At 40.2% G+C, this 71842-nt stretch overlaps 3 protein-coding genes across 10 annotated transcripts; 2 read left to right on the forward strand and 1 right to left on the reverse strand.

The window, feature by feature from the left end:
- The first annotated feature begins 18276 nt into the window (after nt 1-18276).
- LOC137806678 (P-loop containing nucleoside triphosphate hydrolases superfamily protein) lies at nt 18277-30717 on the forward strand. Of its 4 annotated transcripts, none has more exons than XM_090300190.1 (12): nt 18277-18677; nt 18761-18854; nt 18945-19058; nt 19187-19309; nt 20605-20709; nt 21125-21283; nt 21363-21431; nt 21669-21758; nt 27190-27330; nt 28025-28242; nt 29472-30309; nt 30465-30717. In XM_090300190.1, exons 1-11 carry the CDS (start codon nt 18412-18414, stop codon nt 29494-29496), a joined length of 1404 nt encoding a protein of 467 aa, XP_090156316.1. In that variant the 5' UTR covers nt 18277-18411; the 3' UTR covers nt 29497-30309; nt 30465-30717. The 4 variants fall into 4 exon arrangements, with proteins under 4 accessions (XP_090156316.1, XP_068463011.1, XP_068463012.1 ...); XM_090300191.1 differs by having other exon boundaries at nt 18347-18677; nt 18949-19058; XM_068606910.2 differs by lacking the exons at nt 29472-30309; nt 30465-30717 and having other exon boundaries at nt 28025-28357.
- Nucleotides 28988-36215, reverse strand: APL1 (ADP glucose pyrophosphorylase large subunit 1). The gene is made up of 15 exons (XM_068606909.2): nt 35607-36215; nt 34742-34855; nt 34394-34567; nt 34134-34226; nt 33601-33684; nt 33441-33496; nt 31453-31546; nt 31247-31359; nt 31021-31093; nt 30865-30945; nt 30532-30618; nt 30116-30220; nt 29759-29865; nt 29627-29687; nt 28988-29319 (listed from the first exon to the last, which is right to left on the reverse strand). The coding sequence occupies exons 1-15, from the start codon at nt 35826-35828 to the stop codon at nt 29218-29220; spliced, it is 1566 nt and encodes a 521-aa protein (XP_068463010.1). The 5' UTR covers nt 35829-36215; the 3' UTR covers nt 28988-29217.
- Nucleotides 36216-50381: 14166 nt separating this feature from the next.
- GPT2 (glucose-6-phosphate/phosphate translocator 2) lies at nt 50382-53407 on the forward strand. 5 transcript variants are annotated; one of them, XR_016519508.1, is made up of 6 exons: nt 50482-51180; nt 51295-51527; nt 51692-51914; nt 52047-52143; nt 52350-52563; nt 53067-53407. XR_016519508.1 is itself a non-coding variant. In XM_068606913.2 (5 exons), exons 1-5 carry the CDS (start codon nt 50686-50688, stop codon nt 53076-53078), a joined length of 1170 nt encoding a protein of 389 aa, XP_068463014.1. In that variant the 5' UTR covers nt 50382-50685; the 3' UTR covers nt 53079-53407. The 5 variants fall into 5 exon arrangements, 3 of the variants coding, with proteins under 3 accessions (XP_068463014.1, XP_068463015.1, XP_090156458.1); XM_068606913.2 differs by lacking the exon at nt 52047-52143 and having other exon boundaries at nt 50382-51180; nt 51302-51527; XR_016519507.1 differs by lacking the exon at nt 53067-53407 and having other exon boundaries at nt 50449-51180; nt 51302-51527; nt 52350-52487.
- Nucleotides 53408-71842: the final 18435 nt, after the last annotated feature.

Genomic DNA, 71842 nt, shown 5'->3' on the forward strand with positions numbered 1-71842 from the left:
GGAGGTGGTCGTCGTCATGAGCCATCAGCCTAGCCTTGTCCTTGACAGGCAAAAATAACGACTCACCATGAGTTGGGACGTCGAAATTGGGGTCCTATAAGCTTTTCCTGTGCGAGCTTTCGACCTCGCACTCTTGGATGGTGATGATCTTCTGATGGGGGGCTCGACCATCCAAGTGGGAACGTTCAATAAGAGGAGTTGTCTCTAGTCTTTTCCTCTTGGAGACAAGGCCTGAGGTGGTTTGCTCGTCCTGATCGGATTGGACCTGAGCAACACCAGTTGAAGCTTTCCTCTTTTGCAATAAAGATCCTTGTTCATGCTCGCAGTTGCCCTCATTTTTTTGGTACGTTCGACCATCTCGATCTTGTTGATGTTAGAAAGCATGTTATCTGCAAAAATAAAAATACTTAGAGGTCTTGGAGTAAGTTTTCCTTTCAAGGGTGCGAATGGAGATATACCGATATAGGCTTTGAGAGCACTGGGGAGATATTCCTTGGTCAAGAGTGTTGGCGTGCCGAAGACGACCTTGAGACCTTCCAAGAATTCACAAATGCCTTGGTCTCTTGGGACAGGTCTTCCAAGCGTCGAACACTTTGGAATCAGGGATTGGGTGTCCAATACAAAGGGAAGCCGTTCTATAGGGATAGATCTCCTGCCGAGGCGTGGACTTTGATGAAATGATTTTTAAAGTTTTTATAAGATGACTGGAAGAGGGTAAGCAGACCTCTCCCAGGGGCACCATTTAGAGAAACCCACAACTCACGACTAGAATGTTTGAGTTCGAAGAAATAAAGGAAGATTTCCACAGTCGGTGAAATGCCGAGCTGGGAACACAAAATTATGAAAACTCGGATGAATGCCCAACTATTCGGATGTAGCTAAACGGGTTCCATGTTCAGCTCAATTAATAGCTTTTTTTCAAAGATTGACAAGGGAAGGTGAAGTAAAACTTTGGTGAAGAATGTGGCATAAAAAAAGCAAAATGGACCCTCAGGGTCTGACGACTCGTCACTTCATATAGGCTCGCCTTCCCTACACTCAACTACTTTTACTAAACTTTCATGTTTTTTGCTTAGACAACCCCCCGATTCCCTAAGCTCTCTAATTTTCAAACGGGTGGTATAAACAAAGGTCTCTTTAAGGAGTTCCTTTTTTGCCTAGGGATAAGCAAAACTATAGTCCATCTTCAAAGACAACTAAGACAGGGAAGGCAATGGAAATACTAAGCACAATTCAGAAAAGCATACACGCAGTACAAACTAGTAAATGAAATGCACGGTGTAATCGAAATAAATAACTAGCAATAACCATTGACCAAAGAAGGATTAAGGAATGAAAATACCTGTTTTTCCGGTAGATGCGGCAGAGCAAGGTGGTGTAGTGAAGGGAAAGGAGGAAGTGATTTACGTAAAGAAGTCTTACGCAGGTGTGGGAGCAAGAGTGATAAATACGAAGAGGGAAGACTTATTATTTTTGAAAAATGGGAAGTCGAAACGCTAGGGTCAACACACTGTTGATAATGTGTCATGTTAGCCGTTAGTGCAAAAGAGCCTCTACGCCTCGTCAAGCTCGGCTTGAGCCTGAGGGTTGTATACTGGTCGGACATGCTCGGGTCTTTGACTCAAATTCTTAAGTGTAGTAGCTCGTCCTGGGATGAATATAGAACCAATGACATGTCATGAGGTCGACCCAAATAATTGACAACCTATATTGAAAAGATAACTAAAAGCAAGACCTAATGGTGAATAACTGTAGTAGTTAAGCGAATATACATTTTCGATGGAGTTGTTAAGAAAAATGTTGCATTGTACCCAAAAAATAAAGGTACACACTAACGAAATATTCTTGCTGTTGAGATTATATTCTTGTTGTTGAAATTATATTTTTGTTGATGAAACTGTTGAAGGAATGTCTATAAAAGGGTTTAAGACCTTGAGTAAAGGTAAGTTTTTCTGAAAACTCTATACTGATACAAAATTTTCTAGTTTGAATGATTTCACTGACTTGATCGTCGGAGTGTGATCAACAGATGAAGCCCCCTTCGTCACGAAGCGCTAACATCTCGGTTCAACCATACCAAGCAAAGTCGCTTAAACTCGGAGTCCAAACTCGCTTAAACCAAGGTCAGCAGGCGAGAACATTGACCATGTTTTAAAGCTTAAATAAGTTTTACGTGTAAGTTGGTTATTTTGTAAAATTCCATCCTTAAAAATAGAATTTTGCTTATAAGTATAAAGTCTTTTTAACATTTAGATTTTATCATCGAACTTCATTGAAATAATTGTTAAAATATAAATATTACGACTAGTTTGTTTAAACTAAAAAATAAAGAGTAAACTTGTTTCAGTTTTTTTAATCACTTTTTTAACATAAAAATTATTTATTATATTATTTTATATATTTGTTTAAACACGTTTTATAGAAAGTAAGGCAGAAAATAAGCTAAAATTTTGATAACTTATTTAAAGTTTAGGGTTTTAATTGTTAAAATATAAATATTACGACTAGTTTGTTTAAACTAAAATATAATGGGTAAACTTGTTTCAGTTTTTTTAAATCACTTTTTTAACATAAAAAATATTTATTATATTATTTTATATCTTTTTAAACACGTTTTTTAGAAAGTAAAACAGAAAATAAGCTAAAATTTTGATATCTTATTTATAGTAATTTATCCCCAAAAGCTGTTAAAAAAAACATGAAGAGATATGTTTAATGGTTTTCTATAGCAACCGTAACTAAACATTGGTCATTTTTGTTTTTTAAGAATTTATCATAAAAAAAACACTTTATTTTTAAGCTTAAATAACTGATAAAAAATGTCCCGACCAGTCTTCGGTCATCGATCCAGAGACTGACCTCAGACATCGCGCATCGATGCTTGGTGATGGAAGGGGGGCCACGAGGTGGACCCAAGACATACCCACTAGGGGATCGATTGGTCTTTGAACATTGGTATTCTAAGCTTGATGTTGGAGATTGATATTGAACCTCACCAGTAGAGGGAGAAGATTGGACATCGGTCGTCAGGACTTTGTAGAGGGCCACGTAAGGTGGGCCCTAGAGTTTTATTAAGATAACAGTTAAAGACAAGAGGTATGGGGGAAGCCTAGGTCACGAGGGATCCATGCACGTGGTGTGTATGACGCATGAAGGCGCAACACGTGTGGGTAATCCTAGGAGGCGCTAAGGCCCATTAGGGTTAGGGTTTCCAGGAAAAGTTGCATGCATGACACATGAATACTTAGGGCACCCACGAAGCAAATGACGCTAGAGATTAGGTGCACAAGTTGGTACCCAAGCGACCACTCTGTCATTCGTTGCACTCCAATTAAGGGAAGTTCTATGTGCCAGATACGCTAAGATTACCTAAATAGCGGCACAACGACATTCTCCAAGGAACCCTCAATAAGGGTAACAACACAAAGGTAAAACCTAGTTTTCAGCCTATATAAAGGGTGTAAAGAACCCTAGCAAGGTACACAGTTTCTAAGACTGAAGCTAATATACACACTTGGTGTTTCTTTGCCCTAATATTGACTTGAGCGTCGGAGTGCAAACGGTTGCTAGGGCGCCCCTTTGTCTTTGCAGGTGAGAGGTTTCTTGATCAAGAAGGTACGATTCTCAGGCAAGATCGAAGGGCCAAAGAAGTTGTTAGAGTCAACCGGTGAAGGGAGTCAACCGGCGGGAACATTTGGCGCCCACCGTGGGGTCTGTTAAAGGAAGGTCCCACTCGCAATCACGTTAAGAGTCTTTACCAGAAATATGAGGAGTACGAGGCAAGCAACTGTTGGATCCGCAGGAACTGTACCCCCCGAAGGGGACAACGTTACCACACAACAAATCTTGGATATGATGCATGCCCTCCAAGCAGAGGTAGCGGCGTCATGAGCGGACAATGCAGAATTGTGCAGAGCCAATGAAGAGCTGCGCAGGGATCTGCAACAAGTAGGGGAGCACGCAGCGGACGAACGTGCCCCACTTGTACCTCTTAGGGCATGTTCCATGCCGCTCTCACGAGCGATCATGAATACGGCGTTACCAACAACGTCTCTAGGCCCAAAGGTCTCCTTCACAGGTGTAGAGGACCTAAATGCCCATCTCATGGCGTTCCACACCCAAATGATGCTTATAGCAGGGTCTGACACTGTGTACTGCAAGATGCTTATGAGCATGCTGTCAGGCGCAACATTGGAGTGGTTTGTTAGCCTTCCTGACGGACACATCACCACCTTCGACAAGTTTGCAACGCTGTTCAGGGAGAAGTACCTTGATAACAAGGCCCCCACCCGGCTTTCTTATGGTGTTTTTTTATGTCAAACAATACGAGGGGGAGTCCGTGAAGGACTACCTGAACAGGTTCAAAGTTGAAGTGGTGAGGCTGAAACCCACTGATGAGGCCATGACAATGCATGCCTTTGTCAAGGGAATGTTACCTGGGCCTTTCAGTGAATCACTGCTAAGGTTCTACCCGAAGACATTCACGGAGATAAGACGTAGAACGTTAGCATAAATCGTCGCAGATGATCGAGTAACGCAGAAACAAGGTCTCATCGATCCTGTCCGACCTCGAGCGGCTGCACGACCTCAGCCTATGAGGGTGCACGAGGCGACCACAGAAAAGAAGTGGGCGGGAAAACCCTACGAACGGGCCTAGACCGGGACTCGTGCACGAAGGGACCCACCTCCAAAGCATAATTTTCGAGTGGAGCTCAAGGAGTTGATCACTATCCCGAACATAGCGGCAAGACCGAAGATACCAGCAAAGACTGATAGGAAGATGGGGCCCAACAAGAACGCTTTGTGTGAGTTCCACCAGGCAAGTGACTACTACATACGTAATTGCTTGGCCTTGGCATACCAACTGGATGAGCTGGTGAAAAGTGGTTTCTTGAAGGATTATCTTCAAGAGCCGCAGGACGACCAGGCGTTGGTGACTACAGGGGTGGACCAGGGGCACGAGGTGCCTATCCACGGGGAGGTAAACACCATCTCAGAAGGATTCTAAGGGGGAGGGTGCACTGCCTCTCATCGAAAGAAGTACGCACGAGGCGTGATGGCAGTAAAGGTACAACAGGTAGACCAAACCCCCGATGTCGACCTCGTCTTCACGAAGGCCGACCTCCGAGATGTCATTCCCCATGACAATGACCCGGTAGTAATTTCACTAGTCACAGTAGGAAGGAAGGTGCATCGTGTCCTCGTGGACCAAGGAAGTTCAGCCGGCATGATGTTTTTGACGACCTTCAACCAGTTACAATTGTCCACGGACCAATTAAGGCCCTACACCGGATGTTTGTATGGTTTTGTAGGGGACCAGGTAGAGGTTCGTGGGCACATCGAGTTAAGTACGATGTTCACGGACGACACGACTTCGCGCACTACCAACATCAGATATCTCGTTGTTAATGCTCCTTCAGCCTACAATATACTGCTAGGTATGCCAGCTTTGAACAGGATAGGAGCAGTTGCCTCCACAAGGCATATGAATATAAAGTTGCCTTCCCTTGAAGGTGTGGTGATCACCATTAAGTCTGAACAGAAGGAGGCGAAGAAGTGCTACGAAAACAACCTTAAAATGAAGAGAGGGTTGTTTTCTGTCACTACCAGACCCCTAAGAGAAGACGGGGTGACCTGCGTATGTTGTAGATGGATGCTGCCCCTTCAAGACAAAGTGTTTGATGAAGCCAAATGTGTAATTTTCCTTAGTGTTTGTATTTTGCTTTAAGGATGTCTTAGGTATAGATTAGAGGTTGTTTAAAGTAGGCTTTTTGCTGGGTAACTCACCTCTTAACCCCTGACCATGTGATAAGAGCAAGCACAAGTTTTATGAAAATGTTTTTTCACATGTTTTGCAAAATATATTTTTTACTACATAGAAAATGAATCTATTCTTCTCTAAATGAATAGATTCTTTTCTTCAACTGATGCCTTGATTAAGTGTTTTTGAAAATCATGTTTTATGCATCAAGTATCTTAACTAAGTTTTCATTCCATCAAAACGATTGTGTTTCACTTGTTAAAAAGTTGTTGTTATCGTTTTGAAAATGAATCTGTTCTTCTCTAAATGAATAGATTCTTTTTAGTCTGGTGCCATGTTTCTCTTAAACGGTTTTCCATAGTTTTATCCTTGCAGCAGGGAGTTTGACTAAGTCTCCTACATATAACAAAATCTCTCACTGCTTTTGAAAATAAGTCTGTTCATTTTATTTTCAACCTGTTCTTTTTGTAACAGCTTTAACTATTTTTTGAAAGTTTGTTATAAAATGTTTCCTATAAAAAGAGAGTTTGTTCTAGCTTTAAAGGTTGTTCACATAATTGAGGAAACTGGGTTTTACAACTAAGATAAAAGAGATTTCAGAGGATTGGCACGAGTTCTTTAAAGTGGCGCCTGCGTTCTTCCGTCCGAAGGGCATCACTGTGCAACAGTAGCAAGATAGCTCGGTCATGAACGCCGTCTTGAATTCGTCCCTGAGGTGCATCTTGATTTGGTTGTACTCGGAAAAAGTGTTCAAGAAGATGAGCATCTTGCAGCCCGAGGCGCTGTCTACCAAGGCATCGATGCTTGGTAGAGGATAGGTGATAGCTGTCGTTTTGCTGTCAAATTAATATGATTCTAGCGTAGACTTGTCTAACACTAGAGAGATGATAGTATAATTGTGGACAAATGTCCCCAATTCGTCTCCCAACGAATCCAATAGTAAAATTAGTTGATCAGGGTTTAAAATCTATTTGCAAGCAATAAAAGTTAGCAATAACAATAAAGATAAAAAGGGGGTTTGAGATAGTTGTGCAGAAAATATAAAAGAGATTAAAATAGAAAATAAAATGCGGTTGATCCTAAGTTCTTCCACCATTGAATTCTTCATAGGTTCTCTAAAGATTAATCTTTTCTAAATCCTCCAACACAGTTAAACTAGATTGAACATGCGCCAATCTAATTCAACTGAAACTCACCAGTAAAACATGCGTCTACTGGTTTAATCAATACCCACTTTGTTCCATGCGTATACTCCACTTTAGATTTTGTAAACAGTTTCCACTTTCCATAATTCTTTTTATTTTGTAGAAGATTTGCTTCCAATTCTGTTTCTGGAATCTTGTAGCTTATTTTCTCTTTCTTCTCCTCAAAATTTGTTTTCTGTTTTGATTCAAAGAAGCAACTTGAACTTTTGCATGTTTGGTCCATTCACAAAGGTAGATGCTTCAAATAATTTACCCTAAAAACACAAAATTACCAAAGATAATAGTTAAGGCCCAAATAAACCCAATTATATGAATATTAATTAAAACAATGGATTTATTTATTATTATAGTCCAATAATCTATGAATAAGGCTATTGAGTGTGAATAAATATATGCTCATCAAATACCCCCACACTTATCCTTTTTCACTCCTGGGCAAAACATTCTAAGGTTTAAAAAGAAAAGAAAACAATGCAAATAACAAATAGCAAATTCTAAGAATTCATAATGAAAGACATGATATAATTTCAAGAAATCAAGGAATCAAGAAAAATGTGAATTGAAATTCCTATATTTTAATATACAAGCAGGTAATTGAAATTGAAGGTTGAATCAAAATTGACAAAACTTCAATGATGATATGATTCCAATAACAAGATAGAAATGTTTCATAGACATGTTATGGAGTCAACTTTAGTTGGAATATGAATAGGCACTTTTCTAGAATTGGATCAATGTTCTTTCATTCAAGAACTCACCAAATCTTAAGCCACCAAACGAAAACTCATGTATAAACCCATTTCTTGTCAAATGAACCGATTGAAATGTACAAGAATGTAAAAGCACTGATTAAAACTATCTAGAAAACAAAATAACCGAACAAAAGCATGAAAGAAAGCTATTGAACCGATTAAAAATTGCTAACAACTGAAATGAACCGAACAAAACAAGAAATGGAACAATTGAACCGAACAAAAGTGCAAGAAAAGCCTAAGACATGTTTCTAGAGTTTATTTTGGACATGGATATCTATGAATAAGATGGAAGGGAGAAGAGAACTTATGTGGTTGGAGTCCTTGGAGAGGAACACGCCACTTGGAGGATGCAAAGCTCCAAGATGAGTGTAGATGTCGCCACTTGAGGCTCCAAGATTGCTCTCAAGATAAGACTAGGTAAGAGAAGACACAAGTCTCTCAATCACTCACCAATTTGGGAGACATTCTGCACTCAAAATATCAAATCTGTATTAGAAAGACTCAAGCCCTCCTTATATAGGAGAAGGACCGGTCATGAAAGTACAAGAGGCTTACAAAAGAGGCTAACTAAAGTTCCCTTGTAACTCTTCCACTTCTAGTGCCTAAAGTGAAGGAGGAAGGGATATCTTTCTAGAATTTTCTAAAGCTAATATCTAAAGATGCTTTACACAAGAGGTATCTTTAGGTTTCCCTCTTAGCACCTACCTAAACACTATTCTATATTATTTACAAATTTATACAAAAGAAACTATAAAGAGAGATATTAATTGAAGCCCATTCTTGAGTCTTTTTTTGGCTTTAGGTTTGGTCCTCTCTTTATTTTAATTATTCTTTAATTTTTGAGAAGACTAGAAGGAAGAACTTCAAATGTTTGGGTGAATGACCTCTTCCTCCATTAGTAAAATCCTCCCTTATTTGATCTCTATCATACTCCTCGAGTTGGAGAGAATTTGACCACGAATTCTGAATCCCTGCATATAACAAAGTCAGTTTACTTGTACAATTAACAGTTGAATAAAAAAAAAGGCAAACATGACTTGGAATTTGTAAGCAGTGGGAGTTCAGAAAAGGAGGACCTATAAACAGACCAAGTTGGAAAAAATTGTTTGGGAATGATGATATTTTTTGGAAAAAGTCCTCTTAAATGGTAAAAACCATTAGGAGGTATGAAAAAATCATCCCTAACATTCTTTAACCAAGTTGGTGTTGAAATAGGAACCTTGGGTAATGAAAAAGATAAAGAAGAAGAATACCTTTGAGGTTCAACTTGAGGCATAGCACGAGTCAACATGATTGATTTAGTGGATAAAGTGGTGTGACTCAGTTTAATAGTTACTTCTTTTGCTTTCTCATTTTCTCTTTTAGTTTTCATTTTTATTTGGTCCTCATGAACCTCTTTGGGAGAGAGGGGTTTTAAGATAACCTTGTGCCCTTGGATGGAAAAATACATTGTATTGGATAGGCCATCATGTAAAACATGTCTATCATATTGCCAAGGCCTTCCTAAAAGAAGATGAGTTACTTCCATGGGCACAACATCACATAAAACCTCATCTTTATACTTTCCTATTGCAAAGTTAACGAGGATTTGTTTGTTAACCATGATTTCACCTTCGGTACTTAACCATTGCAATTTATAAGGCTTGGTATGAGAGATAGTGGGTAAGACTAACTTCTCCACAACTCTTGTACTAGCCACATTAGTGCAACTACCCCCATCAATAATCAAGGAACATAACTTGTTGTTGATAAGACAACGGGTGTGAAAAATATTTTCTCTTTGGGTATCATCCAAAGATTTTGGAATTGTTCCCAACATTCGCCTTATCATCAATAAGTCACCTTCACAAGGACTTTTGCTCTCAATCTCACTTGATGGCTTAGAAGGTGAAGAACGCCTGGATGAATTGGAATCATGCTCACTAACTATTACCCCATTATGCACAAACATATTCCTTTTAGAAGGGCAATTAGAAGCTATGTGACCATATCCCAAACATTTAAAACATTTCTTACTAGACAATTTGGTTGGTGATATATGAGTAGAAGTAGAAGGCTTAGACTCTTTAGGTGTGAAAGAAGAATCTTTAGAAGGAAGGTTTGAAAAAGTTTTTTTATTTTTCCAAGAATTGTTGTAGTAGCCATCATTGGGAGAAGTTTTAAAAGAATTTTTCTTTGTGTACCGGTATGGGCGAGGCCGAGTCCACTTGACCGAGACCAAGGGAACCTGGCCGAGACCTCAGAAGACTTGGCCGAGAGGCCGAGACCTTAGAAGGCTTGGCCGACACAATCGAGACCACTGGAATATGGCCGATGGCCGACCCATGCCATGATGATTTGGCCGATGGCTGACCCCTACTACAGTTAACGCTCAAAGCAATATCGGTGAAGTTAATCTATCATTAGGAATTGGGTAATGCAACCCTAAGCGGTATCCACCTCGATAAACAGGCCCAACAAGGTAGGCCCATTAGAATAATATAAATAGCACGCATCCCAAGGAGTAAGGTATGTCATTTATTACTGTTCACCTACCTGAGAGCTGACCACCCGCTTTGCTGACTTGAGCGTCGGAGTGCCTTCGCAGGTACCCCCACCATCCGGTGTTCAACCGAGGCCGAGTGCCGAAGGGGAAGCAGGAGGACGAGAAGAATCCCAGCTCACCACCCAGTCACCTGACCGACCGAAGGAAGGGGAAAAAGACTTCAATAGTTCTCTAGGTCCCATCTCCCTAGCAGGAACACTTTGCAAGTTGGGATTCAACCTTCATTGCAAGGTGAACCAAAGATCCCAAAGATGAATACTCTTGAAGTTCAACAATATCTTGAATATCCCTTCTTAGACCAGTCACAAACCTAGCTATCATAGCTTCCTCACTTTCTTTCATGTGTACTTTAAGTAAAAGCGTTTTTAACTCCTTAAAATAAGCATGCGCACTTAGCGTTCCTTGTTAAAACCGTTGGAGCTTCAACATTAGGTCTTTCCTAAAGTGTGGTGGCACGAATCTAAGGCGCATACACTCTATCAAATCGTTCCAAGAGACCACGGGAGGTCTCTTGTTATAGCAAACGTCCGTTACAAGGCTATGCCACCATTTCATGGCATAATCTACAAATTCTAAGGCGACTATTTTCACCTTTTGGTCCTCCTCAACCTTATAGGCTTTAAAAATTTGTTCACATTTAGCCTCCCAATCTAAATACACATTAGGATCACTATCACCATTAAAGCTAGGTACTTTTACAAAAGAAAGTTGAGGCTTTGCTTCTTGGTGATGTCTTTGTTCACGGTGATGACTTTCTCCATGGGAATGATGATGATGCCTCCTTCTCCTATAATTTTCTCCATGGCCGTGAGCATTGGAAGAATCTTTGGAAGAATGCCTAGAAGAATGATGTCTTCCATGAATGGAATGTGAAGATCTTTCTTGCTTTAATTCAACTTTTGCTAATCTTTCTTCCAATCTTTTCATAGCTTCATCTTTGAGAGTAAGGGCTTGTTTTGCTTCTTTTAACTCATTAAGAACATAAGCCTTATGAGTAGAATGTGGCTTGGAAGATTCAGCACTTGAATATGTATCCATTTTACAAAGAAAACATCAAACACAATAACAAACAATATTAAGAAAAACAAGGTTAGCAAAAAGAACAATTATAGAGATGTACTGAAAATTAAAAGTCACTCAAGTCACTCCAAGAAAGAATACTTCCCTCAACCAATCTGCTCTCGAGGCCTTAGTAACCTCAAATGAAAGATGTCAAAGCAAAAGCACTCTATCTCAAAGCCAAAGCACCACAAAACTTAAAGAACAATAAAAGACAAACAAGAAAAGGTGTAAACAAGAAAGGGTACACAAAAGGAATACAAGAGTTATGACAAACACAAAGAATGTGAATAAAAGACGAGCAAGAAAATAAGGTACTCAATGAAAAGGATGGTACACAAAAGAAACCTAGAGAAAAGCACTAGAATAGATGAAGAAAAACAAAAAAACACAACTACTGGAAAATATTTTGGTACAAACTGTGCGTGACTTCACAAATTTATCTGGAATTATATAAAGCGAACTGAATTATGAAATTGTAACCACAGTAAGTTCAAGATGTTATCTCAACAATGGCACTGGAATTACACAAAAACAATAAGCCAATTAATTGCGATAAATTTTGCAAAATTACTGCCAGATTACCGTATTTTTTTCGGCAGAATTACACACTGATCGTATTTCATTTATCATTTTTTTGTACCTAGAATTTTGATGTATTTATTTTTTCTATTTTTTATAACACTTTGAAGAACTCAAATCCAGAATTTCAGAAATTTCCAGTAAGCAAATCAATTGCAATAAATCGAAACAGTCAGCACGTTTTCAAGAAAACAGAAGAAACCTAACAGGAATGAAAAACAGAATGAAGAACTAGCAAATACATAATAGAAATGATGTTTAAGAATTTGTATAGGTCTATTACACAAGTATGAACTTAATACTAAAAAGAAACTGCACCAAAGGATGAAGAAACAAACACATAAAACTGTACTTAACACAAAATCAAGAAACAAAAATTACAACAGAAGGACCACAAAGAATTGATAACATTTTTGGAGAAACATGACTTTGACTAAACTTATATGGATTCAAAAATCAAAATGACACAAACAGAATGTAGTAACAACAAAAAAACAACAAGAAATACCCAAAATAAACCTAAAACAGAAAGTTAACAACAAGAATGGACAGTTCTTGAATTAAAAGTGCCAAAACAACTCAAACACAAACAAGAACAAACCTAAGACTCATGATACCACATGATATGATTCCAATAACAAGATAGAGATGTTTTATAAACATGTTATGGAGTCAACTTGAGTTGGAATATGAATAGGCACTTTTCTAGAATTGGATCAATGTTCTTTCATTCAAGAACTCACCAAATCTTAAGCCACCAAACCAAAACTCATGTATAAACCCATTTCTTGTCAAATGAACCGATTGAAATGTATAAGAATGTAAAAGCACCGATTAAAACTACCTAGAAAACAAAAGAACCGAACAAAAGCATGAAAGAAAGCTATTGAACCGATTAAAAATTGCTAACAACTGAAATGAACCGAACAAAACAAGAAATGGAACAATTGAACCGAACAAAAAGTGCAAGAAAAGCCTAAGACATGTTTCTAGAGTTTATTTTGGACATGGAAATGTATGAATAAGATGGAAGGGAGAAGATAACTTAGGTGGTTGGAGTCCTTGGAGAGGAACACGCCACTTGGAGGATGCAAAGCTCCAAGATTTGTGTAGATGCCGCCACTTGAGGCTCTAAGATTGCTCTCAAGATAAGACTAGGTAAGAGAAGACACAAGTCTCTCAATCACTCACCAATTTAGGAGAATTTTTGCACTCAAAATATCAAATATGTATTAGAAAGACTCAAGCCCTCCTTATATAGGAGAAGGACCGGTCATGAAAGTACAAGAGGCTTACAAAAGAAGCTAACTAAAGTTCCCTTGTAACTCTTCCACTTCTAGTGCCTAAAGTGAAGGAGGAAGGGATATCTTTCTAGAATTTTCTAAAGCTAATATCTAAAGATGCTTTACACAAGAGGTATCTTTAGGTTTCCCTCTTAGCACCTACCTAAACACTATTCTATATTATTTACAAATTTATACAAAAGAAACTATAAAGAGAGATATTAATTGAAGCCCATTCTTGAGTCTTCTTTTGGCTTTAGGTTTGGTCCTCTCTTTATTTTAATTCTTCTTTAATTTTTGAGAAGACTAGAAGGAAGAACATCAAATGTTTGGGTGAATGATCTCTTCCTCCATTAGTAAAATCCTCCCTTATTTGGTCTTTATCAAATGAACACTCTCCTACTCCCAAGTGTTTAGGGTTTGTATTTACACTCATCACCCATGCAGACAAACACTACCATATGCTTATCAAGACTCTAATATTCACAACCATCGAAAAACATGCAATCAAAGATCAAGAGGACTTTATAAGGGATGTAGTGAGGCTAAGGTAAAGGTAGGTAAAAGGGGAAAAAGAGGCTTAAAAACCATAGAAAAACAAAGGAGCAATGGTGGGTAGGTCTAAAAACAAGTGTAAGTATTATGACACTTCAACTCCTCTTTTTTATTTCAAGATATAATTTTTTTCATATAGTAGACAATCAATCCAATGTATTAGAGGATCCACTCTTATTTTATTTATTTTGCTTTGCTTTTCTTTTTCTTGTTGTATTCCTTTTTTTTTCTATCCTTTTTTTTTTCTTTTTTTTCTTCTTTAAAACTAAAGAGGTAAACTATGAAAATGACATACACCCCCACACTTATTCAAAAACCTAATCCCAAATGATTTCAAAGCTCCTTCATCTTCATCTTCAGCTCCTTCACCTTTTTTGTTTTGAGGCTTGTAATGACGGTTAAAAATAAGAAACAGGTTATAGGCTCAAAGGGCTAACAAATGGATTATCATAAAGGTAGGCTAATATGGCTAGTGGGTTAATTTAAACAAAGAATGCCTCTATCATATCAGTTCATGCACGTAAATCACAGTGGTAAAACAAAGAATCAAGCTAAGTTCTAGAGTATAAGCAAACATGAGTGAAAACACACTAAAAAAAATAATTATGATATATTAATTAAGGCTCAAAAACTCACTAGGGACAGTTTATCAAAAGATTCAACCCAAAATTTCTCATAACCAACTTATTTATCAATTTTTAAGAAAATCTAAACAACAAAGATAAAGAAACCAAGATTTTCAAGAATTATAAAACATGTCAGCCAATTATAAAACATGTCAGCCATTAGACAATCCTAAAGAGCTTATTTATTTTAACAAAAGCAAAAAGAAATTCAAATAAATAAAAGAAAAACAAAAAACACAAAAACAAATCAACAAAAGATAAATCCTATATTTTGTCTTTTCATCTGATTCTTTTTTTCTTGATTTTCTAACACATCAAACTGTATTAATTCAGATTTTCATAATTTTTCTTCAACGTATTAAAATTTCATAACAAAAAACAGCCAGTGCAAAATTTGAAAAATAGAGGAGTCCTAATTCTGGAATTTAAAAACAGAATAAGAAACTTCAAAAACACAATGGAGTAGATGTATATGAATTTGTATGGAACTAGCATACAAATATGAACTCAAACTAAAATAAAAATGCACCAAAGGATCAACAAACACAAAAATATAATTCTGGACTCAAATCAAATCAAGAAACCAAAATTATCAACAAATTCAGCACAACAAGGATTTGATGACAAATTAGGAAATACATGACTAGACAAAACATCATAGGATTCAGAAAATAAAATGACTTAAGACACATCATATGAACCGAATAAAATTTCAAACAAGACTCAAACAACCTAAAATCAAAACAGCAACACAATTTGATATAGATTTCTACACAAAATATGAAAATAAGAAGCTCAAGAACAATTTGAACATTTTGCACCGATTGAATTGCTTCAAATAGCAACTAAATCAAATAAAAAGCAAAAAACAGCAAGACAACATGAAGAAGTGATGAACAACATGGAAATAAGAAGAACACAAACATAAAATTGTAAGAAGACACTTAGCTCTTGTGGAACCTATGCTCATGATACCAAATGATGGATTTGTGTCTTCTTCTTTGCGGTTTTTGAGTGAATTTGCGGAAGCTTCACGGATTGGTGGTGGAACAAGATCTTCCTAAGAGTGATGGTGATCTTGAAGGTGCATGAGAAGTAGGAAGTTGAGAGTGGTGAGGCCAACTCTCTTTGGAAGGTGAAAAGTTTCGGAAGATTAAAAGCCTAATCCTAAGAAATTTTAGGCAAAGAGTGAGAATGACACAATTTTGGCAGCATTTCACTATTAAATTAATCTTGTAAATACATGAGCCAAATCACTCCTTATATAGGACTTGGAGGCTGGACTTGCCAAGAGAAAAGTGAGGGAAAATTAAACCTAATTGAGTTTGAAAGTTGGTGCCAATTGTAGCTCACATGACAAGTGTGATAAGGTGTGTCTCATGTGATGCTAACTGGCCTAAAGTGACCGGCCTTAGTTAGATTAGGAGTTTCTAGAAACCCTAATCTAACTTAGGTTGGTTTTTAGGAGCCAAATTTCAACCTAATTACAAATTAAACAATTTTACAAAAGAAAATTCCTATGTTACTTTCACAAGAATTTAAAAAGCTATTCCACACTAGAGTTTATGACATGTAAAATGTGTCCTCTTGACCCCTTTTTGACCATGACTCTAGTGGTTGCCTCAAAGTGACATTTTGGTGGCCTCTCAAAGGATTGGTGCTGGGGCCTCTTCCATCATGCAACCATCATTGTTTCATCCTTGGTGTTTAACCTCACCACCTGTGCCCCAAAATGGTTGAGGAGTTCTTTCAGGGACTCTCCCTGATATTGTCTTACGTCAAAAAGATCGTAAGAGATAGGTGGGAGAGCCCGGTTCGCGATGTACTGCTCCCTAAACAGCTTGGACAGTTGCGTGAACGACGTTATATGGCCATCAGGGAGGCTAATGAACCAATCCATCGCCGTTCCCACCAGAGTGCTCATGAACAACTTGCATCGCACCGCGTCAGAACCCCCAACCAACATCATTTGCGTATGGAAGGCCGTGAGATGAGCCTCTGGGTCCTCTACACCCGTGAAGGTGGCTTTAGGGCCCACGAACGTGGCTGGTATCACGGCGTCCATGATCGCCTGCGAAAATGGCATTGAGAATTCCATGGGTGGTGTTGTGGCTTCTTGATCTTCCATCTCACGTTCCCCCCTTTGATTCCGCAACCCCCTACGCAATTCCTCGTTGGCTCTCTGCAATTCTTCATTTCTTGCCAGTGAGGCAGCCAGATCAATATGGATGCGTTCTTGATCTGCTCTTGATGCAACCACCATTTCTTGGAGAGCCTACATCATTTCCATGATTTGTTGTAGGGTGAGGCTTTCGCCTCCATTCGAGGCAACGGATCCTTGCCTCGTATTTCTCATCTTTCTCGATCTTTCTTGTTCTTGTGGATGGGACAACGTTTTAGATCGTGCCCCACGGTGGACGCAAAATGTTCCTGTCATTTGACTCGATTATCTTCGCGCGCCTGCGACGATCACACGCCCAAAAATCCCTACTCTCGTTCGTACCCTTCTTCGATCAAGTACCTTAAATCACAAGGACAAAGGAAGCCCTAGAGGCCGTTTGCACTCTGATGCTTAAGTCAGTGTAGGGCTAAGAGACACCGAAAGTAAGCTGTAAGAAAAGCTCTCTCTGTGTAACTGTGTGTGTATTCGCGTCTAAACTGCGTAAAACTGTGCATACCTTATTCGGTTTGATAATACCCTTTATATACTCTAGGGTTTCCACTGATTCCGCTAACCATAATTAGGTTTATTGAGGGAGTGCCTTAACGTCGCTATCACCCACTCTTAGGGCAATCTAGTGCGTAAGGCTCCCTTACTGGAATGCAACCTCTGGCGGGATGACCACCTGAGTACCAACTCGTGCACCTAATCGTCCTGGGAGTGCTCTAGCTGTTCACGTGCCATGCATGCAGTTTCACCCCTGGAACGTGACCCTCACAGGTCATATCTTTCCCAGCGGTTCTCTGCTTCGTGTTACGCCTGAACGCGTCCTCCACACCACACGCATGGACCCTCGTGACCTAGGCCTCTCTCTGACTGATAACTAGCGTGTGGTCTGGGATCCACCTCTCGTGGCCCAGCTCTGCTGTTCAAGTCACCGATGTCCGATCTCTCTACATTGTCAAGGACACATCAACACATCCTGGTGATCGATGTCTGACCACTCTTCGGTATCTTGGCGCACGTGCCTTGCGAGATACTGATCCATGCTGCTCGTGGGACCCATCTTACATGGCGCCATCATTACTAGTGGTCAACAACGTCCGAGGACTGGTCGGTACATATATACATAATCGTTTAAAAATAAAAATATTTAAATATTAAAAATAAATATTTAATTAAATATTTTTAATTTTTTTTAATCATATACTTGAAAACATGTTTTAGAAAAGAGGAAAAAAAAATGAATAAAAATCAAATCCGTGACAATACTTATTTCATATCTTTTATCTTTTCTCAAAGAAATGTTGGACCATATTTAATTATCTTCAAATACATAATAATTATGTGCAAACATAATCAGTTAGATATTTAAATTTAATTGATTATATTTGAATAAATATAATAAAATGAATAATTAAATATTTATAAATAAATTTTATGACTATAATAAAATGAACAATTAAAATAAAAATATTAAAATAAGTAATAAAATAAATTTAAGAGTTTTTATATTAAAGCAATTAAATAATTAAAATAAAAGTATTAAAAATATTTATTTAATTTTTGATAATTTATTTTAATATACTTTTATTTATTAAAATTTTGTATTTTATTTTAAATTTAATTTTATGTTAAATATATTTAAAAAAATTACTTTTTTATTTTAATTTATTTTATAAATTATTCTTTAAATTTATTAATATAGATCAAAATTTATTTTATGACATGGTCCCTTTTTCTCAGTTCATAGCATCTTCTGAAATATCTTTCTCTTTTTTCTTAGTTTTTCCAACTGAATCCAAAGAAAGCCCAAGGCGCAGTAACAGAGTTATTCATCAGGTTGTCTATCTGTCAGTCTATCTACTCTACAGATGCGATGGACACCGCCACGCTCTCACTGTTGTCGCCTCTTCCCACTCAGCGTTTTCTTTCATATGAAAAACCAACTCCTACTTGTTACGTCCTTCCTTCTCACAACCATTTTCTCAAACACTTCTCCTACACTACTAACCTTAATCGCAACTCCAAATTCAGAACTCCAGAAGCCGTTCTCGATACCTCTCCCATAACCCCAACAGCGCTCACCACTCCCACTCTCAGAGAATTATGCCAAGCTCACGTTCCTGAACATATATTGCAAAGGCAATTGGAAGACCTTTCTCGTTTTTTTCTTTCTTTCTTTTCCTTCTCTGCTTTGTGCTAAGAATTTGAAGAATATGTTACAGGATGGAAGATATTGGATATGTAATGCCCACAGATATCCAGAGGGAAGCTTTGCCTTACCTTTTTTCCGGGCGTGACTGCATTCTTCATGCTCAGGTTATTTATATTTTACACCTTTTCTTTTTTTGTTTTTACTTGCGTGCTGATCCATGTTCATGTGTAGGCTTATTTTCATTTCTTCTTTAGACAGGTTCTGGGAAGACACTCACATACCTGCTTTTGATTAACTCCATCATCAATGCTGCAAAATCCTCTGTGCAAGCCCTAGTCGTTGTGCCCACCCGGGAACTCGGAATGCAAGTAAGAGTGTTCTTGAGCTGTGATGTCGTAATAGTATGTAGCTTATTTTTACTGCAACATGTCAGGGGTAATTCCCTTGGAAAGGGCCACTACTGAGTGCTAAAGCATGAACCAATTTCAATTATAAGGTCACTAAGGTAGCTAGGACATTGGCTGCAAAGCCAACTGGAGTCGTTGGGGAGCACAAGTCATGTTCCATCATGGCTCTGCTAGATGGAGGAACACTAAAAAGACACAAGACTTGGTTAAAGGTAGAACCCTTTTGTATTTTTCTTCAATGAGTTCTATTGTATTGTATTTTTAACCAAATACATTCAGTGACTTAACAATTGAATGCTGCTGCAATTTTTGAATTCTACTTAATACCACAGGATGTCCGCTTTTTTAATCTATTTTGGGGATTATTTGAGAGATAATGGGTTTTCTTCTTGCTTCTCATACTTTTCTACCTTCTGAGTAAATTTTATTGACTCTTCTGTACAATATCTAACTATGTTCCTGCTACAATTAATTTATTCTCTAATTTATTACTTTACTCTCTTCCATTTTTTGGAAGCCACGGATATTCATGGATGCAAATGCTTTGAATTATAGATACTGTACTATCAATTAATTTTAGGGTACTGATAATTTGGAATAAAAACATTTAACAGCTTAAAGTTAATTGAATTTGTTAAACAGTTGTGATTTTTAAGAGAGTTCTTTAATGCGAGTAGTTGTTATCTAAGTTTGTAGATGTGACCGATTGGTCAAAGTAATGATAACCTATGTTCTTAGGTATATTTTTGAGTCTTCTGTTGTTTTGCTGTTCGGCCCAATAAATAAACTGTAAAGCCTAACTAAAGTTGTTGAAATAGAGTGCACTCTCTATATGTTTATATGCAAATGGTTAGCGGATGGGGTGATGAGCATTGCCGATTAGGCATCAATGACCAATTCCTTGAGTTTTGTGTTTTTTTTATAAAGTTGTTGAAATAGAGTGCACTCTCTATATGTTTATAATGCAAATGGTTAGCGGATAGGATGATGAGCATTGCAGATTAGGCATCAATGACCAATTCCTTGAGTTTTGTGTTTTTTTTTATGCTTGAGACCTTTATAGGAAAATGGTTTGAATATTCTAAAAGTGCTGTAGTCCTTAATTCTTGTATAGTGTAGCATATACAATTTTATGTTTTAAATATTATAAATTCTTACTATTGGAAGTGCTTATTTGATCTTAGGGAAGTGGCTTATGACTTTTCTTTAAGCTCTGTTAAACTTTTTTCAATAAGCTTCATGGAAAAGCTTATCAAGATAAGTTCTTCTGGTTTATGGATAAACTCTTCGACAAAAGCTTATTGAATAAGTGCTTAAGTTGTTTACCCAAATATATCCCAAACCTTTACATATGACATGAGAATGATATACGACTGCTCATTTTGAACACACTGCTTTCATTTACTTTGATTTTTATATTCTCTTAACTGGTCGCTGGCATCATTAAGTCTTATAGAAAAGACCCTTTTCCTGCTCCATTTGCTTGTTTAACTTTCTCAAATTTCAGGCAGAGCCACCAACAGTAGTGGTTGCAACAGTTGGGAGTTTATGCCAAATGCTTGAAAGACATACTTTTTCGCTTGAAACTGTGCGTGTGCTGATTGTTGATGAGGCAAGAGTTTTAAATTTTAAATTTAAATCACCTAGTCTTTATACATTTTTTAGTAAAATGTAAAAGCAAATTTTCAGATGTCTTGTTTTTGTTGTCTCTGCATGTTTTAAAAGTAAGAAATATGACTGCAGACCACCACCCAACTATAATTGCTTTGAAAAAGTTATTTATATCAGGGCTCAGCTAAGTGAAGTAAATTGAAGGTAGTTTGAAAGTGTTTTTTAGCATATTCAATTTCATTATTTCACATCACCATGAGTGGAAATCAACATTTCACCTTTTAGAAATTACCAATTGTGATATATGAAAATTACAAGACTTGGAATTATATATTGCCAACTTCTGTTCTTCATTCTTCTCCTCAGCAATTTCATAAATATTTATTTCTTATTATTTTGTATTATTTTCTGCTTAGGTTGACTGTATTTTCAATTCTTCAAAGCAAGTGAGTTCTCTTCGAAAAATTTTGACTTCATATTCATCTTGCAATAACCGTCAGACAGTCTTTGCCAGTGCATCTATACCACAACATAACCGATTTATTCATGACTGTCTGCAGCAAAAATGGACAAAGGTAAGTTGGTCTGATTGTATGTGTGTCTGTCTTTCAGGTACCTTAAACTTTCTCTCTGACTTCTTTATTTGTTTTTCAGAGAGATGTGGTCCATATTCATGTCAGTGCTGTGGAGCCCATGCCATCTCGCCTATATCATAGATTTATAGTAAGAAATATTGTTTATAGAATAAATAAACCTTGTGTATTTCTAGTTCTACCATATAAAAAATGTATGCGTCTTTCTCTTTCAATGCTTGGTTCGCATATCAGACTGTCACCCTTAGATCTTGGAAAGATTTATATAAAATTGTTTAAACTTCAACTTCAACTTTTTGTTAGTCTCTTGTTTATTAAGTACTTATGTTTGCTATTAACTAAATTCTTTTGCTATTTCAATCATCAGAGATGTGAAACCGAAAGAAAATTAGAAACCCTGTTATCCTTGGTACAATCTGATGCGCCTGAATCTGGCATTATATTTGTTGCTGAGCAGGTATGCTAAAAACTTTCTTCTCCTCCTTCAGTTAGATTATGGAATAACAATTTTGCATCAATGAGATTATGCAATCAGTAGGTCACGATCTGGAGTAGAGGAAGTTTACTTTAAATTTTAAACATTTTACATTATTATATGCCTTACTTTCGGTAGTCCCAGGCATGAGAAACAGTATAAATTGCATAATTATCATTCCCTAATAAAATACTTTCCCATGAGGTATTGCTATTTTGTGCCTGTACTGTTGGATTAATAATTGCTTTTGCACGTATAAACCATTTGACATTTATATTCAAGTAGTTGTGATTGTCATTAGTGCTTGAGCTGTTGAACAGTTTCTCGGATCAAGATCCTCTAAATTGCAAGGTTCACTTTTGAGAGTAATTGTATTGCTGATGATCATTGATTAAAATCTTGCTTAGTTTTGACAAAATACAAGCACCTGGGTAACAAACTATAGAGTTAGTGTTAGATATTATTAGATATAATTAGATATTATTTGATATTATGAGATATTATAGATATTGTTAGATATCTCATATTTATGTAATGGGCTTAGCCCATATGTTTCTTTTTCCTATATAAACATAACCCTATGTGTTCAATATACACAAGGGATTTACCCTATTCTTTCTTTTCCTTTAATATGGTATCTAGAGCATAAGATTATAGTTTAGGGTTTAGGGTTCAATTTTTATTGGTGAACCCACTATTCACTGGAATTTTCCAGCCACCACCCCACTGTCTCGCCGGACCTTCGCCGGAGCCGCCGCCGGAATCTCGCCGGAATCGCTGTCGGAGCCTTCATCTTTGTTGCTCCCGCCAATTAACCGGTGACTGGATTTGTCCTTATCTTTTATGGCTTCTTCCGCTTCCGCTGCCACTATGGCTTCTTCTTCAGTCATTATGCCGGATTCATCTATTTATACTAATTACGTCAATGTTCATCTTTCCATTGACAAATTGGATGGAACCAATTATGACACTTGGGCATCAGATATTAAATTATGGCTTAAGAGTCAAGGTTATGTTGATCATCTTACTCATCCTACTCTTGCTGAAAATGAGGTTGTTCGTTGGTCGAAAATTGATGCTCAATTATGCATTGTTATCAAATCGACCATTCACTCATCTTTAAAACAAATTTTTCGTACCTATGAAACATGTTCAGAAGTTTGGGAACAAGCAAAATTATTATACACCAATGATACTCAACGTCTTTATGGTGTGTGTCAAAATCTTCTCACAATTGTTGCTCCCAAACGTCTTGATGGTACAATGGCAGAATATCTAGGTAAACTTCATGCTCTTCTTCATGATTTTAATGAGTTATTACCTCCTGCCTCTACTCCTTCTCAAGAACTAGAACAAAGATCCAAGTTCTTCATGTTATTGGGTTTACATGGTCTTCCTGATGATTATTCTCACGTTCGTGATCAAATTTTGGGATCTCCTATTGTGCCCAATTTTACTTCCACTTGTTCTACCCTTTTGCGCGTGCCAAGTAAACACACCGCTGATATAACGTCTCATGTTGATGACTCTTTTGCTTTAGTATCTCAGCATAATGATCGTACTCACCCTCACAAGCCGGGCAAAGGGCGTCACAAGTGTGACCATTGTGGCAAACTTGGCCACAAAATTGACAGATGTTATGCCTTACATGGTCGTCCTCCTAGATCTGTTGCGGTTGCTCAAATTGCCCCTGTGCAACCTTCTACCATGGACCATACTTCAATTGATACCCCAAGCCAGCCTGCTATTTTCAATGAATTTCTTAAATGGTATGAGGATCGTCAGAACCCTAGTTCCACGGCTTCTGTTGCACATTCAGGTACATCTTTTGTTGGCCTCACTCACTCCACTTCCCATGGCCCTTGGTTTCTAGATTCAGGTGCCACTGATCACATTACTGGTAATAAATCTTTTTTCTCTTCCCTATCTACTACGGGTTATTTACCTTCAGTTACCATGGCCAATGGATATAGGGTACCATCACATGGTGTTGGTACTATTAATCTTTTTTCATCTTTATCTAATGATAATGTTCTTTATGTCCCTGGGTCTCCATTTAACTTATTATCCATTAGTCGTCTCACTCGTTCCCTTGACTGTGTTATTTCTTTTACCAAAGATTCTGTTACTTTACAGGACCGGAGTTCGGGACGGATGATTGGCACCGGATGTGAGTCTCATGGACTTTATCAACTACAGATCTCTGCACATGTTGGCGCAATTATGGATTCTCCATCTCTCATTCATGCTCGGTTGGGTCATCCTAGTCTTGCCAAGATGCAACAGCTTGTTCCAAGTTTGTCTAATGTGTCTACTTTATCGTGTGAGTCGTGTCAGTTAGGGAAACAAATTCGTAGTTCTTTTCCTCGTAGTGTCTCACAACGTGCTTCATCTCCTTTTGCCTTAGTTCACTCTGACATTTGGGGACCAAGTCGTATTAAGTCTAATTTAGGATTTCAGTATTTTGTTACTTTTATTGATGATTATTCAAGATGTACTTGGGTATTTTTAATGAAAAACCGTTCTGAGTTGTTTTCTATATTTCAAATATTTTACAATGAAATTAAAAATCAATTTGGAATTTCCATCCGAATTTTGCGCAGTGATAATGGACGTGAGTATCTTTCTCATTCTTTTAAAAATTTTATGGCTTCTCATGGTATTCTTCATCAAACTTCATGTGCTTATACACCTCAACAAAATGGGGTAGCTGAGCGCAAGAATAGACATCTTGTTGAAACAACTTGTACTATTTTAATCCATGGTGATGTTCCTCAGCGTTTTTGGGGTGATGCTGTTCTTAGTGCATGTTATCTCATTAATCGCATGCCATCTTCAGTTTTAGATAACAAAATTCCTCATTCTATTTTATTTCCACATGACCCTCTCCACTCTTTACCTCCCAAAGTTTTTGGGTCCACATGTTTTGTTCATAATTTTAGTCCTGGTCTTGATAAATTATCTCCTAAGTCACACAAATGTGTCTTTTTAGGGTTCACTAGATCACAAAAAGGATATAAATGTTTCTCACCGTCTTTAAACCGTTATTTTATTTCAGCAGATGTCACCTTCAGTGAATCTTCCCTTTACTTTAAGTCTTGTCCTTCTCCTTCAATTTCTTCATCTAATCAAGTTAATATTCCTCTTGTTGTGCCTAGTGCACCTAACAATTCACCACCGCCGCCAACTCTTCAGGTGTATAGTCGTCGTCAACCATCTCATCGTCCATCAGCAGACTCTATTCTGGTGCCAACACCTCATCCCCCTCCGGCTCCTATAGTTGAACCTCCGACTGTTGAACCTGATCTTCCTATTGCTATCCGTAAAGGTATACGTTCTACTCGTAATCCCTCTCCACATTATACTGCTTTGAGTTACCATAGACTATCTCAACCCTTTTATACCTGCCTTTCGTCTATTTCTTCTGTATCCATTCCAAAATCTGTAGGTGATGCCTTAGCCCATCCTGGTTGGCGTCAGGCCATGCTTGATGAAATGAATGCGCTTCAGAATAATGGAACTTGGGAACTTGTTCCTTTACCATCTAGGAAATCTGTTGTTGGTTGCAGGTGGATTTTTGCTATCAAAGTTGGTCCTGATGGTATTATTGATCGTCTCAAAGCTCGTCTTGTGGCTAAGGGTTATACCCAAATTTTTGGTTTAGACTATGGTGATACTTTTTCTCAAGTAGCAAAGATGGCCTCTGTTCGCTTATTCATAGCTATGGCTGCTCTTCAACAATGGCCTCTTTATCAATTGGATGTTAAAAATGCTTTTCTTAATGGGGATTTGCAGGAAGAAATTTATATGGAGCAACCTCCCGGTTTTGTTGCTCAGGGGGAGTCTTCTGGATTGGTATGTCGTCTTCGCAAATCCTTATATGGCCTCAAGCAGTCTCCTAGGGCTTGGTTTGGAAAATTTAGCAATGTTGTTCAACAATTTGGTATGACTCGCAGTGAAGGCGATCATTCAGTTTTTTATCGTCACTCGAGTGCTGGTTGTATCTATCTTGTAGTATATGTTGATGACATTGTTCTTACAGGCAGTGATCACCATGGCATCTCACAAGTAAAACAACACCTTTGTCAACACTTTCAGACCAAAGATCTTGGCAAACTCAGATATTTCTTGGGGATTGAGGTAGCACAATCCAATACTGGTATTGTTATCTCTCAAAGAAAATACGCATTAGATATTTTGGAGGAAATTGGGTTGATGAATTCGAAATCTGTTGATACTCCCATGGATCCCAACGTCAAGCTTCTACCCAATCAGGGGGAGCCTCTTTCAGATCCTGAGAAGTACAGGAGATTAGTTGGAAGATTGAACTATCTCACTGTTACTCGTCCTGATATTTCCTTTGCAGTCAGTGTGGTGAGTCAATTTCTTAATTCTCCATGTGAAGATCATTGGAATGCAGTCATTCGTATAGTGAAGTACATTAAAGGCTCTCCTGGAAAAGGTTTGTTATATGGTCATAATAACCATACTAAAGTCGTTTGTTATTCAGATGCTGATTGGGCAGGATCTCCATCTGATAGAAGGTCAACTTCTGGTTATTGTGTCTCCATTGGTGATAACTTGATCTCTTGGAAGAGCAAGAAACAAAGTGTTGTGGCAAGATCTAGTGCAGAAGCAGAATATAGAGCTATGGCCTCGGCTACTTGTGAGCTTATTTGGCTTAAACAGTTACTTAAAGAATTGCAATTTGGAGAGGTTACTCAAATGACACTGATATGTGATAATCAGGCTGCTCTTCATATTAGCTCAAATCCAGTTTTTCATGAAAGGACAAAACATATTGAGATTGATTGTCATTTCATTCGAGAAAAGATTATATCAGGAGATATCAAGACTGAGTTTGTTAATTCAAATAATCAATTAGCAGATATTTTTACTAAACCCTTACGAGGACCTAGGATTGATTACATTTGTAACAAGCTGGGTACATATGATCTATATGCACCAGCTTGAGGGGGAGTGTTAGATATTATTAGATATAATTAGATATTATTTGATATTATGAGATATTATAGATATTGTTAGATATCTCATATTTATGTAATGGGCTTAGCCCATATGTTTCTTTTTCCTATATAAACATAACCCTATGTGTTCAATATACACAAGGGATTTACCCTATTCTTTCTTTTCCTTTAATAGTATAACTATGGTTTTATCATGAGGTTACTTACATTTTAGAGGACGTAAGGTCCTTTTTTCTGTTATGATAATTTCCCTGTAACACTGCTTAGTTTCATATTTATAGGACTTGGTTGCATCTATTGATCATTACTTAACAGTTAGTGCCCTTCAAATGATTATCCCATATTATATCTACATTTAATATCTGTTAGACTTGGTCATGTATTATGTGAAATATTGACTAAATATTACATATTTTGTTATGCAGTCTGAGAAGTCCAAAAAGTCTGGAAAGGCTCCATCAGCATCCCTTCTGATTGACTTTTTGAAGACATCATACCAAGGTGATTTAGATGTCCTCCTCCTTGAAGACAAAATGAATTTCAATTCACGAGCAGCTTCACTGTTGGTAAGTGTCAATCAGTGGATTGATATTGATAGAACGTTTCTTTGGTAACCCCCTAATTATCTGTTCTCCGTGCATTTTTTACCACTGTATTCTGCATCTAAATTCATTTTAACAGTCATCCTTCAGTCTAACTTGTAGCTAGGTTCAAAATAAGTTTTGATTATAGTTAATTTTTAATAAAACCTTGTCAAGAAATAGTAGCAACACATTCTCATTTCCCATTAGATGAATGGGTCTTACTATGTGACTCTCATTCTCCATATGGTGGATCCCACTCCCTAACTAGTGGGGGACGCACATAAATTACAATTAATAGGAAATAGAGTGTTGAAAACAGTCTTAAGAGGTGTGTTGGTAGCATTCTTCAGCCTTGAATCCTTGACATTACTGCCCTGGCCTTGGGAAATAAACTAGTCAACCAAAATTTAAGGGAACTCTTTGATGAGTATTGGCTGGGGATGATGACATTGACTACAAGTGGGGAAAATTTAGTTCAAGAGTCACCCCAGTCGTTTGCCTAAAACTTACTAGATTTCGAATTCTTAATTTGACTTCTATTTAAACCTTCTCTTCAAAATTCTTAAGCCTGTCGGAGGCAGTAGCATTAAAATGTGTATTTTGTGAGTAAATGATAAGCTAAAGTTGAGGAGGGGAAATGGTTGGTAACAACAGTTATGTTGTTTCTTTGATTCAGGAGGTTAGAAAAGGAGGTGGCTATCTTCTTGTAGCAACAGATATAGCTGCTAGGGGGTTTGACCTTCCAGAAATGTCTCACATTTACAACTTTGATCTGCCAAGGACTGCTATTGATTATCTTCATCGAGCAGGCCGAACATGTAGAAAACCCTTTTCTGACATCAATTGTACTGTTACCAGCATTATTGTTCCAGATGAGCGATTTGTTCTCCAGAGGTATGAAAATGAGTTGATGTTCGACTGTGAAGAGCTTATTATTTCATAAACCTTGCTAAAGTTTCATATTTTAATCTGATCGACTATAAATATGGTGTGCCTCAAATTGACTCTATTTTTTTCTAGCTTTTAAAAACGTTTTATATTCTGGATGATCTTCATCATGTGGGGTACCCATAGAATATTAAAATAACAAGCTACTGAAGAAAAGAAAAAAATTCCGGACTCTGCCAAGAAGGAATGAGTGTGTGGAATTCCAGCTGCACTCAGAAGGATAAAATTAAAATTCTAGTAAAGATATTGTTGAAAGTTTTTTTTTTGTGGATATGTTCGGAAGATGTTAGACAGAAGAAGGGAGGATAGTTTATTTTTACGCAATTTTGAGAAAAATATTTATTAAACAAACATAAAGGGTACATTTAAGTAATTTGATTAAGCACTTGCTCGATTATTTTTTATTATATCAACTTTTTTATAAGCCTGTTTTGAAGTTTATAAAAAAAATATTTCATCATCTTTTGTCTAGTAAAACTTATTTAGATAAAATAAAAATAACAAGTGGAAATTGAAATTTTATTTCTCTCTTATTCACTTACTAACTTGATTGTGAATTTTCACTAAATTCTATTCTCATTCTTCATCATCATTGAACTCATTTCATTATTTTTCATACTTGACTCATTCCAAAAAATCAATGATTTTCCTCATTAAAAGAGCCCATCTAGAAAAGTTCAGTGCAACTGTGTATGTAAACTTGTATATATTACACTGCTGTGAAAATGTATAATTGAGGCTGATAATTATTATATATAAGTACATACCAGATATGAGATGTGAAATTATCTCTATCATTTCGACAACACATTGATATTTAATGTTTAAATCCTTTTTTTAAAATTATTATTCATAAAATTTAAAACATTCCCATCCTTAAATTCATGGTGAAACGGGGCAAACAAATCGCGGGCAAATTTATTATATGATGAGTCCATCTTCAATTACTGAGTTTTTCAATACAATGGTAACCCCAGAACGGATGTAAAACCCTTCTGAAGATCTATCAGCCTCTTGTATGCCCTGTAAGTCATTAAAGGCAGATTTAGTACACTTTTCATATAAAAAATCACAATCTCGTTTGTGGTATCTAAATGATTTTATTTTTAGTTTAAACTATTGTGAATTTTCATGATATCCCAGTAAAAAGAATATGTTTGTCTCACTTATTTCAGGGTTTGTAAGAGAAAATTGAAGTGAGGTTCTTTTGCTTGTCATAGAATTTAAGCGAGATTAATTAGTTATTATACAGTGATTTAGTGAATTGGTAGGTGTATCACGTTGTCTTCTTGTAATGCTATACATATTTAGAGTAGTTTCAAGAGCATACCTCTGAGTTTGCTATTACGACATTCTTTCCTATTCTAGCATTTTTGTCAATAATACAGTCCCTGCAGAAATGTGGGAAGTGAGTAAAGCGTGAGAAAGTAATGGTTAAGATAGTGAGCATTGTAATGCATACTTGATTTTTGTATTTTCTCCTATTCCTATTGGAACCCTTCCTTCAGCTAAGAGTTCTGCCACTTCTGCATCGGTTTCATAGAAATCAGCACCAAGCATCACAGTATCCTGCAAAGAAGTGTAATGCATCAGAAGTTATAGAACTAGATGAGCGCACACCTAAGAAAAATTTTATGTTCTACAGAGAATACTATTATATTTCTGCTGAACAAAAGATATATATGTTAACCTATAAATTTGAGACTTGATGTACCATAACAACTCATGTATATATGGCAATGTTTATAACAATATACATCGTCATCTTGTAAATTTTTTCAAGTAGACATGGTTAGATGGTAGAATTGATGCACCAAACCTTTAGATGAACGTTTGAGTTTATTCTGGATCTGATTCCAACAACACTGTGCTCTATCAAGGAATTATTCAAGAAGCTTCCATGTGATATGATTGAATCAACAATCTGCATGAAGGGACAAATAACAATGTTGTGGTTGAGATTTAAAAGCAGAAAAGAGGTGGTTCTCTGGTGTGGGATGGGGATACAACAAGGTAAGTAAAATAAAATGTTGAACATCTAAGCACATGAATTCCTCCACATTTGTCGGTACCGCATTCTGCATATGATAATATAGGATGCAACAGTGTGTTAAATGAATTGTTTTGGTTGTATGCCTAACGAATTAAGTTCACTCTTCTCCATGCAGTAAGGCCTTGGTACGTCTAGTTTGAATTACAAACAAAATTTCTCACGAGCAAGTTTGAAGAACTGACCTTGCTATTGTCAATCTTTGATGGTGGTAAGTTTCTCCTGGACGTATACATTGGTTTTGCTGCATCGTAAAAGCTAAACCTGGATGGCTGAAAAATCGCAGAAGTAAGCTCTTTTAGGCAAGAAAGATTTTGGATCTCAATCATTGAACAAGGAAAATAGTTCTATGAAATGAAATTGAAAAGGATGAGATGAAAAACTGTTTGTAGTTAAGTTTTTCCATTTAACAGTTCAATTTATTTCTTATGTTCACCTCTAGCACGACCTTCCACTAATAACTAATGAACTCAACACAATCAACTCATTGAAGCTCAACAAGGTGATTTGACACTCACATGCTCAGTGAGGGCAAGATTTGCCTCAAAGAATGATCTGATGGTTCCTATGTCTTCCCAATAATCGTTGAAGAGATAAGCCTGCACACAGATTGTCACACGATAGGTAAATTAGAAGCAGAAAAGATTCTCATGCAATGATTTTTTCAGTCCTACCTTCATATAGTATTCTCTAGCTGAGGCAGGAATAACCTCTGATCCAAAGTCGTTTGCAGTTGGAAAGCGCCATCTAAATTAAAGTAATTTGTAGCACTTAACAATCAAGCTTTGCAACAAGATCAATTTATTCTCAGTGCATATTTCTGTATTTTTATAGAATATATTAATAGATGAAGTGAACCAAAGGAAAAAGCCTAACATTTTGCTAGATATTGATCAGTACCTTAGTAGATTAAGAAGTATCTCCTTCTTGAAGACGTACACTCCCATGGAAGCAATGTATGGTTTCTTTTGAGCTTCATCCTTCGAAAGGCCCAAAACGGTTGTATCCACTTGCTAAATTATAAGGCAGTACGTATTAGCAGTGGTTCTAGTTGTTGAACTTTTCGGGAGTGTTATTACTATTAGTATAATTAACATAAAGTGTACCATTGCTTTCAACTCTTCTCCTTTAGGCTTTTCACTAAAGGAAAGGATCCTTCCTTTGTTGTCTATCTTCATCAGACCAAAATCTGAGGCACGGCTGTCATGGTTGGACAAAAGAGTTTAGAACAGTAATATATGATGAATATCACTAAGCTTAGATATTGATAGAAATTGTTGACTCAGCTAATCTTTTGGGTTGATTTTTCATTTGGGTTTTTGTCGTAAAAATGCTAAAGAAAAAAAATGCTAGTTTCTAATTCAGATTTAGCCTGCATACATGGATTGGCTTTAATGTCTCATTCATTACATTAACAAACTCATAAGAATACTTCAAGTTAGTCGGATACAAGAAAGAGAAAATGAACCATTGTGATTTCAAGCTATAGATGGTGGTGATCATGCATATTAAAGCATATGGGACATTTTGTAGGTGGTATTTCGGAGGTGACATTGATGTCTAATACTCAAGGAACTCACTTTCTATCAAACTGTGCAGAAAATCCTGAACTCTATTTAATATTTTTCTCTTTTATTATGGAGTACATTTAAAGATATTTTAAAGTCTTTCTCTGTGAAATAAATGTAAATGTTGTTTGCTCTAGGTGCTTTTTTCAACCCATACAAAAAATTCTTTAATTTATAAATCTTCTCTTCTTGGCCTTCAATCCAAAGCCTTGAGGTTGCTCAACATAGAACTCTTATTTCAATTCACCATTAAAAACCCTGATTTCACATCCAATTTGAAATGATTTTCACTCTTTTTGAGTTGCAAGAGAAATTAAAGTTCCAACGGTTAAACACATCACAAGAGCAAAAGCCTCTTCAAAATCAATACTGGATTGTTGTGAACAAGCCTTGTTTTATTTTTTATATTGAGTCATTTACTTTATTTATTCATTTCATAGTTTCTTTGTTATTTGGCGTTTAAGACAGTTCCCATCTCTTATTCTTTTCAATTACATCAAATTCTTTTTGCATTACCTTACTCCAAGATTTTTCTTCAATTGCCTTGCCAAAGTTTTATGGTTCCAAAACAATTGCACATTGCATAAATATTACTCAAACTCTTAATTTTTTTGATGAGTTGAGCTTGAACATTATGAACTTGAACTTGAAGGACTTTATGAGGATGTCATAGACAATAATTATTTTCCTCTCTAACCATCAAGTTGAATTTTCTCTCGTAATTAAGAAACTAAGAGAAAGTGTGAAACATATGCTATTTGTGATTTTCATCACAACAAAAATTCTTCCTTTTGAATAAAAAGTTCTGCAATCTGGATTCTCAAATCAAAGAGAATAAATGCTTCAAAATACTCAACATATTTTCATCTAATTTTGGCTTTAGCACATAAAGGTATCATGAATGACCTTATCTGATTTTTGTGTTGTAACTCCATGCTACCTTTACAATCTACTTCAACACATTCCTAATTGCCTAATTTAACGTTTTAGTTAGGTGAAGAATTCATGTTAACAAATTTTTTTCTATCTTCGTATACTACAATCATTATCCAAATACCATACTTTTTATGCTATTGAGTTGCCTTTTGCAAATAAAGAACAAGTTTCCTTCACCATTTTCTGCTTCAGCAAATGAATTGTGATTTTGATTTCCAAAATGGAAATTGTTTTGAAAATACCCAAACCTATTGTAATTATAATACTCTGAGGTTTACCTTTATTCCAATAGTTTTTTTTTTTTATGATTCTTCTTCTTAGATATTGCACACCATTTGTTTGATCTTATTATTTCCTCTTTCATATGGGTTTCTTCCTCTTTTTGTAATTCTTCCAAATGTGTCACCTCGTTTATCAATCTTTATGTTTGACCAGTTACTAACATAAAGAATCACTTTAATACTACTAACTTTCAATAAGAATTCATTGTCTACCAAACCCTTACGACACAGCCTATTAATCAACACATTTGCACTAATTTCTATGTTGAAGTAATTGGAAAGTTAGAATGTGTGAGGCAAGCAACCTACCTGTCGTCCATTGGCAGACAAGAAAGAGTGATATCCGCACCACTCTCCCGATGATTCTGCGTATGAAAATGAGTAGAAACATGTGAGAGTCAATAATTTGATTGCATCAGCTGAATTGAAAGGGGGAAGAATTATTTGATTTTATGGCACAGTGCCTTACTCTAACAAAGTCCATATAGTCCATTCGATAGAGGTGATCCCCAGAAAGAATCAAGACATCCTCAATGCCCTTGCTTCTTGGATCCTACAACATGAACATGGAAGTATATTCACACTGAACTCCAAACTAGCATTTAGATTCTTCTTGGCCTTTGCCGTGATAGGGAAAAAAAATAAAGCCCTTTCCCCTGAAAACAGAATTCATCTAAATGTTCCTTGATTGACTTGTACATCTCAACACCTTAAATTGTGAATCAAGGGGAATGTTCTACTACCCTGGAGTTGGATAGCAGCAAAACCACATTTAACAAGCAAAGCCTGGGAAATTCGAGTTATAAAATGATTTGGAACTTTGGCAATCTGAAATAGAGTAGTCTATGGTCTGTCATAACAAGTAACGAGATCTCTTCCACATCACTGATCTATCTCCAATCTCCACTTCCCAGCCCAAAAATGTAAAATTACATAACTGAGATCATAAAAAAGAGATTTTATATAGATGTTGTAGTTACATCAATCACTATAACTTAATACCTCAAAGAGCCAGTGGAACTGTCGCACAGCATCAGCAGTACCTTGAAACCACTTTTTACCTGCCTCCCCTGGGGTTTGGGTTGCTGCAAGAACCTGAAAGAGAACATGCACTCTTGTAACCTTCAGGAGCATAGTTCTTACTACTTGATAGTCTTTTTTTTTTAAGATCATTAAGAACTCGAGCATAATTGTTAACAGCCCGTATGCATAAACTGACGTAAAATGCAAGCAAGTAAGAGATGGAACATGATGGGAGATACCTCTACGTAGCCATCTCCAAAGGTGACTCCATTACCAGAGTTGTAAGCACGTGCAATGTGCCTGTTGAGTGAGGCTGAGTTATACTGAGTGAGAATGTACACCTTATTGATGCCACTGTTGATGCAGTTACTCATTGGCACATCAATCAGCCTGTAAGCACCTCCAATAGGAACCTACCATAGCAAACTCCTTAGATGTAAGAGCAGCATTATGATATCATATCCCATTAGTCCCATTTTCATTTTCTTCAGCACTTATTTTCCACACACACATATATAAATATATAGGCACCATTAGTTGATAGAATAACTATGAAAATGGTAAAGTAAAAAGGAAAATAAACTTACAGCAGGTTTGGCTCGTCGCTTAGTGAGAGGAAAGAGACGGGTTCCAGCTCCTCCACCAAGTATAACTGCCAACACTGTCCTTGCGTTTCTTCTTTCCATTTCTAGATCTCTCAACTGCACTATGTACCCCATATTCCAATTCATCTTGTTCAAAACGGAATAATGCTATGTTGCACACACTATATAACTCTCACAGATTATGCATAAACCCACATGACAGCATTAAAATTGAAGTGCTTTTGCGACCTTGGTATCGACTCATAACACTTGTTACAAAATTTATGTATATTTTAAACATCAGTACACTTGAAAACTTGATGTATGCATGTCAATCAAGTGTTATGAGAATTAAGTAACAATTTTCTTAGTTTTCAAGTGAATTAAGTGACAAATTCTAGTTGGTATCTAAACAGATTAAATTTAAAATGAATGTCATTGGTTTTATTTCCGCATAAATAAATAAAAAAGGTACAAAAAACTGAGTCCCGTTAAGTATACAATGTTGGTGATATGGTGGACCTAAGTATCCAACCATGAAGCATGGGCCATGATATATTGAACAACTCGCTTCAACTCAGTAAATATTTGTACTATTGCCCTAAAACTCTTCTATCCCTTGACTCTAAATTTTATTGACATGTTTACTCATATAACAACCCTGCACCAATTACAACAGAAATGATAAATAATTTTTTGATAAAATGTGGACCTAAAATATTGATAAATTTTGAAATTGTATTGTATGATATTACAGATGTAAACTGATATATCTTTCACTATCTTTTCCTTTAAAAAGTGAAATATTATAGTAAAAATGAGAAGTATTTGTGGTGGAAGAGAAGGAAATAAAAGGAGTAAGGTAGACCTTGGATTCAGTGGATAGGTCAGCTGTGAGAGACATGCATATACGGTGTTGAGGCTTCACATTCTTGGTGTAAGCACTTCTGGAAGCACCAGTTTTTAACTGAACCTTACGTCCCATAAGTTCCCCATTGCAAAACTTGACAAGCTTCCAGTTCCGACCACACCCCATTCCATGCAACTGCACTGAGGAGACCGTTATCTGGCCGACGGCAGAGGCTGCCATTTTTGCCGGGAGAAAAATGGGAATTTACGTAGTTGGTAATCGAAGGTTGTCTTGTGTGTGTATTTATGTTCTATAGAAGAAGCAGAGAGGAAGCAGCAATGTGTGTGTGCAGATTTGCTTACATGCATATCCGGGTATTTTGGAGGATTGGGCCACGTTATCCAAATTCAACAGCATCCACCAGTTTGGTTTGTGTTTGTTACTGTTATTACAAATAAGTGAACATGTCCAAGTCCAATGACACTTTAGTCCTTATGACCAATTGCCGAATATTCCATGGGTTTAGATTAGCCCTGGAATTTGGTCATTCGTTGTAACTCTTTGCTGAGGAATTATTACTTGTGCTCTACTTCCGCTCACAAGTTTCCAGCTTCAAATTTGGTTTTCAGTGGGAAAAAGTGGTTTCTATCACCCTCTTGTACTATTCATGTAGTTCGTGCAAAATTAAGGAACATGTCTCTCACCATAAAAATTATTACCTAATCATTTGACTTTGTTTCCCTTTGGTTGTTAAAAAATGCTCACGTTGTTACAGTTTGAATTGAATTGAATTGAATCCATAGAACTGTTCATGCATATCATCATTCGATTCAGTTTGCCACCATTCATTTCAACCAATGGCAGGAGTCTTGTTTCACCGAAAACAAATATTAACCTTTTACGGAACATGCCAATATTGATTGGAAAAGATTGCTGATATTTTGAATTGCAACATATTACAACTAAAAAAATAATAATTTACAACTACGATGTAAAATAAAATTTTAGAATTCTATTCAATCTCTTTAAATGCGGCAAATCTCTTTAAATGCAGTCCGCATTTAAAAAATCTAGCATTTGTTTGTCAAAAGTAACGATTGCATGATCATTCTTTCAGAAGTTAATGTTTATCTTAACTTCATACTATTTTTTTATGGTTTCTTTTATTGTTCAAACAACACTTTACATGTTCTTTGATCCTGCCTGTTGACCGGAGCGCTGGAGAATGCCTCGTCAAAGGATCGACGTGCGCGCCGCTTTTCACTTCCGTTCCTCCTCTGGATCTATCTCAAGAACCTGCAAAGAAACGACACGGCGCCGCTGCGGCCGATCGCACTCCGACGCTCAAGTCAGTGACGGTATCACCAAATACTAAGAACTGGAACCGTGCAAACTCTCTCTCACAAACAGCTCTGTCACTCGCAAGCGTAAAGTGTATGAACTGAACGTGCGTACCTTAGAAAATCTGTTAAGAACTCTTATATACCTGGTGGTTTTCTCTCTCCTGGCAGTTACAGACTTGGACACGTGGCTCGTATCCAACTGTACACGTGCCATCATCTGGAGGCTCCCTGACTTGGCGCTGCTTCTACTCTCATTTTGGCTAAGTCACCTATGCATGGTACTGCCCAGTGCATAGCTAACTCAGGAGTGCGATCTCTACTGAAACTGGCGAGGTAGGGCCTTCATACACCTTCCCTGTGGTCTCGCCGGCCGCCTTCATAATCTGCTTCTCCTTTATCTTCGGCGATGTGCTTGTTCTGGCGATCTCCGACTGCCTGGTCGCTTGAGTCTGCGTCTGGCGACTTCATCCTCAACCTGGCGATCGCCTATTCTGGTAAACTGGAGATCGGAACACGCCAGCTTAACAATCGGCGACTACACGTGCCTCCCGACTTCCTTCCCAACTGCCAACCTGGCGCCTTGTCAACACGCCTACACTGTAGCAGGGTGCCACGTCATTGCACCCGACCACCAGGGCGGTACACAAGCCCCCCAGTCTTAAGCGAAGACTTGTCTAGCGAAAAGACTGAAAAAGCCTTCGTTAACACCGGTCTACGTGGCATGGACGCAGAATTCCAAGCGATAGTACTTTCTGCTGCTCTGACGCTCCACCAAACCCTTCGCGCATCGTTCGACACGTGGCTCTCATCAACGGCTATCTTCATCTGCCGTTAGCGCTTCCCAAAACCATTTCGAAAACCCTTAAACCCCTTACGCTCCTACTGTTCCATCACTTCCTTCACACTTGCATACGCTCTCATTTCCTTCTGCGAAAGCTCTCGACGTTCCTCGACGCTCTAGATCACCACCTCCCTTCAACGTTCTCCTGATCATCGAAAGGTAACTACTTTCCTTCATCTGCTGGGTTCCCTTGCATTTTCACCGATTTGCATCATCCTGTAACTGTCTGGTGCATACGCTGTGGGCTGTTTTTCCATTTCTCCTTCTGCGTAACTTAGGGCTTTGTCGATCGTCGCAACGAACTCGCATTCGTTCGTCTTTCACCTTCCTTCTATGATCGAGTCAGCCTTTGTAACCCTCCTGATTATTTTTTTCTTTCTTCTTCGTTTGCAGTTGCTATCATGACTCGCACGAAGATCACCCCGAACCCCCCTCCATCAGCGCGAAACCCTCCTTCACAAGCACACGACTCAACGCAAGTTCGTGGTGCTCCCTCTTCGCAGGCTGTGAGGCCTGCGTCTTCCCAAACCGCTCTGGCCCAGGCGACTCCACCAAACGCTGGAGGAGCCCCCATCCCTCTGCCAGACTTCAAGACTTTATACCCATGGGCTAACCCAACCCTCTTAAAGGAAACCTCGTCGGTGAACACTGCGGGAGCGGTTCTGCGATTGACCAATGGGGACGAGGCCCACCAATCGTTTCACAAGGAGCACGATGAGAGAATGATGGTGCTGCCTTGCCCCGCCGCTCTGCCAGTGTGCGCCGATGATAAAGTGAGCGCCGACGGGCCCTTCTGCTTCGTCTACACCACTTTCTTCAAGAAGGTCAAACTCAGGTTCCCTCTTACTCGATTTGAGAGGGAACTCTTAACCGAGCTCAACATCGCTGCCGCCCAGCTTCACCCCAACAGCTGGGCGTTTGTCCAAGCTTTCGAGATAACGTGCGCCCACCTGGGGTTGCCTGCGTCAGTAGACGTGTTTTTATTCCTGTTTGAGGCCAAGCACCCAGGAGATCGCCTGTGGGTCAGCCTGAATGCCATTGCTGGGAGATCCATTTTCACCATCTTCCAGCAGTCGTACAAGGATTGGAAGGGGAAGTTCATCCAGGTTCGCGCAAATGACAAAGACACTTCCCTCCTCGACAGTTTCCCCTTGTACTGGGTGGACAAGGGGAAAAAGGAGTCCAAGAGCTGCTTCAGGAGGCCCAGAAGTCCTGATAGCATGGGAGCTTTGGACCGAAACCTTTGCCTATTCTGGAAGAGGGTGGCAGATGCCCACATAACATTCTTGACCCCCACCCTGATTTCCTTCGAGTTCTTTGAGGACCAGTTGGAATTCCAAATAGGTTAGGACGCTACACTTTTGTCTTGACATTGCTTCTGATATTGTTTCTGGGCGTCTTGTGCGACACACACAAGACTTTGGTTTTATCTTTTCTGCATATGCCTGTTTTTGCTGTCTCATTGCCTTGTACACTAATCTTTTTTTTCCCCTTGGAGCTAACTCACGCACTTTCGTTCCATGCAGATACCATGTTGGGTAAGAACATGCTCGCTGACTTGAAGGCGCTCGCCCGCAACCACGGGTTGGCGACCGGTTCCCAGACGGTGCCCAACTCGGCGGTCGAGAAGGCCATCATTCATGGGCGATCACCGCCTAAGGAGCCCACCCAACGAAAGAAACTAGTCCTTAAAAGGCCAAAGCGAAAAGCCCCCCAAGTCGTCCAAGAGGAGGAGGAAGAGGACGACGAGGTCACTGAGGATGGCCTCGTCACAAAGAGGAAAAGGGTGGCACCACCTTCACCACCTGCCCCACCCCCTCTTCCAGCTTCAACACCACCATCAACACCTGCTCCTCCTCCCTCATCACCAACACCACCGGCCCCTTCATCACCAGTCCAGGCGATTCCCCTGGCCACCGCGCTACCAGCAGCTGAGGCTCAAGAGCCAAACTTTCTGGAGGACCCCCCAAGTGCCTCTACGCCTCTCATCTCAGCTGGAGGGGGCCCCCCTTCAAATGCTTCAGCTGCAGAGAACGTTCCGACCGGGGATGAGGTTGCTCACACCTCTCCAATTCTAATTACCGAATCCCCGGTTGCGTCGCCACGCCAGGAAGCAAACACTGAAGATCCTGCTAAGGAAGGTGGCGGCGAGAACCCTCAACAAGCCCCCCTGGCGCCTCTCCAAGCTTCGAACCTTTCCCTCGAAGTCACAAGAATGTGGGAACCTCTGACTGCCAAACTCAAAACCATAGCAGAGGATATCCCATCGATCATAACGAGGGCTGTGGAGAGCTCCACCAGGCGGCTCCAAGACGATGTCTACCACCTCAAGACCGAAAACAGCACAATGAAGGTTGAGGTGGAGAAAGTGGCATTCAGCCTGACGCTCGCGGAAATGGAACACTCCCGAGTAGAGGATGCCCTAAATACCGAGCTTAGGCTTGCGTGCAAGGAAGCTGCTGACCTTCGCCGCAAAGTCCATGAACTTGCCCAAGAAAAAGTTGAACTAGAAAGCAAGATCGTGCCTCTGCGCACCAAGGCGAGCGACCTGGAGGCTCACATTCAAGCTGACGCCGCCAGGGTGCAAAAGCTGGAGCAGAGGTCGATTGATCGCGAGAAGCTACTTGGGCAAGTAGAGAAAGCGAGGGACGACGCCATGGCTGATCTCGCCGAGGCAAACAAGCAGAAAGGGAAAATGGTTGCCGAGTTGGCCCAAGCCCGAACAGAATCTAAGAAGGTTACTGACGACCTTCTTCATGCTCAAGAGACCAACAAACAACTCCAAAAACAGGTTGAAGAGCAGGAGCAGCAGATCAAAGAGCTCAAGGAACAGGCTGAAGGACTTCAAAGGCAATTTGAAGAACTTAAGCTGAATTCTGCTCAGATTCTGACTGCTGGGTTCGAAGCCGCTCGGGAGCAATTCGCATGCTTATTCCCTGATCTCGACCTCAGCATGGTGTCGTTGAACAACGAAGTAGTGGATGGAAAGGTCGTTCCCGCCGAAGACTCAACCAACTCCACCCCATCTGCTTCTTTATAATTTCACTTGTATTTACCTTGTAAAAACCTTTGCATAGGCGTTTTGAACAGATACTTATTTCAATTGCTGAACTTGGATATTCTCTCACTTGACTTCTTTTAAGCGCTCTATGAACTTGGATATTCTCTCACTTGACTTCTTTTAAGCGCTGTAGCCTTCTTTGTATGTTTAACTTTGTCGGATTTAACTTAGTGATTTTGCGAACGCGACCTTTGACGTAACCGCCTCGAGCCAACTCAAACTTAAGCAAAAATCACCTTAGACAACTTGTACTCTTAAGGCAACTAACCTCGTTACAGGAATACCCTTCAAGCAGCGAACTGTAACTTAATCATTGGCTCGAACAACGTCCCACCCAACCTGCTTTATCAAACAAGTCTCTAAACCTTCTCGCCGTCGTTTGAACTTTTCCCGATCGCCAAAACCTCTTGGTAACACCAGCTTTCCCCAGCCTCATGCTTTGGAAGTCATTTCTTTATCTGGGGCAGAAATGCCCTTTGGGATCTTCCTTTACCCCCCTGAACTTCAGAGCTGAAGACCGGCTGGCTAGGCGCTCTCTTCGAACCTACCTTAGCCACCTTTCAAGCTTCTTCCACCCTCTTCGCCATACCTGAACTCGTTCAAGACGAGAAGGATTTTATCTTGCCTATACCCGCATATAAGCGAGAAGGTCTTTATCTCGCCTGAGCTCGCTCATCGGCGAGAAGGACTTTTACTCGCCTGAACTCGCTCATCGGCGAGAAGGACTTTAAATGGCCTTAACTCGCTCGACGGCGAGAAGGACTTTAAATGGCCTTAACTCGCTCGACGGCGAGAAGGACTTTGTCTGGTGCCTCAACTCGCCCAGGGTGTACATCTCCTCCCCCCTGGATGCACTTGGGACCTTTTCTTTCTCGCCTGCGCTCGCTCAACGGCGAGGAGGTCTTTACCTTGCCTCGACATTGCCCCAGGAGTTACATCTTCTCGCTCCCAGAAACACGGAGGACTTTTTCTCTTTCTCGCCTGCACTCGCTCAACGGCGAGGAGGACTTTTAACTTGCCTCGACATTGCCCCAGGAGTTACATCTTCTCGCTCCCAGAAACACGGAGGACTTTTTCTCTTTCTCGCCTGCACTCGCTCAACGGCGAGGAGGACTTTTAACTTGCCTCAAAACGCGCGAGGGCGTTGAGGTCTTCCATCTGGTGCCTCCGATCGCCGAAAGACGATGAGGACTTAAAAACTTAACTGGTGCCTCTAATCGCCGAAAAGCGATGAGGACTTTAAAACTTAACTGGTGCCTCTAATCGCCGAGAAACGATGAGGACTTAAAACTTTTTAGAAAGCACGCGATATATCTTTTCTTGCCTTAAATCATGTACGAATGACAAGGTCTTTCTTCAAAACTTTTGAAAATAGCACACATGCAATCTGAAAACACCTTATACTTCGAAAACTCTTCTTTTATTGGGTGGCCTCATTAAAAATCCTCCTTAGGGAAAAAAGAGTGCCCCCTTGAAACTGTTTTAACAGAGACATTTGTAATATAACATTTGTGTTTGTCTTTACTTACAAAGCTCTCAACTATAGTACAACTTCAGGTGTGTGGCGTTCCAGGTACGAGGGATCGCCCCCCCTTCCAGCGTCTCTAAGCGGTAGGCTCCGTTCCCGAGTGCCTCGGTTATTCTGAACGGCCCAGTCCACTTGGGTGATAGTTTGTTCTCCATCTCGTACTGGTGGGCCTTCCTCATCACTAGATCGCCTTCTCTAAACTGCCTTGGCACCACCTTTGAGTTGTACCTTCGCTCGACCCTTCTCTTCACCGCCTCAGCCTTCAGCCTTGCCTCCTCCCTGACTTCATCCAGCAGATCCAGGTTCAGCCTTCTTTCTTCATTCGAGTCTTCCTCTACAAAGTTCTGGAATCTCGGCGAGCTCTCCTGGATCTCGACTGGAATCATGGCATCACACCCATAGACCAAGCTAAACGGGGTCTCATGGGTTCCTGACTGCTCGGTGGTGTGGTACGCCCAGACTATACGGGGCACCTCTTCAGCCCAACTTCCCTTGGCTTTCTCAAGCCTTCTCTTCAAACCTCTCAACAACACCCGATTAGCTGATTCCACCTGGCCGTTCGTCTGAGGGTGCTCGACGGATGCAAACACTTGTTGAATTCCAACCCCTTCGCAAAGCTTTTTCAACAGGTGGCTTGCAAACTGCGTCCCATTATCTGATACCAGGCGCTTAGGCACTCCAAACCGGCACACAATGTTCTTCCACACAAACCATTCGATCTTGTGCGCGGTGATCTGGGCCACTGGTTCTGCTTCAATCCACTTGGTGAAGTACTCAATCGCCACCACCAAGTACTTCATCTGCCTGATCGCCAGTGGAAAAGGTCCCAGGATGTCGATTCCCCAAGTATGAAACGGCCAAGGGCTATAGATCGACTTCAACTCCTCGGGAGGTGCCTTGTGCCAATCGGCGTGCTGCTGGCATTGTTTGCAGCACTGGGCATACCTCTTGCAATCCTCTCTCATGGATGGCCAATAGTAGCCTGCACGGAGAGTCCTCGCGGCCAGAGCTCGACCCCCGACGTGACTTCCACATATTCCTTCGTGGAGCTCTGCCATAATCCTCGTGCACTTTTCGCCGTGTATACATTCCAGGAGTGGGTGAGTGAACCCAAACCTGTACAGATCGCCATCAATCAATGTATACTTGCTGGAATTTTTCTTTACCTTCCTAGCTTCTGTTGGATCTAGCGGGAGGAGGCCATCTGCCAGGCACCGCTTGTACTGTGTTATCCAAGTGTCTGGCTCATGGGTGGCGCAGACCTGCATCACGTCCACCTTCTCTCCTCGACAAGCTCTAACTCTCGGCGATCTCAGAGTTTCTTGCGTCAAAGACTTGTGGCTTCTCGCTGCTCTCTCCGTCGACCTGCTTATCTGAAGGACCAGGTGATCTGCTACAAATGCCCTCGGCGTCTTCAGAGTTTCTTGAATCACTGTCCTCTGCCTACCCCCCTTGCCTGAACTGGCGAGCTTAGCAAGCAAGTCAGCTCGGGCATTTTGTTCTCGGGGCACATAACCACTTCAAAAGAGGCAAAGGAACTCTTCAATTCCTGCACATACGCCAAGTAAGCCGCCATTTGTGGATCTTTAGCCTGGAACTCGCCTGTTACTTGCCCTGTGACTAGCAGCGAGTCACTCTTAGCCATCAGCACTCTGGCTCCCATCTCCTTGGCCAGCAGAATCCCGGCGATCAGCGCCTCATACTCTGCTTGATTGTTGCTGGCTTTGAAAGCGAATCTCAACGATTGTTCGATCAGCACGCCGTTGGGTCCTTCCAATATGACTCCAGCACCGCTACCCTGCTGGTTCGACGATCCATCCACCGAGAGTACCCAACGGAAGCCATCTCCTTCAACCCGCGTCGCCTCTGATGAGAGCTCGACTACAAAATCTGCAAAGATTTGCCCCTTGATCGGGCCTCGGGGCTCATATTTAATGTCAAACTCTGACAACTCCACTGCCCACTTCACCATTCTCCCCGCAACGTCAGGTTTCTTCAAGACCTTCTGGATGGGCAGGTCAGTCATCACCAGTATTGTGAAGCTGTGGAAGTAGTGGCGCAACCTCCTCGGCGAAAACACCACAGCCAGCGCAGCCTTCTCAAGGGCCTGATATCTTGTTTCTGGGCCCTGCAACACCTTGCTCACAAAATAAATAGGCTTCTGAGCCTGATCCTGGTCCTGGGCAAGCACCGCGCTCACCGCCCTCTCAGTCACAGCGAAATATAACCTGAGAGGGGTACCCGCCAGTGGTTTGCACAGAACCGGCGGGCTCGCCAGATACTCCTTTAGCTTGACAAAAGCTTCCTCGCATTCTTTCGTCCAAGCGAACTTGTTATTGCGCCGCAGACATTGGAAATAGGGATGTCCCTTTTCTCCGCTCGCTGACACGAAGCGAGATAGGGCTGCCATCCGACCTGTCAGCTGCTGGACTTCTTTCACTGTAGCCGGGCTTCTCATCGCCAAGATGGCGGCACACTTGTCCGGGTTGGCCTCTATTCCCCTTTCGGTCAAGAGGAAACCCAAGAACTTTCCAGCCTCCACGCCGAAAATGCATTTTTCCGGGTTAAGCTTCAACTTGAACTTGGCGATCGTCGTGAACAATTCTTCCAAGTCTGCAACGTGCCTGCTCTTCTCCTGCGAGGTCACGACCATGTCATCGACGTAAGCTTGCACGTTCCTTCCCAGCATTGGTGCAAGTACTCGATCCATCAGCCTCTGGTACGTGGCCCCCGCGTTCTTCAGCCCAAACGGCATCACCTTATAGCAGTAGCACGACCTCTCCGTCATGAAGGCTGTCTTTTCTTCATCCATGGGATGCATCTTGATCTGATTATAGCCCGAGAAGGCATCCAGGAAACTCAGCAGCTTGCACCCTGCAGCGCTATCAACCAGGGCATCAATGCTTGGTAAAGGATACAAATCCTTTGGGCAAGCCTTATTCAGATCGGTGAAATCGACGCACATGCGCCATTTCCCGTTGCTCTTCTTCACCAGTACGACGTTCGCCAACCATTCAGGGTACTGGACTTCCCTGATGTGGCCTGCAGCGAGGAGTTTCTGGGTCTCGTCCTTGATCGCCTGCCTCCTCTCTTCATTAAATTTCCTTCTCCTTTGTCGCACCGGTCTCACCATGTTGTCCATCGCCAGATGATGGCACAAGAAGTCGGGATCGATCCCGGGCATGTTCGAAGCGGACCAAGCAAACGCGTCCAGATGCCGCTCAATCACCTTGGCGATCTGGTCCTGGAGATCGACCTCCAGAGATCTTCCGAGCTTGAAAACTTTCCCCCCGATCTCCTTTTCGAGCCACTGCTCGACGGGTTTGGGCCTGGATTCTCTGGCGATCACCGCCTTGGCGATTCCCAGTTCCCTCGCTTCCTCGGGGCGATTCCGCGCCTCTTCCTCCTCCGGGCCAGCCTCTCTCTCCCCCAGCTCAGCGTCTACCATCTCTACATCCCTTCCAGCGATATCCTCTGCTACCGGCGGTCTGGGCTTCACACCGGGAGGTGGGGTGGTTGTTACATAGCTCACGGACCTTTTGTTTTTCAGGCTATTCTCATAGCACCTTTTCGCTTCTTTCTGGTCCGACTTGATCGTGATCACCACCCCTTCCATGGACGGCAGCTTCACCTTCATGTGCCGAGTCGATGGAATTGCGCCTATCCTGTTAAGAGTGGGCCTTCCCAACAGGATGTTATATGCCGAAGGGGCGTTTACGACGAGGTACTTGATTTTCTCCGTCCTCGACCCAGCCTCATCGGTAAACGTGGTTCTCAGCTCAATGTACCCCCTGACCTCCACCTGGTCACCAGCGAATCCATATAAGCACCCTCCATAGGGCCTCAGCTGGTCAAGGGGCAATTCCAGCTGCGTGAAAGTCGGCCAGAACATCACGTCTGCCGAGCTTCCTTGGTCCACCAGAACTCGGTGGACCTTCCTCCCTGCTGTTATCAACGAAATAACTATGGGATCGTTGTCATGAGGCACAACGTCCCGAAGATCCTGCTTTGTGAACGTAATATCCACCTCCGGTGAGTGATCTTCAAACATGTCCACTGCCATCACCGATCGCGCATACTTTTTCCTCTGCGATGCGGTGCATCCACCACCTGAGAAACCCCTTGCAATGGTGTGGATCTCCCCGTGGATTGGCATTTCGTGTTGCTGGGCTTCTCCACCTGCTGGCTGGGAACTCGATGCTCCCCCCGTCCTCCTATCCAGCAGATAGTCGTTTAGGAACCCGCTCTTAACCAGGTCGTCGAGCTGGTATCCTAAAGACAAACACGAGTCCAGGTTGTGGCCAAAGCACTGGTGGAACTCGCACCAGGCGTCCGGTTTTGACCCCAGCACCTTGTCGCCCACCTTCTCGGGCGCCTTCAACCTAGCAGATATGTTAGGGATAGCGATCAGGTCCGCTAGTCCCATGACGAATTTGTGCTTAGGCGGGCGATTGTACTCTCGGCGTGCTGGCTGTTGGCGTGCTGGTGGTTGGCGTGCTTGGCTTCTTCCCTTATTTCTCCTATCGTAAGGATAGCGAGTCCTTTGGTCTTTTCTGGCCGCTGCGGCCGTTTCCAGCACTCTCTGCGGCTGGATCCTGGTCTGGGCGCGTGGTCTGGCGGGAGCCACGCTGCCTCTCTTCTCGGCGACTTCACTCTCGTCGGCGATGTGGGCCACCGCTAGTCGCCTGACTTCAGCAAACGTCGCTGGGTGAGCCCTGATCAAGGCCTCGCAGAATGGCCCTGGCTGCACGCCCTTCTTGAAAGCATAGACCAGCATTTCTTCATCCTTGGCCGACGATCTGACCATCTACGCCCCGAAGCGATTGAGGTAGTCTCTAAGGGACTCCCCATGGTACTGCCTTATATCAAACAGATCATAGGACACCTTGGGCGGTGCCTTATTCACAATGTACTGCTCGACAAAGATTTTCGAGAATTGTTGAAAATTAGCTATGTGGCCATTAGGCAGGCTCACAAACCACTCCATCGCCGTTCCCTGGAGCGTGCTCACGAACATCTTACAGTAGACAGTGTCCGACCCTCCCGACAGCATCATCTGCGTGTGGAACGTGGTCAGATGAGCTTCTGGATCCTCCACGCCGGTAAAAACAGCTTTAACCGGAACCACGCTCGTGGGAATTGGCGTGTCGGTAATCGCCTGAATGAAAGGCATTGGGAAAACACGAGGCGGCGTCGACGGTGCCACCTCTTCAGCAGAAGAACGAACCTGCTGCTCCTAAAGAGCTCGACGCAGCTCCTCAGCTACCTTGCTGAGCTCCTCGTTCCTGGCGCGAGAGGCGACCAGGTCTTCATGTATCCTTGCCTGCTCGACGCGCGAGGCTTCTACAGTGGCCTGCAACGAGCGCATCATCTCTGCCATCTGCGCCATGGTCATGGCGGTGTCGCCTTCAGCAGCGACAGGAGCCACGGGACTGGAGCGATTGCTTCTCATCTTTCTCATTAACTTCAGCGAACCACAGAAATACAGCAAATAACACTTCAACCACGATCGAATCAGCGATCAACCGGAGAAAACTCAAGAAACTGCGCAAGAACTCAAGAACACCGCAAACCTTCGAAGAAGATCGCAGCTTCACCAAAAACCACCGTTTCCCCAAGAACCAAACAACCAAACGAAAGAACTCGAAACCACCGATCGAAAAGCCAAACAAATGGTTTAAAACGCAAACTTTCACCGAACGAAACTCAAAGAAACCAAGAACGACGGTTGCACCAGCACACAACCACGCCGAAAACCTCGAAAACTTCCACGAACTCACGCTGTGGATGGGAGCACGTTTTACACGGCCCCACGGTGGGCGCCTGATGATCCTGCCTGTTGACCGGAGCGCTGGAGAATGCCTCGTCAAAGGATCGACGTGCGCGCCGCTTTTCACTTCCGTTCCTCCTCTGGATCTATCTCAAGAACCTGCAAAGAAACGATACGGCGCCGCTGCGGCCGATCGCACTCCGACGCTCAAGTCAGTGACGGTATCACCAAATACTAAGAACTGGAACCGTGCAAACTCTCTCTCACAAACAGCTCTGTCACTCGCAAGCGTAAAGTGTATGAACTGAACGTGCGTACCTTAGAAAATCTGTTAAGAACTCTTATATACCTGGTGGTTTTCTCTCTCCTGGCAGTTACAGACTTGGACACGTGGCTCGTATCCAACTGTACACGTGCCATCATCTGGAGGCTCCCTGACTTGGCGCTGCTTCTACTCTCATTTTGGCTAAGTCACCTATGCATGGTACTGCCCAGTGCATAGCTAACTCAGGAGTGCGATCTCTACTGAAACTGGCGAGGTAGGGCCTTCATACACCTTCCCTGTGGTCTCGTCGGCCGCCTTCATAATCTGCTTCTCCTTTATCTTCGGCGATGTGCTTGTTCTGGCGATCTCCGACTGCCTGGTCGCCTGAGTCTGCGTCTGGCGACTTCATCCTCAACCTGGCGATCGCCTATTCTGGTAAACTGGAGATCGGAACACGCCAGCTTAACAATCGGCGACTACACGTGCCTCCCGACTTCCTTCCCACCTGCCAACTTGGCGCCTTGTCAACACGCCTACACTGTAGCAGGGTGCCACGTCATCGCACCCGACCACCAGGGCGGTACATTCTTGATCATGAATTGTAACAAGTGGTTTAAGGATGTAGATAATTTTCATCATTTTCATGAATGCAAGTTTAACTTAATCATTAATGTCTAAAAACTATGTGATTGGAGTAGATTATTCTTAGTTTAGATCTCTGATTATTCTTTAGTAGTTTTTGCCAGCAAATGTCATTGACTATATGCTTAGTAGTAATGGTAGGGAAAAAAATTCAAATTACTAAATTTAATTCATAATTATTTAGATTTATAATATTTTTTAATTTATTTAAATGGATTTATCTAAATTTCAAATCTTTATTTATGAATTTTAAGTTCAATTTATTTAAATGGATATGTATTAGATAAAAAAAAATTGGATTATCCAAAATGGATTTTGGGTTGAATTTTAATTTGGCCTAGATCCACAATTCGGACCCAGGTCGAGTTAAGTCGACCCAAGCCAAGGTCTAGCCGAGTCGATCGGGCTTACGTCGAGTTGAATCGATCTGACCTAAGTCGAGCCAAGATGACACGGGACCAGGTCCAACCAAATCGATCCGGGCCCAGGTAGAACAGAATCTACACCAGCCCAAGTTGAGCTAAGTTGACTCGAGCTCGGATCGAGCCCAGGTCGAGTTGAGTTCGCCTAAACCTAGGTAGAGACGAGTTGGCATATCCCCTAGTCAAATCGAATCTAGCCGGCTCGGGTCCAGGTTGAATTGAGTCGAGTAAGCCCAGGACCAAGTAGAGTCGAATTAGCGAAGCTCCAGGTTGAGTCAAGTCAGCCCGGGCAGAGGTCGAGCCAAGTCGACCCTGGCTCATGTTGAGTCGAGTTGGCTCGGACCCAGGTCGAGCAGAGTCAACCTAGTAACATGTCGAGCTGAGTCGGACCAGGCCCAGTTCGACCCTAGTCGACCTGAGCCCATATCGAGCTTAGTCAACTCGGGTCATGTTGAGTCGAGTGGGCTCAGGCTCTTGTCGAGACGAGTGGGCCTAGGTAGAGCTAATTTGGCTTGGGTCAAGGTTGAGCTGAGTCAGCTCGAGCCTAGGTCTTGCCGATTTGACCCGGGCCCATATCGAGTCGAGTCGGCTCAGGCCCAGGTCGAGCTGAGTCGGCCTGGTACTAGGTCGAGTGGAGTCGGCCCAGGTCTAGGTCTAACCAATCCAAGTCCAAGTCTAGCCGAGTCGGCCCAGATTCAGGTCTACCTGAATCGATCCAAGTCTAGCTGATTCGGTCTGGGTCTAGACCGAATCGCCTTGATCCATGTTGAACCAAGTCAACCCGTGTCAAGATCAAGATAAATTTAATCTTAATTAATAAAGGGATTTAATCTAAATTTAATTTATTTTAAATGAATTTGAAAAAATCAAAATAAACTTGATCGGATATAGATTTTATATCTACCGATTAAATTTTGAAAAATCCAATGAACACCCTACTGTTGAGTTTGTTGAGTTGGTGAAAGACATTTTTGTGATGGCCTAATGCAAACAAAAGTCCATCACTGTATTCGATTTTCTCACTGTATCTTCTTCTCAACTCCCTCCAACTCCAAGGTTCAATAACCTCTTTTTCCTCACCACTTCCCTCGCAGTAACCGTTAAACTCTTCCTCATTCTCTCACTTTAACCTCTTTCTTATCAACAAACAAACGCATACCTCTTTCTTCTCTTCTCACCTACAAATTCACCTCTTTTTCTTTTACACATACCCAAGTTAAGCATCATGATGGCAATGGTGAAGTACTCAGCATACCTTCTCACCAACCCTGCTTCTCCAAGGTCTCAACTCTGCACCTTACCTTCTATCCACAATCTTCAACACACCAACCAACCCTCTATGTCTTCCCTCAAACCTCTTCACATTTCATCCGCTCACAACTTTGCTTTGCCACCAGAACTCAGAAGGAGGGTCACAGCGTGCCAGGCCTATGAAGCAGACAGGTCACGCCCACTGGAGCTTAACATTGAGCTTTCTGACGAAGAAGCAGGGACAGAAACAACCCAGAGACTCAAAATTGGTTTGTATTTTGCCACCTGGTGGGCTTTGAATGTTGTCTTCAACATATACAACAAGAAGGTTCTGAATGCCTTTCCTTACCCCTGGCTTATTTCCACTTTGTCCCTTGCTGCTGGCTCTCTCATGATGTTAATCTCATGGGCCACAAGGGTTGCTGATGTTCCAAAACTTAATCTGGAGTTCTGGAAGGCCCTCTTTCCTGTAATCATTTTCAATATTCAATCTTAGATTCACAGTATTTGCATGAAGAGAATAGGGGCAGAAGAAATAAAATTGTGAATTAGAAGTGCTGATTGGGGAATTTCAAATTTTGAGTGTGCAGGTTGCTGTGGCACACACAATTGGTCATGTTGCAGCTACTGTGAGTATGTCCAAAGTTGCAGTTTCATTCACCCACATCATCAAGAGTGGAGAGCCTGCTTTCAGTGTCCTGGTATCTAGGTTCTTGCTTGGGGAAGCATTCCCTGTGCCGGTTTACCTGTCACTGCTGCCAATTATAGGAGGTTGCGCACTTGCTGCTGTGACGGAGCTGAATTTCAATATGATTGGTAAAACTACTTACTAAAAATTTCATGTTTGAAATTCAGATGGTGACTAATAGTGTCTATGTTCTCTTATAATGGACAAAGTTGATAAGATGTGTTAAATATGCAATTAGTTCATCGATCTTTGTGAGTTCAATGCTCTAAAACGACCTCACCACATGTTTCAGGATTTATGGGTGCTATGATATCCAATTTGGCCTTTGTCTTTCGGAATATATTCTCAAAGAAGGGAATGAAAGGGATGTCTGTTAGTGGAATGAATTACTATGCTTGTCTTTCCATATTATCACTATTGATTCTCACACCTTTTGCCATTGCTGTGGAGGGCCCAAAGCTGTGGGCTGCAGGCTGGCAAACAGCCTTGTCTCAGATTGGTCCCAATTTTGTCTGGTAGGTAAACTAATCTTCAACTCTCAGATAGGTCCCAATTTTACTATCCTTTATCTCTTCAAATTGTTGGAACTGTAATTTTATATTTTTGTCTGTAAGTGTTTGTAGAATATAAACATTGTGCCCATACAGGTCTCAGAACTGGCAATTGGAAACCGTTTTCTAGAAGGTGAAACATTCTTTGATGTAAATAAGCAATTCATTCTGTAGTGTGTGATGAACAAACAAGGTGATCTACTTCTAACAAGTCAAATAATTGACAATGTCCTAAAACATGGCTAATTTACAGCCCTTGAATGTAGTTTTTTCTCTCTAAAATTTGACAGTGTTTTATGGGCCAAAATTGTTTTCCTGCTATGATATTGATAGTTGTAGGGAAATTGGTTACTGATCATTTGTGATTGCCACTTGATGAACTGGGTTTTATTTTTCTAGGTGGGTAGCTGCTCAGAGTGTCTTTTACCACTTGTACAATCAAGTATCTTACATGTCCCTTGATCAGATTTCTCCCTTAACATTTAGCATAGGGAACACAATGAAGAGAATTTCGGTTATTGTGTCTTCAATCCTTATCTTCCACACACCAATTCAGCCTGTCAATGCTCTTGGTGCAGCCATTGCAATTCTTGGTACCTTCCTCTATTCACAGGTACATTGTCGTTTCTTTTATTTTTGTTTCCTTACACAGTATACTACCTGTCTGTTTGAGACTAATGAACAGTACTGATGAAGAATTTTCATATCACTCAAGATTTAACCTCTTATGAGTTATCAGTGAAAGTTAAAGCATTTGGTGATTCTACCCTCACAGAATTTCGGTATCATTAAATTTGTCTTTCATCTAAACAAAACTTAAATGTTCTTGCTGTGTGTTCTTTGTTAATTAAGAACTTTTTATGGCAAATGTGAACTTCATTCATGACTTAGAATATACACAACACAACTACTAATTGCTGCTACCTTGCATGTGGGTATTTCCAATATTTTATGCTCTGACTTGTGATTTGGATGAATGACCAATGACCAGATTACTATTGTTTATGTTTATTTATACTATGCTATTCCTTAATGAAATTGTCTACTTCTCAAGTTAAGAATATTTATTGCATATTTGTGCTACAGCTAATAAGTTTCTGTTGATCATTTGAGCAGGCTAAACAGTGAGTGAGGTGTAGTTTAGAAGCTGTCATGTAACACCAAGTGATCACAATTGAGGTTACTGAGAAAGTGATGATGGTTCAACAGGATTTCAAGCTACTTTCTTTGAGGTCGTAGTCATAGCATTTCTAATAATCATTTTGATCTGGTTTTCAGAGTAGAATGGATGAGCTACTAGTTTCTTTTCTATAATAGGGGTTGTGTTTTAAAATAATTTGTATATAATATTTCTTCTGGTGCTTTTTAAGTGTCAGTGATACAAATTTTGTCCCTATTTAATTGTTATTTTTCAATATTTGAGACAATATTAATTATTCTTTTATGATTCATCATAATTTATCTTAATTTTTAATTGATTTACATCATACATGATGTAATGTTGGAAGAGAGTGAATATAAATATTTGATTAAATGAAGAAAAATATTGTTATATTTTTCTTAAATGACGCTCAAAAAGTAATGGAGAGCGTAGTACATATAACAAAATATTATATTTAATTTATAAAAATAGATACTAAAAATAAATAAAATTTTGAAAAATTACTGCATTAATAACTGTAATTTGTTTACTGCGAGATAATTAAAAGTACAAATTAATTTTTTTTATGTTTAAATGAAATTGGAAATTAAAATTAATTTTGTTAATGTTATCACATTAAAAAAGTTAAATTTGAGTATTTAAATTTAATAATTTTAATTAATTAAAACTTCACTGGTATTTAGTATTTCCTTCAGAATATTATAGCTAAAAATAAAATAGAATTTATTTAGAAGATTTTTGTGTACAGAATAATTTTAGTATTATTCAAAAAGTAAAACAATAACATTTTTTTATATTTAATATTATCTGCATATATAACAATATACAAAAATTTCTTTCATGTACGGTATATATATCATATTCTTATTTTATTTTTAATTATATTTTAAAATTAAAAAATAAAATAAAAAATACTCCACTCATACATTTAATGAATCCAATACATTACAAATCATCTATATTTTATGTAATCCCACAATCTGTGTATGCAATATTTTTATTACTATTTTTAAAATATAAAGACATGAAGTTCCCTTTTTTCTCATTAATATAATATTATATATATATATATATATATATATTTTGTTTCTGCTGGTTGACTCGATTGCATTCGTATGTCTAATGATGATCACACGTCCAATTCTCTCTGTGTTCGTTCGTGTTTTTTTTCAATTAAACATCTGAACCTGCAAAGACAAAGGGACGCCTTAGATGCCGTTTGCACTCCGACGCTCAAGTCAATATTGGGGCTCGGAAACACCAAAACTCTTAGTTGTAAAAGCTTTGTGTAAAATTGTGTGTGTATCGCGTAAAATGTTGCGTACCTTGTTAGGTTCGTTACTATCCTTTATATAGTCTAGGGTTTTCGCTGTTTCCGACACCCGTATTGAGGGTTTTTGAGGGTATGTCTTAGCGCCGCTATCACCCACTCTTAGGGAAATCTAGCGTGTAAGGCTCCCTTATTGGAGTGCAACCTCTGATGGGATGGCCACCTGGGTACCTACTTATGCACCTAATCTCTGGGGCCATTCGTCCTGGGAGTGCCCTAGCTGTTCACGTGCCATGTATGCAGTCTACCCCTGGAACGTAACCCTCATGGGCCTTAGTGCTTCCAGTGGTTCTTTACTTGTGCTACGCCTGAATGCACTATTCACACCACACGCATGGACCCCTCGTGATCTAGGCTTCTCCTTACTGATAACTGGTGTGCTTTCTGAGATCCACCTCTCGTGGCCCAACTCTGTTGTTTGAGTCACCGATGTTTGATGTCACATCGCCTTCACTCTGATGCCGAGGACACATCAGCACATCCTGGTGATCAACGTCTGACCACTCTTCGACACCTTGGCTTGTGTCGCTCGCGAGACACTGCCCATGCCGCTCGTGGGACCCAGCTTACGTGGCCCACCATTACTAGCGGTCAACGACGTCCGAGGACTAGTCAGTACACAAGCCCCCCAGTCTCGAGCTATTAACTTGTTCAGCGAAGAGACTAAGTCCTCGCCCGTGGCGACCTACGTGGCACTGTGTGAAGGGACGTGAACAGTGCACCGAAGTGACACTTCTCCGTACCTGATTTAATCTTCACACACGTGTCTGGATCAACGGCCAGGACTTAACGCCGCTTGCGCTCCCTCGTTTATGTTAAGCATTCATAAACGCGCGCTTCATCACTGTTCCATCACTTCTCTGAAACATTTTTCGATCGTTTCATCTTCTCTTTGAAAGCTCTCACCTTTCCTTATTCAAAGCTCAGAACTTCCAACCCACTTCGATAAAAAGGTATGATATTTATGCATTGATTGCCCCTCTCTTACGATTCTGTTGCTCATACAAGCGATAATCTGCTTTGGGACTGTTTAAATTTATGCATTTTAGGTTTTCTCTGTTTTTCTTCTGAGTCTTTGTTTTTCCTGGGTTTTTTCGAGTTGCGCCATCATCTTCCACTAAACCCTCGTTTCTTCCTTCTTTTTTTCTATGTTTTAGCTGCTCGAACAAAAACCACTTCCATCCCTCCTTCCAACGTAGATTACAAAGTCCAAAACCCTTGGGCCTTCGTTGAACTCCTCGCCGAGACCTCCACTCTTACCTCCAACGAGGATGTGAGGAAGCATCGGGACGACGAGCCTGACTGCAAGGGACGGGTGTTTGGGAGAGAGAGTGGCGCCTATGTTTCGGTTCGTCCCTGTGCAAAGGGCGAACCCATATTCGCGGATGATCGTGTCAACAACGGAGAACCCTTCTTCATCCTCTAGTCCACCGTTTTCAAACGGATTAAAGTCCGTCTACCACTCACGGGCTTCGAGAGGGCCCTATTGACAGAGATTAATGTGGCCCCTGCCTAACTGCACCCCAACAGTTGGGCGTTCGCCATACTGTGCAATCACTTTGGGCACCCTCCTTCCGTTGATGTCTTCCTCCACTTCTTCGAGGCTAAGAGCCCCGGGAAGAACCTTTGGGTGAGTTTCAGTGGAATGGCGGGGAGAGTCCTCCTCACACTCTTCCAGCAATCCTATAAAGGCTTCAAAGGGAAGTTCTTTAGGGTGTGCTGCACCGACCACGACCCCACCCTACTGGATGGGTTTTCCCTTTACTGGGTGGAGCAGCTGAAGCTCAAGACCCTTGAGGAACTGTGTGTCAGGTCCTTGCAAGTCTAGTCAACACTGCCCAACTGATCAAGCACGAGTTCAACTCCTCTGACCTCAAGGGCTACATCGGTACCTGTTCACTTCTTTCTCCACTTTGTTGTGCATATCTGTTATCAGCCTTTCATGCTTGTGTATTCTGTTTCTTCATGCTTATGCATTTACTGATCTAAATTGTGACTCTTGTATTTCTCGTTGACGAATCTTCTCAACCTCTTGGTGCAAGCATGGTACTGAACGAGGAGAAATGGAATATGCTGGCCGAGGTGATTGCCCGTAGTCAAGGGACACTTGATGGCGTGGGTGCCTCAGCCTCCTCTGCTCCTATTGCCGCGGTTCCTCTTGCCGCTGCCCAGGCCTCGCCTACTCCAGCCCCCCTCAAGAAGAACAAAGGTGTGGTGGCGATTGATTCAGATGATGATGAGGACACTAGGGAGGGCATCATCATTAAAAGGCGAAGAGTAGCCACTATGACGACCTAACAATCTGCCACTGATGGCCACCCTCCATCGTATAGGGATAATCCCCTAGTGCCTCCTCTCCTCGCGCTCGAAGGTGATGGGGAGAGCGCGCTTGGAAACGACCAAGCGCCACCCACTCCTGAGCTACCCGCTGTCCTCCAATACGCCCTCAAGAGCTTCCAAGAGAAAGGGGCGACGAAGGATTTGGACGAAGACGCGTTGAGGGAGCGTATGGGCCATGGCCTCGGTGAGTTCCTTGTCAACTCAAGTGCCCTCGCGAGCTAGGTGAAGGCGAGGATGAGGGAGGAACTTGCCTTGACGGAGGCAAAGATGAAAGAAGAGTTGACTCTGGTGGAGAAGAGGATGAAGGAGGAGCTTGCCCAACAAACTCGGGTCTTTGCCATTCGCGAAACCGCCCTGACCTAAGAGCTGAGCAGCCTACGCCAATCAGAGAAAGATACCAAGAGGCAGCTCTTCAACAAGGGTCAGGAGGCTGTCCAACTGGAGGCAAAGATCCTGCCCCTCCGAACCAGGGTGATTGAGCTGGAGGAACAGGCAGAGGAAACTAAGGCCAAGATGGCTAAGCTTGAAGAGAGGGCCACCAACCATAAAGTGCAACTTGGCAGGGTGGAGGGTCAACTTGCCCAACAGGCTGAAACCTTCAAGAAGATCGAGGCAGAGCTCATCGAAGATGCCACCGACGCCTACGCAGCAGGGTTCGAGGATGCCCTTGCTCAGGTTGCCTGCGTGCATCCTGAGATGGACACTTCACCCGTCGCAACGTCGAACCGGGTTGTAGATGGGCAGCTCGCGCCTAAGGTTCCACTTGCTTAACTTGTATTTGGCCTGTTGATGAACATTCTATACTTTCATATTTATGAATGCTTGCCTTTAACTGCCGTCTTGATCTTGGCCTGTTAACTGCTACATCTTTATCTTGCTTTAGTTTGCTTTCTTCGTCTTGATCGTTAACTGTCGTGGCTCGCACTAACCTCTACTAACAACGCTTCTGACGATCTTCCATACTCTAGGTAGCGCACTTGTCCACCACCCGCTCTGCCTTACTCTCTTCATTGTGGTTTAAGGTAGCGGCAGCGTGCACACAAACCTTTACCTGACCTCACCTCCATAACACAAAGGAGAGAGAGAACTCTTTATAGTCACTCTTCGAACCTGCTTTATAAGACAAGGAAGAGATAGAACTGCTGATGACTTTGCTCCTACTTCTTCTGAGTAAGGAGAGGTTCTACTGGTGTCGTCGATGAGCCGTGCTGTCTACGCCTTGGCGTCCTCGCTCAAGAGGGAGGTACGCTCTGCGCTATCCCCGCCTCGAGTCTTCTAATCCAATGGGAACTTCGTATTTGTCCCCAATGGGTTTGGGGAGAGTTCACCCACCGGACCATACCGTCTCCATTACGACGCTCTCACTCGAGGGAGGGAGGTGTTCTCTGTGAAATGTCCTGCCCAGTCTCAAGGCTTCCAGCCCAAGGAGAAACTCATATCTGACCTCATCCTTGCTATATGAAGTCAAGGGAGGGTTTAACTAGTGAACCGTGCTTCCCAGCCCTGGCGTTTTCACTCAAAGGGGGATGCGTTCTCTGCGAATCGTCCTACCCTCCCTCGAGACTTCTAACCCAGGCGGAAAGGTTCATAACTGACCTCGCCCCCACCCTAGTGGGGCGGACGAGGATTTTAACTGGCGAACCATACTTCTTACCCCAGGCATTCTCACTCAAGGGGGGGGGGTGCGTTCCCTACTAGGCATCCTGCCCACCCTTGAAACCTCCAACCCATAGGGATGGTTCTGAACTGACCTCGTCCTTGCTGTATAAAGTCAAGGGAAGTTTTAACTGTGAATTGCGCTGTTCAGCCTTGGGGTTCTCACTCGAGGGGGAGGTGTTCTCTGCGAACCTACCTTTCCCGCTCTCGAGACCTCTAACCCAAGCGAATAGCTTGTATCTGGCCTCATCTCCGCTCAAAGGCGAAAGAGGGTTTCACTAGTGAACCATACTTGTTCATTCTTGATGTTCTCACTTGAGGGGGAGGTGTTCTCTGCGAACCTACCCTTCCCGCTCTCGAGACTTCTAACCCAAGTGAACGGTTCGTAACTAACCTCATCTTCGCTCAAAGGAAAAAGAGGATTTCACTGGTCGAACCATATCGTTCAGCCTTGGCGCTCTCACTCGAGGGGGAAGTGTTCTCTGCGAACCTACCTTTCCCGCCCTCAAGAGTTCTAACGCTAGTGAACGGTTCGTAACTGCATTGTACAAAACATTCGAGAATATATTTCAATCCAAATTTATTGGGTGACCTTGTTAAAAAACCCTTGGAAGGGAAAAAGAATGTCCCCTAAAAACTATGTACAATGCTAAAGTTCAACTAAAATAAAACTTGAGGTTGGTCTCATTCCATGTACAAGGAATTGCGCCTCCCTCCAACGTCTCAAGCCTGTACGCCCCATTCCCAAGGGCCTCTGTCACTTTGAAAGGACCAGTCCACTTGGGGGACAACTTGCTCTCCAGCTGGTACGAGTGGGCCCTTCGCATCACCAGGTCGACGACTTGGAACGAGCGAGATCTCAACTTGGAGCTGTACTTGTACTCCACCCTTCTCTTCAAGGCTTCAACTTTAATTCTTGCTTCCTCCCTGACTTCATCCAGCAGATCCAGGTTCACCTTCCTCTCTTCATTGGACTCTTCAGCCACGAAGTTCGGGAAGCGTGGGGAGTTTTCTTGGATCTCCACGGGAATCATCGCGTCCGAACCATACACCAAGCTGACGGGTGTTTCTCTAGTGGTGGACTGGGGAGTGGTGTGGTAAGCCCACACAATTCTAGGGACTTCCTCTGCCCAAGTCCCTTTGGTCTTCTCAAGCCTTCTCTTCAGACCTCTAAGCAAGACTCGGTTGGAAGACTCGACCTGCCGATTCGTCTGAGGGTGCTCGACTGATGCGAACACCTGCTTTATTCCAACTTCTGTGCATAGCTTGCTTAGTTGTTGGCTTGCGAACTGGGTGCCATTGTCGGACACCAATCGTTTCGGTACCCCGAAGCGACATACTATGTTCTTCCACACGAAGTGCTGGATCTTGTGGGCCGTGATCTGTGCCACTGGCTCAGCCTCTATCCACTTCGTGAAATACTCTATGGCGACCACGAGGTACTTCATCTGTCGTATCGCCAAGGGAAAGTGTCCCAAGATATCGATTCCCTAGGTATGAAACGGCTAGAGGCTGTAAATCGACCTGAGCTCTTTTGGTGGTGCTTTGTGCCAGTCAGCATGTTGCTGACACTGCTTGCACTATTGTGCGTACCTCGTGCAATCTTCCCTTATGGTTGGCTAATAGTACCCCGCCCAAATGGTGTTCGACGCTAGAGATCGACCACCGATATGACTTCCGCATATCCTTCGTGGAGCTCTGCCATTATTCATGCACATTGGTCGCCACTCACACTTACCAAGATTGGGTGGATGAACCCGTGTCTGAACAACTCTCCGTCGATGAGAGTGTACCTAGCCGAATTTTTCTTTGTTTTTCTGGCCTTTGTGGGTTCCAGTGGGAGTATCCCATTAGCCAGGTAGCGCTTGTAGGGCGTCATCCAAGTTTCTCCTCCTTCGACCAAGCATACCTGCAATGATTCCTCCCCAAGAACTGGATATGTACTATCCTGGGCGTTCTCAATGTCTCCTGAGTCAATGACCAATGACTCCTCTTCCCTCCTCTTGACGTACTGACCTGATGGACCCTCATAAGGTTATCTGCGGTGAAGGTTCGAGATGTCTTCAGGGTTTCATGTGTGACGATCCTTTGTTTGCCCCACTTGCCTGAACTGGCGAGCTTAGCTAGCAAGTCAGCTCGGGATTCTGCTCTCTAGGGACATGTACCAGCTCGAACACTGCAAACGATCCCTTCAGAACTTGGACGTACCCTAGGTATGCGACCATCTGAGGGTCCTTAGCCTGGTATTCCCCTGTTATCTGACCTGTGACTAGTAGGGAGTCACCCTTTGCCAACAAACTCTACGCACCCATCTCCTTGGCTAATAGTTTGCCAGCGATCAGGGCTTCATACTTCACTTGGTTGTTGCTGGCCTTGAAGGTCAACCGTAGGGCTTGCTCGATCAATAGCCCGTTCGGTCCCTCCAAGATAACTCCAGCTCTGCTGCCTTGCTGGTTAGAGGACCCATCTACAAAGAGCACCCATCAGAAGTTGGCTTCTTCTTGGTGTGCATCTGCCGAGGGGAGCTCTACCACAAAATCTGCGTAGACTTGTCCTTTGATAGGGCCTTTGGGCTCGTACTGAACATCGAACTCTGATTGTTCCACTGCCCAACGTACCATTCTTCCCACAACATCCGGCTTTTGCAGGACCTTGCTGAGAGTAAAGCTCTAGAAGTAGTGATGAAGTCTCCTTGCTGAGAACACCACTACCAGGGTTGCTTTCTCTAGGGCCTGGTATCTTACCTCTGGCCCTTGCAATACTTTGCTCACAAAGTATATTGGCTTCTGCACTTGGTCATGTTCCTACACAAGGACCGAACTGATCGCCCGTTCTGTTATTGCGAAGTACAGGCGAAGCAGAGTACCCAACTGTGGCTTGCACAACACTGGGGACTGGCCAGGTACTCCTTCAGCTTGAGGAACGCCTCCTCGCATTCCCTAGTCCAGATGAACATGTTGTTCCTCCTTAAACACTGGAAGTAAGGGTGATCTTTGTCTCCTCCAACTTATACAAATCTGGACAGAGTGGCCATCCGCCCTGTCAGTTGCTGCACCTCCTTCATTGAGATTGGGCTCCTCATCACGAGGATTGCAGCGCACTTCTCGGGGTTCGCCTTTATCCCAAGCTCGGTGTTTGTTGACTGCTAGTAATGGTGGGCCACGTAAGCTGGGTCCCACGAGCGGCATGGGTCAATGTCTCACGAGCAACGCGAGCCAAGGTGCCGAAGAGTGGTCAGACGTCGATCACCAGGATGTGTTGATGTGTCCTTGGCAACAGAGTGAGGGCGATGTGACACGGGCGTCGGTGACTCAAACAGCAGAGCTGGGTCACGAGAGGTGGATCCCAGAAAGCACACCAATTATCAATAAGGAGAAGCCTAGATCACGAGGGGTCCATGCGTGTGGTGTGAATAACACATTCAGGTGTAGCACAAGTAAAGAACCACTAGAAGCGCTAAGGCCCATTAGGGTTACGTTCTAGGGGTAGGTTGCATGCATGGCACGTGAACAGCTAGGGCACTCCCAGGACGAATGGCCCCAAAGATTAGGTGCACAAGTAGGTACCCAGGTGGCCATCCCGTCAGAGGTTGCACTCCAGTAAGGGAGCCTTACGCGCTAGATTGCCCTAAGAGTGGGTGATAGCGACGCTAAGGCATACCCTCAAAAACCCTAAATACGGAAGGCGGAAACAGCGAAAACCCTAGACTATATAAAGGGTAGTAACGAACCTAACAAGGTACGCAACATTTTACGCGATACACACACAGTTTTACTTAGAGGTTTTACAACTAAGAGTTTTGGTGTTTCCGAGTCCCAGTATTGACTTGACGTCGGAGTGCAAACGGCCTCTAAGACGCCCCTTTGTCTTTGCAGGTTCAGGTGTTTAATTGAAGAAAAGCACGAACGAAGGCAGAGAAAATTGGGCGTGTGATCGTCATTAGACGTACGAAGGCAATCGAGTCAACCAGTAGGAATATATATATATATATATATATATTGTTGAAAAGTAGGGGTAAATTAAATATTTAATTCTCCCATTTTTCATAATCTAGCATCTATAAATTGACCCATTATGATTCACTTTGATATATATATTTTTATTCTATGTCTTCTTTTTAACTTCAAGTCTTTAAAATTTTTCATTTTTTTTATAGTTATACTGGGAGTGAATCTTTGTTTCTATTTTATTTTATTTTTTAATTTATGCAAGTCAATTAATAAACATACAAATCTATAGTTATGTATAATAGGTGATGAACTGACTGATTTTATGCAAAAGATCCTCTGATCCATTTTCTACTGGCTAATAGTGTAGGTTAAAATAAGACTGAGGTTGACCATAGTTTTAATCATATATATTGTTTGTCTTTTTATCTTATAAACAACATTAATAAATATTATTATTTGTAATTGTTCTTTGTTATTAAAATCACACATCGATTATAGATAAAGATTTTTTATAATATAAAGGTGGATGTAAATTTTGTTTCATGAACCAATTTTATAAGATTGAGTCAAGTATCAAAGTCTTTTAAAGCCTACTCTAACAAGAACTTGTTGGACTCATTAGGCTACTTGTTATTAAGTTGTTATCAGACCATCCATTATATTGTTCCACACACAAAAGAGAGTATGCATGTCCATTCTTTACTAGCTAATAATGCTGGTCAAAACAAGACAGATGTTGACTCTTAGTTTTAGTCTTATAGTTCCACACACAAAAGAGATATAGTTCCACACAAAAGAGAGTCTGCCTTGTTCATTCTTTACTGTCTAATAGTGCAGGTCAAAACAAGACAAATGTTGACTCTTAGTTTTAGCCATATACACATTTGTTTATCATTTTTACCTTATAAACAACACTAATAAATATTATTATTTGTAATTACTTTTTGATATTGAAAATCACACATGATAAAGACTTTTTATATATATTATATAAGTGAATGGAAACCTTATATTCAAAATCAGTTTTATAAGATTGGGTTAGACTTAAAATTCACTCCCTAATATTTATATATAGTTTTTACTATTTTTATTTTTATAAATACAGTTAATTCTATTAATTTATTATAGTGAAAAAAGTACCTAATATGTGTGTATACATATATTATTTATAACCATACATAACACAGGAATGTTTTATTTTTTTTTTACATATTTTATATTTTTATTTTATTCTTATATTTTAAAATTATAAAAAAGAAAAAATATATAAATTGCTCATATATTAAAAGTAATTCACATTAAACACTACAAACCATCCATAGCCACCATTATTCTAACTTTTATTTGGGGTACACGGATGTTTTGCTTCTTTTTTCTTTTATATCTTTATAAACATCATTAATCATTAACTGATATTATATTTTATTCACCAAACAAATTTTAAGAATTTGATGTGTTCATGTTTAATAATTCTTTACTCAATGACTAAATTAGATACATGCACATCTATTTGTCCTTTGTAGCCTTATAAACATTAATGGAGACTGTGTTTTGTAACTAATGTTATATATATATATATATATATATATATATATATATTCTTTTACCATATTTTATAAATAAAGTTAATTTTATAAACTATTATAATGAAAAAACAATTATTTTATGTATATATTTTTATAAATTTATTAATATATTTTTGTAACACCCCATAATTTACATATAACTATTACAATAAAAGTTCTACCAGTTTCTATACAAACTTGGAGTTTTTCAAAACATTCCTAATACATGATTAGGATTTATAGAAATACAAATATTTACATATCCATAGCTCAAAATAAAACTCTGAAACCTCTAAGGCTCTCCTGCACCTGTATGGTCATCTGCTCGTGTACATAGTATAATCATCGCAGTTCAAACACAACAAGAAAAGCAAGGGTAAAATAGTGCAAAGAAAATCCATAACATAATTCATGGAAATAGAACCAATTTAGACTAATAATTTATAAACATTTCTTTAAATGATTTCATGTAAAATTTCAATACCAATTCCCTCATTCATATAGACCACACATGGATCTATTTTCAATCATAATCATTGGATTTCATTTCAATCTCACTTCGTCTTCCGGAAGACTCATTAAGTATGCCCCTACCAGAGACTAACACCTGATCCAAAGATTACCAACGAATCCAATAGAAAGGATCAGGGTAAGTTCAAACATCCAATACTGAGTGTCTACAGCGGGACCCGATGTGTATGAACCCCCTCTTAGCTTCTCACCACCTGATATCTTAGTCTACATGACTTAGATCATCAGTGAAGCCAGAGGACCTCCGTTAAACATTGGCTTTTCATACTTAATGTACCATCAAATAACAACTCATACATTATCCCAAATGTATGACATCAATTTCATACAATTTTCATAATTCATATATAATACATACCATTCAATCAGAACATTTTAAAAATTTATACCATTCAAGAACTTTTCCAACATCAAAACAATATTTAACTTTCAAACTATCAAAATATAATATTTATAAAGTTTAAATAATATATAAACAAACACACAATATATAAACAAATAACATCCCTGCAAGAGAAATTGAATATTGGGACCACGTCCCATCCATATTCAGATCTCCTAGCCTAGGGTATTATTGAGAGTTAAAGTTAGCTTCCCTTACCTTAATTGCTTGCTTTCCAAGCAACTTCTAGAATTTTATTTCCCACAGTCTGGATAAGCTTCAAGATTTACGGGCCTAATGCAAGTTATCCAAACATAACAAAATTCAGTATATAGTAAAATAAGTTGGGAGGATTAAACTTCTCAACTGACCCTGATGTGAATGCAATAACAAGAATACATGATTCTTTGACATTCTTAGGAGCAACTTGAGTTGGTCATGAAATGACACTTTACTTAGAATTGGATCAATGTTCTAATTCAAGAACTCACCAAGACTTTGCACCAAACCAAAGCTCATATGGAAGTCCATATATTGTCAAATGGAATCAAACAACAAGGAATGAAGAACAACAATTGAAATTGAACAGAATTGAAAATAAAGCTACTGCACCGAACAGAAAATGAACACAAAGCTGGAAAACACAAATTTAAACGGTGGAAATGAAAGGAAACACTAAGAATTAAGAAACTACCAAATGGAATTGAAAGGAATGAAAGAAAGAAGACTTGTGGAGTGAAGCTTGCTGGATTTGAGACTTGGAGAAGCAATCACGCCACTTGGAGCCTTGTTCCAAGATAAGTGAAGGAATGCCGCCACTTGAAGCTCACCATTGGCACACAAGATAAGGCAAAGGAAAAAGAAGACAATCAAGACTCACAATTTCTCTCTAAGTTTGAGTATAGTCTCTCTACTTCCAATTTCCAAATCTGAATTTTACAAAGGCAAGCACCTTATTTATAGCCTAAGAGGTGCTGAAAAATAGGTGGGAAAATTCAAATGAAACTCATTTGAAATTCCCACCAAAAACAAGTCACATGGGAGGTGTGACCTTTTTCTACTATGACACCTCCTAAAAACTACACCTACACCCCCTACTAAGTCACATGGACAATGTGACTCTCTCTAATACATTCACATCTATTTATTTAATATCCACACCTCCTACAAGAGTCATTCAAATGATGCTCTTTTATTTAATGCTTGGCCTTGCCCCTCATGGTTTGAACTTGGGCTTCTTGGGCTTGGGCCTTCTTGGGCTTGGGCTTGGGCCTCATCTTTTGCAAAGACTAATAAGAAGAACTTTAAATGCTTTGGCCCTTGTCCATTTCTTCTATTGATAACATCTTTTTGATTCTCATCAGACCCTACCAATATTGATGACTAAATCCTAAGGAAAAACAGAGAACAAAGGATATTTAGAGTAAAAATGAACTTACTCTGTTTAAAAATCTGATCGGGTAGAAATATTCCTTAACTCGCCAGCTACAACGTGGTCCGATCAGATTCAAAAATAGATGAAGATTGGGAGAGAAAATTAGGAGAGAAGGGAGAGAGGAGAATATGGAGAGAGAGAGAGAAAAAAAAGAAAAAAAAGAAAAATGAAAGACACTGTTGGGGGTCGTGGTCTGCTTCTTATCTTTTTACGCTGTTACATTATTTCCAACTACAAAAATTTTCGTCCTCGAAAATGAACTTACCAAGAAAGAGATTAGGGTATGATGCTCGTATCTCCTCTTCAATTTCCCAAGTGGAGTCTCCAGATATGAGATCCCACAAAACTTTCACTATGGGAATACTTCTTCCACGAAGTTGTTTCACTTGTGAATCTAAAATTCTGATTGGCTTCACTTCAAATGACAAATTTTCTTTCACCTGGATTGAATCATACTCTAGAATGTGACTGGGATCAGGTACGTACTTTCTTAGCTAAGATACATGAAAAATATTGTGAATGTTAGCTAAAGAAGGAGGCAAAGCAATTTCATAAGCCATGGGACCTATTCTTCGGAGAATTTGGTAAGGTCCTATGAACTTAGGAGTCAATTTCTTGGATTTAAGTGCTCTTCCTACACCAGTGAACGGTGTAACTCTCAAAAAGATATGCTCACCCGCAAAGAATTCTAAAGGTCTTCTTCTTTGATATGCATAAGAGTTTTTCCTGCTGAGAGATGTTTTCAATCTTTCTTGAATCATTTTGACTTTCTCATTGGTTTGTTGTATTAATTCTGGTCCAATTAACACACTCTCACCATCCTGAAACCAACACTGAGGTATCCTACACTTTCTTCCATGCAATGCCTCGAAATAAGCCATTCTTATGCTAGTTTGGTAACTGTTATTGTAAGTGAACTCTACCAAAGGTAGAATTTCATCCCAAGTGTCCAAATGATCTAACACACAAGTCCTAAGCAAATCCTCTAAGGACTGGATAGTTCTCTCTGATTGCCCATCAGTTTGAGGATGATATGCTTAACTAAGTCTAGTTTAGTCCCCAAATCTTCTTGAAGTGTTTGCCAGAATCTGGAGGTGAATCTAGGATCTCTATCTGAAACTATGCTGCAGGGTACACCATGAAATCTGACTATTCCATCTATGTAAATCTAGGCCAACTTTCGTATAGAGATTCTCAAGTCTATAGGTAGGAAGTGTGCCGTCTTTGTCAACCTGTCCACTATGACCCAAACAGAGTCATGCTTCCTCAAAGTACGTGGTAAGTGGGTAACAAAATCCATTGAGATACTGTCCCACTTCCACACTGGAATATCTAACTGAGTTAACATTCCTCCAGGTCGTTGATGTTCAATCTTTGATTTCTGATAAGTCAAGCAAGCAGCTACAAACTTAGCTACATCATTCTTCATGCCATGCCACCATTAAGACTTCTTGAGATCTTGATACATCTTGGTCATTCCTGGATGTAAACTGAGTTTGCTTTTATGACCTTCAGATAACACTGTTTGCTTTAGTTCATTATCCTCTGGTATGCATATTCTATTTTTGAATCTCAAAATACCATCCACTCCTAAAGACAAGTCTTTAGCTTTTTCAGTATTTAATAAGTCCATAATGTTCTTCAATTTTGAATCTTCCAACTGCTTCTCCTTCACCTTCTCTAGAAATTCATTAGTTATAACAATTGTATTACAACTAATGCAATTTGAAGACATGGAAACCTCCAAATTCATACACCTGAAATCTTCCATCAATGCTAGCTCTCTAATCATAAGCGACGACATTAGTATTTTTTTTTACGACTCAACGCATCTGCAACAACATTTGCCTTCCCAAGACGGTATATTAGTTGGAAATCATAGTCCTTAAAAATTCGATCCATCTTCTCTGCCTCATATTAAGCTCCTTCTGATCAAACAAATACCTTAAGCTTTTATGATCACTAAACACATCAAAACTATCTCCATAAAGAAAATGTCTCCATATTTTTAAAGCAAAGACAACTACTGCTAATTCTAGATCATGAGTTGGATAGTTTCTTTCATGCACCTTTAACTGACGAGAAGCGTAAGCAACAAATTTCTTATTCTGCATCAGAACACAACCCAATCCCTGATAGGAAGCATCACAGAAAACTTCAAAAGACTTATTGGTATCAGGGATTGTCAATACAGGAGCATTAGTCAACCTTCTTTTCAACTCTTCAAAGCTTATCTCACATTGTTCAGTCCATGCAAAAGGATGATCCTTTCTAGTCAATTGGGTCAAAGGAGCCACTATTTTAGAAAATCCTTTTATAAATCTCCTATAATTCCTGCTAACCCGACAAAGCTTCTAATTTCTGTAACTGTTTTAGGACGCTCCCACTGAAGTACAACCTCCACTTTAGAAGGATTTACTGATATTCTCTGTGCAAAGATTACATGTCTTAAAAAAATGTATTTCTGACATCCAGAAGTCACATTTTGAAAGTTTAGCATATAACTGTTTTTCTCTCAAAATGTTCAGGACGGTTCTAAGATGTTCTGCATGTTTTTCCCTTGTACAAGAATAGATCAAGATGTCATCTATGAACACTACCACAAACTTATCAAGAAAAGGTCTGAATATTCGATTCATATAATCCATGAAAATAGTTGGAGCATTGGTCACACCAAATGGCATAACCAGAAATTCATAGTGACCATACCTTGATCTAAAAGCAGTCTTCTGAACATCTTCCGCTCTCACTAAAATTTGGTGATAACCTGAGCGCAGATCTATTTTAGGAAAGACAACTACTCCATGCAACTGATCCATCAGATCGTCAATTCTAGGAAGAGGATATTTATTCTTTATTGTTAACTTGTTTAATTGTCTATAATCTATGAATAAACATGATGAACCCTCATTCTTCTTCACTAATAGCACCGGAGCTCCCCATGGAGAAACACTAGGTCGAATGAATTGTTTCTCCAATAAGTCTTCTAGTTGTTTCTTCAATTTAGCTAACTCTGCCGGTGCCATTCAGTATGGAGAAATTGACATTGGGCCTGCTCCAGGAATCAAGTCAATTGCAAACTTTATCTCTCTCTTTGGTGGAAGACCAGAAATCTCATCAAGGAATACATCCATAAACTCCTGAACTACAAACATATCTTTTTGTACTTTATCAGTAACTATAGAACAAGCCAAGAGCATAAAACATTCTGCACCTTCTTGTATCTCTCTCTCAAACTGATGAGTTGAGATAACTTGCATTCTTTCTAATTGGGAAAGAAAATTAGGAGAGAAGGGAGAGATGAGAATATGGAGAGAGAGAGAGAGAGAAAAAAAAAGAAAAATGAAAGGCACTGTTGGGGGGTCGTGGCTCTGCTTCTTATCTTTTTACGCTGTTACAGTTTTTCATTTATAATAAAAAAATGAGCATGCACAAATATTTTCACTAGTAAAAAATAATAAAAATATATACAAACTTACATTTTTTTCAAAACTTTTTTAACTTCTTCTATAAGAAGATTCTTTAAAATGATAAAATGAGCCGAAACCATTTTCTCAATTCATTTTCCAGATTCAGCTTCATAAATTAGTTCAAATATTTTATACTATTTAACCAACCATGAAATCTTCAACCAACACAACTTAACTTATTATCTTATCGATATATGGAAATATATGGAAAGTCAACTCATTTGCCTTGATTATCAAATTAATTTCAAATAAAAAGATTAGATAAGGTATGCAAATAACTATAATCAATTATGCAAGGTTGTGACAGGATAAAAAAAAATCACAAACTCCCCTTCAACGGTGTTTTTTTATTCTTCTTTCTTTCTCTAACTCTACAATTCTCTCCTTTCTCTCTTTGTTTCTCACTCCATACATCATCTATTTTAGATTTTTATCACACCATATTGTAGCTAAGGAGTTAAGGAACATTTCTACTAATCAGATTTTCAAACAAAGTTCATTTTGCTCTAAAGATCCTTTATTATTTGTTTTTCCTTAGGATTTAGTCATCAATCTTGATGGGGTCAGTTGAGAAAAGTAATTCTCTCAACTTATTCTACTATATACTAAATTTATGTTTTGTTTGGATAATTTGCATTAAGCCCTTATATCTTGATGTTTATCCACTAAGGAGATACAATTATAGAGGTTGCTTGGAAAACAAACAATTAAGGTAAGGAAAACTAACTTTACCTTTCAATAGTACTCTAGGCAAGAAGATCTGAAAGATCTAAATATGGAGGGACATTGTCCCAAGTTTCAATTTCTCTTACAAGAATGTTATTTGATAAAATTATTTGATTTTATATTGTGTGAACATGTATAAATATTAGATTTTGATATTTTAAAAGTTAAATATTGTTTTTTATATTGGAAAGGTTCTTGAATGTTATGAATTTTCAAATGTTATGTAATTGAATGATATGTATTATATATGAATGATGAAAATTGTATGAAATTGATGTCCTACATTTGAGATAATGTATGGGTTATTGTTTGATGGTACATTGAATATGAAAAGCCTATGTTTAATCGAGATTCTCTAACTTCACTGATGATCTAAGTCATATAGACTAAGATATTAGATGGTGAGAAGCGGATGAGGGAGTTCATACACACCGGGTCCCGCGGTAAACACTCGGTATTTGATGTTTGAACTTATCATGATCCTTGATGTATGTATTAGATGTTAGTCTCTGGTAGGAGCATACTTAATGAGTCTTCTGGAAGACACGATGGATTGAAATAAAATCAAATGATTGTGATTGAAAATAGATCCATGTGTGGTCTATATGAATGATGTAATTGATATTGAAATTTTGTATGATAACATTTAAAGAAATGTGTATAATTGATTAGTTTGATTATTATTTTTTTCATGAATTAAGTATGTTATCAAATTTCTTTTCATTAGCTTACCCTTGATTTTTTTTTTGTGTTGTAAATTACGATGATGACTATCCTACGTATACGAACAACTGATTTACAAGTGTTTGAAGGTCTCGAGGATTTTAAGATGTTGTTTTGAAACTATTTTATAAATATTTTTATTTTTATAAACTCTAATCACTGTAATAGTTAGATTTATTTTTGGATTCTTAGAAAGGTGACATAACTACAATCTATTTTAAAGTATTTTGTAAAAAATATTTTTAAAAAATAATATAAAAATATTTTTAAAAATATAAATCTAAATTTAAATAAAAGATTATTCTAAAGTTTTAATAAATAACAAATTATATTTCATAATAAAAATATATTAAATAAATAAATTTATAAAATATCAAAATTAAAAATAATAAAACTTATTTTAATTATTACTTTAACATTTTTATTTTAAATATTTTATTTGGTTATAATAATAATTTAAATATAATAATATTAAAATATAATATTTTGTATTAAAATATAATCGATTAAGTTAAAAAACTTAACCGGTTATATATCCATTTTAAAACAAAATTAAAATATATTACAAAAGAATTGGGGTGGCTCATAGTTTCCTTCAAATTTCATTTCATCAGGGAAGAAA

Source organism: Phaseolus vulgaris, chromosome 3, assembly GCF_051622355.1.
Source record: "Phaseolus vulgaris cultivar YP4 chromosome 3, ASM5162235v1, whole genome shotgun sequence".
Classification (NCBI taxonomy): Eukaryota; Viridiplantae; Streptophyta; class Magnoliopsida; order Fabales; family Fabaceae; genus Phaseolus; species Phaseolus vulgaris.

Excerpts from the sequence above, each read along its gene's own strand:
- LOC137806678 (XM_068606910.2), top strand. The coding sequence starts at position 18,412 with ATGGACACCGCCACGCTCTCACTGTTGTCGCCTCTTCCCACTCAGCGT. Across the intron at positions 19,059-19,186 it reads CCCGGGAACTCGGAATGCAA|GTCACTAAGGTAGCTAGGAC; the intron begins GTAAGAGTGTTC and ends TTCAATTATAAG. Across the intron at positions 21,284-21,362 it reads TGCAGCAAAAATGGACAAAG|AGAGATGTGGTCCATATTCA; the intron begins GTAAGTTGGTCT and ends TTTGTTTTTCAG.
- APL1 (XM_068606909.2), bottom strand. The coding sequence starts at position 35,828 with ATGGCAGCCTCTGCCGTCGGCCAGATAACGGTCTCCTCAGTGCAGTTG. Across the intron at positions 34,856-35,606 it reads ACCTATCCACTGAATCCAAG|TTGAGAGATCTAGAAATGGA; the intron begins GTCTACCTTACT and ends TACATAGTGCAG. Across the intron at positions 34,568-34,741 it reads AGCGACGAGCCAAACCTGCT|GTTCCTATTGGAGGTGCTTA; the intron begins GTAAGTTTATTT and ends TTGCTATGGTAG.
- GPT2 (XM_068606913.2), top strand. The coding sequence starts at position 50,686 with ATGATGGCAATGGTGAAGTACTCAGCATACCTTCTCACCAACCCTGCT. Across the intron at positions 51,181-51,301 it reads TCTGGAAGGCCCTCTTTCCT|GTTGCTGTGGCACACACAAT; the intron begins GTAATCATTTTC and ends TTGAGTGTGCAG. Across the intron at positions 51,528-51,691 it reads GCTGAATTTCAATATGATTG|GATTTATGGGTGCTATGATA; the intron begins GTAAAACTACTT and ends CACATGTTTCAG.